This window comes from Chenopodium album, chromosome 7 (genome assembly GCF_948465745.1).
Source record: "Chenopodium album chromosome 7, dcCheAlbu1.1, whole genome shotgun sequence".
NCBI lineage: Eukaryota > Viridiplantae > Streptophyta > Magnoliopsida > Caryophyllales > Amaranthaceae > Chenopodium > Chenopodium album.
The window spans coordinates 58,172,644-58,244,732 of NC_137840.1; the positions used below are offsets into that span (position 1 = coordinate 58,172,644).

The 72,089-nt window shown below is 35.8% G+C and overlaps 1 protein-coding gene and 1 long non-coding RNA gene across 4 annotated transcripts; one reads left to right on the forward strand and one right to left on the reverse strand.

Annotated features, from left to right (window-relative positions):
* Positions 1 to 9,143: 9,143 nt before the first annotated feature.
* LOC145637978 (uncharacterized) lies at positions 9,144 to 25,640 on the reverse strand. Of its 2 annotated transcripts, XM_081688964.1 has the most exons (15): positions 25,491 to 25,640; positions 25,335 to 25,394; positions 25,087 to 25,192; positions 23,437 to 23,509; positions 23,249 to 23,294; positions 21,304 to 21,414; positions 19,412 to 19,487; positions 18,912 to 19,008; positions 16,437 to 16,497; positions 16,194 to 16,324; positions 15,135 to 15,252; positions 12,281 to 12,404; positions 10,414 to 10,527; positions 10,222 to 10,296; positions 9,146 to 9,877 (listed from the first exon to the last, which is right to left on the reverse strand). In XM_081688964.1, the coding sequence occupies exons 1-15, from the start codon at positions 25,554 to 25,556 to the stop codon at positions 9,840 to 9,842; spliced, it is 1,296 nt and encodes a 431-aa protein (XP_081545090.1). In that variant the 5' UTR covers positions 25,557 to 25,640; the 3' UTR covers positions 9,146 to 9,839. The 2 variants fall into 2 exon arrangements, with proteins under 2 accessions (XP_081545091.1, XP_081545090.1); XM_081688965.1 differs by lacking the exon at positions 10,414 to 10,527 and having other exon boundaries at positions 9,144 to 9,877.
* Positions 25,641 to 50,112: 24,472 nt separating this feature from the next.
* On the forward strand, positions 50,113 to 53,325 carry LOC145637979 (uncharacterized). Of its 2 annotated transcripts, XR_014114570.1 has the most exons (4): positions 50,113 to 50,349; positions 50,437 to 50,553; positions 52,226 to 52,366; positions 52,948 to 53,325. It is a non-coding gene; the product is annotated as an uncharacterized LOC145637979 (long non-coding RNA). The 2 variants fall into 2 exon arrangements; XR_014114569.1 differs by having other exon boundaries at positions 50,437 to 52,366.
* The last annotated feature ends 18,764 nt before the right edge of the window (positions 53,326 to 72,089 follow it).

The following is a 72,089-nucleotide window of genomic DNA, read 5'->3' on the forward strand; positions in this document are numbered from 1 at the left end:
GAAATGACATGGCATGCAAAAAATCCTCGAGTTCAAGGCACAATGGCACACCCTAGCGATAGTGAAGCGTGGAAACACCTAGATAGTTGCTTTCCTGAGTTTGCCTCTGAACCTCGTAATGTTCGACTTGGCCTATGTACGGATGGATTTTCTCCACATGGTCAGTTTGGGGGACAATATTCTTGTTGGCCTGTCATTTTGATCCCTTATAACTTGCCTCCGTCAATGTGTATGAAAAGATAGTTCATGTTTCTTTCGTTACTCGTTCCTGGTCCTAAAAACCCTAAGGGCAACTTGGTTGTTTACATGCAACCGCTCATACACGAGTTGAAACAGTTGTGGGAAGTTGGGGCAAATACTTACGATATTTCGAGAAAACAAAATTTCAATCTTCGAGCAGCCATCATATGGACCGTTAGTGACTTCCCGGCTTATGGTATGTTATCTGGTTGGACCACAGCCGGTAAGAAGGCTTGTCCATATTGCATGGAGAAAAGCAAAGCATTTTGGCTCGAAAATGGTGGTAAGGTTTCTTGGTTTGATTGCCATCGTCAATTCCTTCCGACAAATCATCCTTTTCGAAATAGTAAAAATGCATTTTGTAAAAAAAAGTCAAAAAAGGTTCACCACCTCACATCATGTCAGGAGAGGAACTTTGGGAATGTGTGAAAAACCTCCCGAAAGCAACAGATGGCCCCGAGGCACTGAAACGTCTCAAGAATGCAAAAAAAAGGGTGGTTCAAGCAAAGCACTCTATGGGACCTTCCATATTGGAAACATCTGCTTGTTCGTCACAACTTAGATGTCATGCACGTTGAAAAAAACTTTTTTGATCAGTTGATTCACACTATAATGGACGTGAAAAAGCTATCTTGTGACACGCCATCAGCTCGGAATGACGTTGCTAAATACTGTAAACGGCCCCAGCTACATCTTCAAGAGGATGATAGAGGAAAATAATTCATGCCAAAGGCTCCATTTGCTCTTGACAAGGCTCGGAGAAAGGTTTTGTGTGAGTGGGTCAAACAGCTGCGGTTTCCTGATGGTTACGCTTCCAATTTGAGCCGATGCGTTGATTCGCTATCAGGTAAGTTACATGGAATGAAAAGCCATGATTGTCACGTGTTCATGGAGAGGTTGTTGCCCACTGCTTTGAGAGAATTGTTCCCTACCCATATATGGAATGCAATTACAGAGATAAGCCAATTCTTTCGCGATTTATGTTGCTACACAATTACAGTTAGCGACATGGAGCGATTGGAAAAAAACATAGCTGAGATCCTGTGCAAGCTTGAGAAGGTTTTCCCCCCATCTTTCTTCAACTCCATGGAGCATTTACCAATTCATTTGCCATAAGAGGGCAAGTTATGTGGACCTTTTCAATATCGGTGGATGTATCCTTTCGAAAGGTAAATCAAAGGCCCTTTCTCAACTCTTACTTTCATCTCTTTCATTGCTTTTCGTTACTTATACTTCTACGGCTATATAAAAATAATTACAGGTTCCTCAATCACCTGAAACGAAAAATTGGTAATAAGGCTCGTGTTGAAGGTTCCATATACAACGCTTATCTCACTGAAGATATATCAAACTTCTGCTCCAATTACTTTCAGCCCTCAGTTGACACAAAAACACGAGATCTAGGTCGAAATGTGAATGCTGATGTGGAATCCCCGTCTGACAACGATGAAATCCCAGAGCTGTTCACGGTGGATAAGGGTCGTGTGTCAAATTTGGGTAAAACTCGATATTTAGATGACAAGGAACTCGAACGTGCTCATTTGTTCGTTTTAAGAAATACCGGCATTCTTGGTGAATACGAAAGGTATATATGTTTAGGATAAACTTTTGAAAATCCCTTAAATTTAATATAATTGCTGCAATGATTAACCATGTGTCATTAATCTATTAGGCAGTTTGAGGACTACATTCTTAGTACTCGAACTTATTTGCGTCGAGAAGATGTCATGGAGAAATGCGAAAGTGAATTCCCTGATTGGTTTCATCACAAGGTGATAATACTTTTCGAACATTGCATATCGATTAACTTGTGATAATACAATATATTTCATTTCAATTAGTGTGACATTTGTATTCGTAACGGTTATAGGTGAGAGAACAAAAACCAAGTTCCGATGTGTTGCGAGCATTGTCTATGAGGCCTTTCAAGCCTGTTCGAACTTGGAACCAGATATTTGTCGGTGGCTTTAATTTCCACACACAGTCCTATGGCAAACACAAATCTACGATGAATTATGGGGTGTGTGTCTCAAGTGAGGACGGTGGAGAGTACTTTGGCATTTTAAACGACATAATTGAACTTGTCTACACCGGTCCCGAAAAAGAGTACAAGACTATTTTGTTTAGTTGTAGTTGGATGGATTGTGGTAAAGGAATGAACATTCATGAACAATACAAGCTTGTCGAAGTAAATCATACTAAGAAGTATCCCAAGTATGATCCCTTTGTTTTATCTTACCAAGTGTCTCAAGTGTATTATGCATCTTACCCTAGCCTTAAACGTGATCGGGTTCAATGGTGGGCTGTATTTAGAACTCAAGCAAGGTCGGTGATTGATGCTCCGGTGGATTTAGAGTTTTTGCAGGGTCCTTCACCACAAGTACATGCAACGCTTTGTCCACCAACTGACATTCTAGACTATGAACTTGATAGTGATGATGATGATGACGATGGCTTTGTTATCTCAAGTGATGAAGAAGAAGAAGAAAGCATTGGCTCCAGTGATAGTGACGAAGAAGAGGACATCGATGTATTTTTAGATGACACTAGTGATAGTAATAATGATAGTGATAATGATAGTGGTAGTAGTGATAAGAGTAATGAAGAGGAGAATATGTAGTTACTCCTTTAACTATTGTCTTCGAATGTTTAGTTTTTAATGACTACTCGGACTTGTAATATTGCATTACATTTTTGGTCTCATTTTATTTTTTTTAATGTCTTATGGATCTAATTTATGAATTTACAATGTGCGATCATGGTACTAACAACTTTTTCAGGTGGTCATCATGGGAGGAGGAAATAAAGGAGAAACGTCCAAGAGGAGAAAGACTAAGGGGAAATCTCAGGTTGTACGTGTTGACGAGGATGAGTCAATGGAGGAAGAGGAGGCACATGATTTGGGGGCCTCTCAAGAAATCGTCAATCGGAGACAGATTCCTAGGCATGTACAAGGGCAACAGGAGCAACAAGAACAGGAGCTACAGGACCCGCAACCTAATGACTTGTTGGAGTTGGACCATTCCACACTTTGGTGCGTATGTATTTGTAATGAAATATCCTTAAATTCGTATTTACTTTGATAAAGTGAATTTGTATTACTTTTACCATGTTTTGTTCACTTTTTGTTGATTATCTACTTACATGAATGTCTATCCTTTATTATAGGTTTGATGATAGGCCGGTGAAGAATGTGCTCTCCGACTCGCTAACCGGCTACTATGTTGAGCCTTGAAGGAATTATGGAGAGGTTGATGAAGATTCGAGAGAGCACTTTTGGAACTTGTTCAGCGTATGATAACTTTAACCTAACATAATACATGTTTTATAAAGTATATTGATGGCGTTGAATTTTGTAATAAAGACATTTTCTTGATTTGCAGAAAAAATTCAAGTGGGCACCTGAGTTAAACAACCAAGTGAAGGACACTTTCGAAGAAAAGTTTGCAAATCGCCTACGTGACACGTTCTACAACATCACACACAGGCTGAATGGTGGCAGACCAAAATGGCTTAATAAGGATGTCCACGAACGCATGATGCGAATTGTTGCCACCGATCCAGATTATAAGAAGCGGTCGGAACAAAACAAGAAGAACCGAAGAGGCGGATCCATGGAAAATGTCGTTGAACCGACCCACTTTCAAGGTTCAATGTCAGCTGTACAACATGATAAAAAGATGTTAAGGTTCCTAAAATATGTCTAGTAACAATTAAGTCATTTATCTATTAATGAATTTTGGTGGGCTAACATGTTTTCATTGATTTTCTGCATGTATACATAAAGGTTGCACAAAACCAAGGCTAATTACCAAATGCCCATGATCTTTTCTTGAAGACACACTTCAAGGAAGTGCCTGGAAAAGGCCAAGTGGCTGCCAACACCAAAGAAAAAAGGATTGCGGTAAAAACTTATTATATGAGTTGATATATGGCAAATTAGCAAAGTAGAACTCATTATATGCTTATTTGGATGATTTTGGATGAGTTAGGGTCGAAAATTGAATTATGTGCTTATTTTTCTTGGAACCATATACTTAGAAACCTAAAAGTATGTGATATTGGAATGTTAGAAGAAAGAAACCTTCCATTTGATTGAAAACATAGAAAATAGGCATGGTTTTAGCCATATAGGCCAAATTTGGATGATTTTGAATGAGTTAGGGTCGATATTTGACATATCTGCTTATTTCTCTTAATTTCTATCCTTAGCCACCTAAAAGTATGTGATATTGGAATGTTAGAAGAAAGAACCTTCCATTCGATTGAAAACAAAGAAAATAGGCATGGTTTTAGCCATATAGCCAAATTTGGATGATTTTGGATGAGTTAAGGTCGAAAATTGACTTATGTGCTTATTTTTCTTTATTTCTATCCTTAGGCACCTACAAGTATGTGATATTGGAATGTTAGAAGAAAGAAATCTTCCATTTGATTGAAAACATAGAAAATAGGCATGGTTTTAGCCATATAGGCCAAATTGGAATGATTTTGGATGAGTTAGGGTCGAAAATTGACTTATGTGCTTATTTTTCTTTATTTATATCCTTAGGCACTTAAAAGAAATTGATATTGGAATGTTAGAAGAAAGAACGAGTCCATTTGCTTGAAAACATAGAAAATATGCATGGTTTTAGCCATATAGGCCAAATTTGGATGAGTTAGGGTCGATATTTGACATATGTGCTTATTTCTCTTAATTTCTATCCTTAGGCACTTAAAAGAAATTGATATTGGAATGTTAGATGAAAGAACGAGACCATTTGCTTGAAAACATAGAAAATTGGCATGGTTTTAGCCATATAGGCCAAATTTGGATGATTTTGGATGATTTTGGATGAGTTAGGGTCGAAAATTGACTTATGTGCTTATTTTTCTTTATTTCTATCCTTAGGAACTTAAAAGCAATTGATATTGGAATGTTAGAAGAAAGAACGAGTCCATTTGCTTGAAAACATAGAAAATAGGCATGGTTTTAGCCATATAGGCCAAATTGGATGATTTTGGATGAGTTAGGGTCAATATTTGACATATGTGCTTATTTCTCTTAATTTCTATCCTTAAGCACTTAAAAGCAATTGATATTGGAATGTTAGAAGAAAGAACGAGACCATTTGCTTGAAAACATAGAAAATAGGCATGGTTTTAGCCATATAGACCAAATTTGGATGATTTTGGATGAGTTAGGGTCGAAAATTGACATATGTGCTTATTTCTCTTAATTTCTATTCTTAGGCACTTAAAAGTATGTGATATTGGAATGTTAGAAGAAAGAACGAGTCCATTCGATTGAAAACATAGAAAATAGGCATGGTTTTAGCCATATAGGCCAAATTTGGATGATTTTGGTGAGTTAGGGTCGAAAATTGACATATGTGCTTATTTCTCTTAATTTTTATTCTTAGGCACTTAAAAGTATGTGATATTGGAATGTTAGAATAAAGAACGAGTCCATTCGATTGAAAACATAGAAAATAGGCATGGTTTTAGCCATATAGGTCAAATTTGGATGATTTTGGATGAGTTAGGGTCGATATTTGACATATGTGCTTATTTCTCTTAATTTATATCCTTAGGCACCTAAAAGTATGTGATATTGGAATGTTAGAAGAAAGAACGAGTCCATTTGCTTGAAAACATAGAAAATAGGCATGGTTTTAGCCATATAGGCCAAATTTGGATGATTTTGGATGAGTTAGGGTCGAAAATTGACTTATGTGCTTATTTCTCTTTATTTCTATCCTTAGGCACCTAAAAGTATGTGATATTGGAATGTTAGAAGAAAGAAACCTTACCTTATATTGTTGGTTGTTTTTTTAACAATATTTTTTATTATCTTCAATATTTTGTAGGAGACCTACCAGAAGAAGCTCGAAGAAACAAGGAGTCAGGGGATTCAGAAGAGTCCCAATGAGTTGTACTGGGAGACATTGGGTGGGCGCAATAAGAAGGGGCGTGTGAAGGGACTTGGCCAAAGTGCAGAGCTCTACTATGGCAAACAGATGGGTCGAGGTTCCCGTTCTTCACATCAATACACGCCGTCAGTCATTTCTCAAATGCAAGACCAGATGGAACACAGGGTGCAAGCTCTCCAAACTCAAATGGAAACCGAGATGGAAAGGCGAATTGACTCCCGAATGGCTGAAATGGAGAGGAGATACAAGGAGAGTATGGATGAGATGATGAGTCGTTTAACCAACAACGACTCATGTTCCACCATTCATCCTCAGCATCGAGACCCAAGGGACGACCCGGGTAGTGGTGGAGCAGGCCATGGTTTCCAGGCAATTGCGTAGCTTAGCTTTAGTCTAGCATAGAATCACTCTAACCTAGCTTTTGTTTGGTATAGATACCAAAATGTGGACTATCTTTTGTACTAGGACATAATAATTATATATATATGTAAATAAATATAATTTCGTAGGTCGGTAATTAATTTTTTTAAAACAACAATTTCAGGTTTTCAAATGCTTTTTTTTTATGTCGATTTATCATAAAAAAAAAATCAGGTTTGGAAATGCATATTTTTACAGGAATATCTTACTGGCTGGAACTAAAAATTACGACGGAAAAATGTGTCGCAAACAACAATTTGCGACGGAAAAAAGCGTCGCAAAGTAATAATCACGACGGAAAAAAGCGTCGCAAATAACTATTTACGACGGAATTTTCCGTCGCAAATTATATATTTACGACAGAAAATTCCGTCGTAAATAGTTATTTGCGACGCTTTTTTCCGTCGTAATTATTACTTTGCGACGCTTTTTTCCGTCGTAACTTTTAGTTTACGACGAAATTTTCCGTCGGAAATATATAATTTGCGACGGATCTTTTTCCGTCAGATACTTGCGACGGATCATCAATTAAGACCAAAGACAAGTCCGACGACATTATTTCCGTCGTAAATTCCGTCGGAAGAAAGGTTTACGACGGAAATTCCGTTGTAATATGGCCATTTTCCTACAAAGGGTTTTTCGACGACCCTTTACGACGGAATTCCGTCGGAACCCTTCTTTCCGACGGAAATGGCGTATGTTCCGACGAACTTTTTCCGTCGCAATTTTGGTGTTTTCTTGTAGTGATTACCCCCTTATTTATTCAAGGGGCTCCAGGCAAGGCCTAAGTGGAAACTCTTTATTTGGAAAATCATGCACAATGCTCTTCCCACAGCGGATGTTATGCACTTGAAAGGGATTCCGATAGATCCTACTTGTGGCTTCTGCCAACAATCTCAAGAGACAATGTCTCATTTATTCTATCAGTGTGCATTTATTCGGTCTGTTTGGCCTTTGTATCATCTGGAGGAGTTTCGATTTTTATCTTTGATTGAAAATTTTAGTGCTTGGTTGACTAATACTATTGGTCATTTTAGGGCTTCTAAAGATTGGAAACGTCTGGATGCACTAGTGGCATTCATGTGGGCTCTTCGGTTGGGATTTTGGTTGTGGTTGTGGCTTGGATTGACGGTAGCTCGAATGCCAGAGACCTCTCTTCTTTCTCTCAACCTGCTTGTCCTTCGGGTTTTGGTTTATCTTCATGTCTTCATATGCAGAACATATCGTCTGGTCTCTACGATATTTGTCTTGCGTTTGATAGGGCTTGGAATGCTACGGATCGCCGTGCAGGCATGGGTTGGTTTCTTTCTCTTGCCCTTTCTTCCCCTATAGTAGAAGGGGGGCCCAAGCGGGGTTTGCTTCTTCGGCTCTTCACTCTGAATTAATGGCTTGTTTACTGGGTTTGCGTCATGTGAAGGAAAGAGGCTATTCTAGTGTTCAGATTTATACTGATTGTTGTTCGGTCCAGTATTTGCTTAAAGGTCATCTTTCGGATGCAATTTCGGTTATTTGGATTCTGAAGGAGATTCGCCAGCTTGTCCTGACCTTTAGGAGGTTTGATATTCATAAAGTGCCTCGGCATGATATAGGATATGCTCATTTTATGGCGAGCTTAGCTCGTCATAGAATTTTGCTTATCGCTTTTAGTTTTGTTAGTTTTTTTGTCAAAAAAAAAAAAAAAAAAACAAAACAAAACAAAACCAAACAAACAAACAACAACAAAAAAAAAAAAAAAAAAAAAAAAAAAAAAAAAAAAACCTTCTCAATTCATAAGCATTACACCTCGCTACTAAGCATACCCATCTCTCTGCAAATGAAAATGACAGAGCATTGACCAATTTTCCTTTAAAATTGCAATGTTGCCAATGAAAGAGCACAAAAATGTTTTTAACACTTAACAAAAACTTTTATCTTAACACCATAGAAAGTTTAAAAAATAGATTTACCACTACTTAACAGATTCACTCTACTACTAAGAAGAGTAAGAACCCTTTATAGAGCCCACAATGTATCAATGTCCCATGTCGCCATATATTGGTCGCAAAAAAAAAAAAAAAAAAAAAAAAAAAAAAAATCAAAACCCCAAAACTAACCCAGCCTCTCCGTCCCTACCAGTCTACTACCATCACCCCACCATCCTAGCCCTGCCACTGGAACTCACCCCCCTCCCTTTCTCCTACCTTAAAACCAGTATTCACCCCTTTCCCCACCCGAAATGGCTGCCTGTTTTTCTTACTCCCCAAAAATGAAACGACCACTATCGGTTGAAATCGGTCCATTTAAGTAGATTTCGACCACTCATGCTCTAAACCAAGCAATTTCGGTTGCTAGTGGTCGTTTTCAATGGCCAATTTAAGAAGTTTGAAAAACTAGGGGCAATTTTGGATGGGGAAAAGGGTGGTTGTTGGTTTTTAGGTAGGTAATAGGTGGCTGTTGATTTTTGGGCAGGGGCCGAGAATAGTTGAAGGGTGAGTTCCGGTGAAATAGGCTGGTAAGGGGGTGTGTCGGAGGTGGGACAAGGGGCGGCAGCTACACAGGTGAGGTGGGGAAGGACCGATGGTGGGGGTAGGGTGGATGGGTATAATACCATCATTCACATTTTGCACTTACGTTTCCATACGTAGTATGCCATTAATCAAGCATATTTGGTGGAGATGATGAGGAACCACATTGCACTTTGAGATCACAAGTTCAACCCCCCACCATATGCTTCTAGATTATGTTGTTGGTCTTAAAAGCCTCATAATAATTGACAGATTAAATAAATAGAATTCGGGAAAAAAAAAAAAAAAAGTTCTTGTTAACTCCATACTTTCATTATTGAGGATTCGGGAAAAAAAAAAAAAAAAAAAAAAAAAAAAACAAAACAAAACAAAAAAAAAGTAATCCCTATTGAGGATTGAACCTTAACAGAGGTCTAGTGCTTGGCTAAGTGCTCCAAACTTCAACCACAATTAATTTTCTTTGAGGGGATCTTCCTGGGTGTATCTGTTGTGTAATCTATCATATTAATGGAAAAATAGAATGATGACCACAATTACATATTTCATAAAATAATATCACAAATCCTAAGCTCTAAACATGAAATTATACAAGCATTGTTAACCTACAAATAAGGATCATGGTTATAATTCCTCAAGTTAGGTCATAAACTCATAATACAAGATGAAAAAAAAAAAAAAAAAAAAAAAAAAATTCTGAGAAATATGTAGTGCTCATTTAGCAGCTTAAGCTCATCAATCCACAAAATTCTTCACTAAGGCCTCATGAGTTCAACTTGGCACGCCGTTCCTCGTACGAAGCTGAAACCAATAAATAGAAGCAGTAAAAACCAAAGTTGACTGAAAAATTAAGACGTAATAAACCAATAGGAAAATAAGCAGTAAATATGTTTAAAAGCTGTTTATTTTCGAAAATGTACAAGCAGAGTTAAATTGTTTAGAAGCTGTTTATTTTCGAAAATTTACAGCAGAGGGTCATTTTTGGAAATAAACAGCTTCCAAACAAATTCTAACGTCTTTGTAACTTTGCAAGTAAAAGAGATTGAAGATTATCTAGTTGGTAATTTCAGAAAATATCCCCCCACCACACACCCACACCTGCCCCCAAATGCTTTTCTAAATACGATTATTATCATCAGACTCACGCTCAGTTGGCCTTGTCATCAAGGGTATGTGCACGCATTTCTTCATCCCAGCGGCTTTTGTAAGGGAATGTCTTCCTGAAAAATAACACACATCAGGTATTCAGGTCCATGTCCAACTTTAACTTTCCTTCAGTCAGCCTCACTACTTTTCATGCTTTAAAAAACAATGGAGAACATAGAGTCATAGGCCACCTTCATCATCTTCTATGGACGAACAACTATCCAGAGCATTACTAAAAATAGCAAATTGCAGCATGAAATTTTGGCATTCATTTTCCAAGTGTGCGCATAATGCCTGTCTTGCATCTACACAAAACTTTTAAAGTCAAACAAGATAAAAAAGTAGCTTCTGTACCTAAAATGTTGCACAATAACTTAACCCTCATGAGAAAAGAGAGACCATGAAATTATGCACAATTATGACTTCTGAACACTTGTATTGTATCATGCATGCATCCATATTGTTAAATTTGTTTACGAGGAATTTGTAGTAGTAAATTGGCGTCTAGACCAAGGGGATGGTAGTTCTACTTAAGATAGGTTAGTTTGAGGCCTTGAGCAAATAGGGGAATCAGTCTATAAATAGAGGAGCTTAGGGAAAGAGAAGTATGATGAATATTTGTTGAGAAGTTATAATTTGGTAGCTTTGTCTTAGTGAGAGTGTCCAGCTACTTAAACTGGGATTACAAGCAATTATGCTCATTTTAAGGATTTAATCACATCAAGTACAATATACATATGCAAGGAGGTGGCAAGGCCCAATTGGTAACTTAGCCCAAGAGAGTGAGAATGCACATGAGAACATCAGCAACATCAACAAGCAGCTGGAACACAACAGGACGAATCACACTTGAAGACAAACAATCATCAGCAGCCACCAAATCAGTCTAGGGACTGGTATATATAAATGAAAGTGGGGAAAGGGTTTAGGCAGGCATTTTGTATGAGAGTTATCTCTAAGAGTTGTGGGCCAAATCCACTACTTGAGAGTTGTAGGCTAAACCTACTAATGTTGAGAGTTGTAGGTTAAACCTACTAGTTTGTGTTCTTTTCTTGCTGCCATTGTTAAATATAATCAAGCTTAAAGCTTCTTCCTTATTTGTTCTGTCTTTCTTTGTTTTGAGTTGCTGTAAATGGAGTAGTGGCCTGAGTCCATTACACTTTGATTCATCCTCGTTTCAATTATTTTCTGTTTTTGCAATCTATTACATGTTCCTTCTATCCATTCAGTCCTTTACACAGTTCATAGTTATTTCATACGTGTTTCTGATCTCCAGAACATTCAATACACAAAGAAACATGAAACTAGATAAAAATTGTGCTTCATTATTGACATTGTTCTGGAATGCAACTTCACATGCCAACAGTGACATACCTTCCTATCCTCCACAAAAATAGAAGATTTTCATTTCACCCTCCCCAAGAATACATGATTAACCAAATATCACGAATTAATTCGTGAATTGGGATTTGCAGAACAGAACTTGGAATATTATTCTTATTGTTATTTAATTAAAGGTTCCCCAAACTTTCAGCATGGATGACATATTGACATGTACTCTGCATTTTATAGCAGATTTACATTCTAGAGAAATTTTCTAAGCTATTTTACCCATTTTAAGGGCCGTATTGATGATAAAACTAATGAGCTCATCAGAGAGAACCCAGATATTCTTAGAAGAAAAGATCTGATATGCTTTCTTGAATGTTGATGGGCTTTCTCAATACTTGAGAGTTGAGAAATGGGAATTCAACTTATCATAACCACCAAGTCTAAGATAAAGGTAGAAAATGATAATTATATACAGTAAAAAAAAATAAATAAAAAAATAAATAAAAAAAAAAAAAAATAATAATAATAATAATAATAATAATAATAATAATAATAATAAAAAATAAAAAAATAAAAAATAAAATTATAGTTAAGGACTGGTGGCCATCATAAATAATTTTTTTAAAATTTTCAACTTGACAAAATCTCATACCAAATCAAGAATTTTACATGTCACATAGCCCACTTGAAAACAAAATCTAATAAATATATTCAAGACAAACTTACCTGCTGAAGTAAAGAACTGCGGACCTTCAAATTCACAAGAGCTTAGAACCAAAGGCAATTCTGAGGCCATAGTATACTGAGGCTTCTTAGGCGTTCTCTCAATATCAAGTAAAACATCTATAATCTGAATAAGAAACAAAATGAACTCAAGAAGCCGAAAAAACTAAGCAATGCATGTAAATGTTACAAATAAAAGGGAAGTAATACATGATTCAAGCTTAGAACTGTGATTCGTTGACTAATGATGTTGAGAAAATTGAAGTTGAGGACAATAATAATTGTCTTTGATGACACTTCTATAGTTCTATACTATTCTATTAAATTGGTGCTTTAAAATATATGTTTCTATATTTTAATAAGCATATTGTCATTATATATTGATCAATGGTCAATCAGACACAAGCTAACAAGATAGGGAAGCCTATGTACATCTAATTTCTTCTACCTCGCAATGTGCAAGAACCTCCTTAGAGGCATCGGGACAATGCTCATGTTAATAACATCAAGTAAGTTTTCATAGCTTCAAAAGTATACAGTAATTTGACTTTCTGAATTTCTTGAAACTTAAAAATAAGTAAGTATAAATGGTCAGTCTTTCAAACAGTGTTAATCAACCTGAAGGTCAGTTGTGTATTGGTACTTGAGATGCACTTCATTTAACAGACATTCCTAATTTCACCCAAGTATATGCATTCTTTTTCAAACTTAGTATTTGAAAAATTGAAAATTACAAACAACCGGCAACCATACATCTACAGAGATAGAGCATCAAATTGACTTATTTACCGAAATTTTGGTTTTAAGACTGCCCAAGTGAAGATCGGCACCTGAATGCTCAAGGAACATCTTTCAAAAGGGAAAGACACAGAGACAAAGACTTGCCATAACTTTGATTCAATCTTCAACTTTGAGGGGCTGGAAACGAAAATAACATAAAATTCTTCCATTACCTGTTTTTTAATCAAGGGGAGATTATGGGTACCTAATTCCTTTTAAGGTATTTTGAAGATCATCTTAATCAAGGCACCTTGGTCATCACCCTTTTTTGCAGCCCTAAACATTTCCTCTTCGATCACCAATTTTGTCTTTAAATTTACTTCAACCATGCACCCTCTCTTCTTTCACCCAGCCATGTCTTCATCTAAAAGGGCCTAAACCTCAACCTTTCCAATTCAAATTGGGCCATCAATAAACAATTCAAGTACTAGAGAGAATGATTGATTGAAAAAAAAAACCCAGTACATTGTAAATTATGATTCTAGCAGGTTTTTGAGATTCCAATCAGGAATAATACTATAGAATGCCACAAAGTATATCACATCCTTCGCAACCAAAGCAGTTGTAACTTGAAAGTATTACACCACTTCACAACCTCGTTTTCTAGCCACAAGTATACCCGACATAAACAAAAAAGGAAACATATTGAGAAGGTGAAAAAGACTAACAAGTAAAAATAATATCACTTCTTCACCCTCTTATCACCGAATTCATAGCTTCAAGCTTTAACCTCTCCTCTATGAAAATTTCTTCAATCTATATCCACACTAATTCTTCATTGAACAACCAATCTGCTACTCCAAAACCATCTGCTTTGAATTATGCTACAAAACCTACATATTTATATATGGAGAAGGGGCAAGGTCCTTCAAATATATGTGAGGACTCAAAAACAAAAAGAGAGCATCTGAAACTACCCATAGTTCCAACCATTTGTATGGAAATGATCTAACCAATCATCAGCACACACAATCTATCTAACCTTAGAGCCCCATAAGATCCACACAAGCATATAGAGAGTGGAACATCCACCGGCCCACAATCTCTAATGCATGCATTACCCTCATAATAAGAATAGTCCCACAACAACCGTTCCCACAATCGACACACAAAATTAGCTTTTACAAAAAAAAAAAAAAAAAAAAAAAAAAAATTTACAGCAACAACAACGAAAAACAATAACAAAGCCTTAGTCTCCAATAATTAAATAAATAAAAATATAAAATATGAGGATATTAAATTTTCCATGTCAGTCCGTTCCTCACCACCTCTTAAGCCTCGAATAAGAAAAAAGGGCAGAAAGAAAAGAAGAGAAGAGAGAGATAAATAGAAAGAAATCAAGGTGTTGAGACTAGTTTTCATGTCCATTTCTGATAATGAATTAACATAATCTGTTAGTCAGTTAGTAGAACATTTATTAGCTCATTTTCAGCTTCTCTCTTTTTTCAAGCAATTGACAAAAAGTGGATAACTCCCCCTGTCCCAATCCCTCAATCTGTTGTCACATCCCTAACTAATACGCGCAAGCATAGACCAACGAACAAATAAAAGAGTTCATATAATAAAACTTTATATTTAAATATCTATTCAACAACATATTTCGTGATAAAATTTGTTTTTAATACGTTACTAAAAATCCATGGTCAAAGTTAGTATATGAGTAGTTAATTTAAGTCCAACGTGTCAATTACTTAATCTGGGACAGAGATTCCAGAATAATTGACTCTTTGAACCTTTTGAACTATTCAATTGTTATACTATAGTATTAACTTTGACTATAATTTTTTTACTAATTTCGTAACAAATGTTGTCATGCAACTCTTTAAATAGGTAGTAATACATAGTACAAAGTTTCATAATGTTGACTTTTCAACAATTTTTACTAAGATTAAGTTATACATTAATGGTTAAAATAGTTTGTTGGGAAGTGTGTCAAGTTTGACTATGTCAATTATTCACTAATTCTGGAACTGGTGTAGTATTTCAAAGGAAAATAATAATAAATAAATAAATAAATCGCAGCCAAATATTCTAGCAACAACATCCAGATTTATTAAAAGAGATGCTTTATACTTACTTCTACTGATTCTAGGCCCCTTCCAATCATAAATAATACAGCAACCATGCATCGAACTTGGTGCCATAGGAATGCACTGCCTCTAATTATGATGGCCCATAATTCTTTGTCTTTAAACCTGAATCATAATATCCATGGCGCAATTTTAGTTATTAGTTACAATAAAAAAATAAAAATTAAAAGCCATATTATAGCCTTGAAACAAGGTAAAAGCAGTAAATATTTTTGTTCAAATTAGCAACAAAAACCTATAAAAATGTATCTTACTAGCAAAATAATTAGGTAGAGTATAGCTGATTGTAATGTTAATAATCCAACCAAAATAAGTTTTATAGTCCATGCCATTGCTAAGCAACGATGATGACAAATTATGTTCAAATAGGTCCAAGTCATTGTCTTCATCATGAAGCATTTTGTGAAAAGTTTTAAGTGAGAGAAATCAAACACCGATCTATGGTTGTTCAATATTATATCTTTCGATAGTTAACCGCACGATTATAAATTGAAGAGAATATAAAATGGATATGCCCTTGTATCTAAAATGTAAGACAAAAAAAAAATTACGACGAACAAATACAGATACTTGTTTGTTACTACCACCGCTCCTTGTTCTTTACATTGTCCCTGTAAGTCCATTCCTTTTTGTCCTTTCCACTTTTACCCAATCCCCACACAAAAAGACCTAGTTTTACCCATATGCTCTCTCTCTCTCTCTCTCTCTCTCTCTCTCTCTCTCTCTCTCTCTCTCTCTCTCTCTCTCTCTCTCTCTTTCTCTCTCTCTCTCTACACAAATTCCTATCATGGAGGATTATTCAACATTTTTGCAGCTAATAATTTAGACAGTCTACTATGTTTTACAAAATCCAAATTTTTAAACAAAAATTAAATCAATAAAAAATAGAAGTCTGAAAAGATTACTTTTCACTGCTTAAATTCCTATCATGGAGGATTATTCAACATTTTTGCAGCTAATAATTTAGACAGTCTACTATGTTTTACAAAATCCAAATTTTTAAACAAAAATTAAATCAATAAAAAATAGAAGTCTGAAAAGATTACTTTTCACTGCTTGGGGTGATATCAAATGACGTGATACATCGCTTATAGTTGTGCACATTAACCGCATCCATTTTACAGAAATTCCTGAAGTCGTGTTCACCCAGATACTTCTTAGCTGCTGTCTGCATTGCCTACAAAGCACATGAACAACACAAATATGTAATCATCCAGATTGGCATAAAGTAATGCTTGCATATCAATTTTAGCAACAGACTACAGCTAAAATTCTTTAAAATTTCTTACTGATATGTTAAGATTTTCACTCCAGAAAAAATATTTGTATTCCCTGCTCAAACACCCAAACCTGTAATCATTGATGCACAAGAAGAGAAGTTATCAAAACTCAGAGATTGAGGCCCGAAACAATGAATGCTTAACTAGTTATATACTTCAATCTGTACTCTTTAGCAAAGAATCTAAATAAGACAAATAAAGCTCTGCCTAATTCACAATTTCCATACTGCTTTAGTATTATATTTATTCCTACTTCGTATATTTTTTTTTTAAATAACAGTTTAGTGTCCACCAGCAACACAATATCTATAGAAATAAATAGTATCTGTCATCTTTCTTCCACTGCATTCTATCACGCTTAAATATTGGTGATCCAATTTAATGAATGGCAACTCTGTTAAACAGACTATCTGATTGAAGAAAAGTCTGTTTAACAGAGTTGCCATTCATTTTATTTTTTATTTTTTTTTCTATCTATCCTTGCACTGGAGTAAAGGTTCCAGGAAACCCCATCGTTGCAATTTGGAAAAAGGGTTGGTTGGGAGTATTGAACCAAATGTTTTTACAAGGCATTGATTTAAATGTACTACCAGCATCAGTTGGCAAAGAAAGTTAGAGATGCTTAAAATGATGGCATATCAGTACAAGGAATTTCAAAATGTGCATGTTAACAGCCCTTAATCTGCCTTTTTGGAAGTATAACTATTCCTATGATCAAACTCTTCCAATCTCTTTCCATCATATAAAAGCATAAACTGCTACCCCCTACATCCCATAATAGAAATACGAGGATAGAGTACATGAAATACATGAAAAAGGAATAAAAGTACAAGACATGTAAGTGGGGCAATAAAAGAAGTACCTAAAAAAGAGAAATGTACATAGTATAGAAGTAGGTGATGGCACAAATAATAAGAAGAATTGTGAAGCTATTTTGGGTAGTGCAATGAGTAAAGACATAAATAATAAGGGAATTGTAGATACTTCATAATGTCTTGGGACACCCAAAAAGGAAAACATGAACTATATTACGGGATGTGGGAGTAATACTGCCTCCACACCCAACCTTTCAACTCCATAGCTTAATACAAAGTCTTCCAATAAGCTTTGGTGTTCAAAATCCCAGGAACCAATTAGTTAGATGGTGATTATCTAATGTCGGATTGGTAAATAATCAAAAGAAAAAAAAAAATACTCATTGCTAAACATTTTAGAAGCAGCAATTTTCTCCCAGGAAGATCTTCATAACAATAATACCAATCAATACTACATTAGCTGAGCTATGGACGGGAAGGATTCATGAACCAGGATTCATCACAGACTAAGCATTGCCACCAGAAAAGTAGTTTCAAATAGAAAATTATGATTCCCTTATGAGGAACTAGCAAGCACACCCCAAATTACATTAAATAACACAGAACATAAGGCGTGCAAATTAGTTAGCTGGTTACTACTTGAACCTGGAACAGTTACCAAAAAAAAAAAAAAAAACAACTGGTTTCATACATTATCTTCAGCAATCTATACTTGGAATTTAAAAATGCAAACCTCATCAGCCACGTGTCCTCTTCTCTTTCTACCTTTTTTCATAAATCCTTTTCTTTTATTGGCCCTATTTTATGTTTTTATCAATCATTTTGTTTTTGTAGAACTTTTCTAGCTTCCCCCTCATATTTCAGTCTCTTCAATTTTTCACTTTAATTTAAAATACTGAATTCCCTTAATTTTCTCCTTTTCTCCCTCCATCATTCAATTTCAATATAACTGAATTCGTCATCTAATCAATGACCACCACTTATTTTCTTCCCCTAATCCCTTTTCTAACAGTATAAATTTATAATAAAGCTTATTTCAAATCGCCTAAATTCCCAGGGGAGGAAAAAAATAGACATACATATCGCTAAAAATGCTCTTGAAAAAAGAAGATGATGACTAAAAAGGAGAAAAATTGAGGAGGCAAAAAAGGGAGACATAAACAACAAGAAAAAGAAGAGTTTGGTGTAAGAATATTCTACAAATTATACATACATGGTATGGCATTGCCTGCATGACATAAGCCATTATTTTCAATATATCAAGTGTGCTCTACAAGAATTAGATTTGGTGAGGAGACATTTCATAATTTCAAAATTCATAAAATGCTCCAGATGTCAAAAGACTTTAATTTATTCAAGTTGTGATTTTTTAGCACAAATAATAACATATGCGCAACCCAAGCATAGAACGGGCCAAAAAGGTAGTTTTATAAAGATATTTCAAGGAATGGTGTTAATTTGTTTTAGAGGACTCATCTGCATGACTGCAAAAGCAAACACATCCTTTCACACATATAGTTTCTGAGCACCAAAATAGTTTCTTATCCATATCATAATTTCTATGCATCAACAGAGCCCTCAAGGTCTCTATTCCATGGAAATATAATCAAATTTATCTAATCACGAATTTATTTATACATAAACAAAAGCATTGGCTTGATTCTAGTACCTCGCATGAAAATCTACAGGAGCTGGAGACCAACCAGTAATCCGAATGTCTTTTGGAAGAACTTTATTCAGTATTCTCACGTAATCAATCTCACCTTCTGTATAAAAAAAAATATAACCATAAATAACCTTTTAACAAAATGAAGATCAGAGAAATTTATGAATAAGATTAATATGGTCATATAGATATAAGAAAGCTATGTAAAGTGAGAAAAATAATTCTATTGGTGTACTTGGATAATAATCACTTATATTTAGACATGTCTGTTTTTACCAAATAACGAGTTCTCTGTAGAAAATCAACACCATATTTCTGCAATTGAATGCATCTTTGACCAACAGAGATTAAAAGTAAATTGATAGTGCAAACAACCCCATTAATGATTTACTCCTCAGTCAATTATACAGTAATGTCACTACATACAAAATACAGTCAAGATAAAGGGTTTGGATAATAATGTTCAAAAGTCCCAGAATACTAAACAAGGAGACATTGCAGACCATATTGCCCTTCACAAACGACTCTGTCAGAACTTGTCTCAGCCTTAAGATTTGACCGTAGGTATAGAGCAATCACCTGCATAAAAAAGTTTTTCATTTTCCCACACAATCCAATTTTGAGAATGCAGACAAAATCGTCAAAAGGTTCCATTGTACACATATGACCTAATTGTAGAGTAGCAAAAAGGTATATTTCTTTCCACCATGGCTTTGGTAATGGAACATCAAAACGACAGCAAATAGATACTTTTCGTGCTTTTAGTAAAAGGCGTGAAGCTGTCACAGATATCACCTTCTACATAATGTATTTTTTTTTTTTAACCATAAATATTCCTTTTTCTTGAAATTTTTTTTAACATTGGGCCATTAATTAGATGTTAAAAGGTGACACATACAAGGAAATGAAAGGGATGTTCTTCTAGGATATCTCCCAAATCTAACCTCTGATCCTTGGCAAATCTTTCACTCAAAAGTTTGGAAAAGGAGATGAGACCTGGAAACAAAATTTTTGGAAAAGTCATTTGATCTTCCCTCGGTTTTTGAGGGGAACTTAATAATTGTGAGCCCATAACACAAGCAAGTATAATTTTATGATAGAAACACCTCTTCATACTCTCAAGGTAGTTCTTACAAACAGCATAGCAACTAGTGTGATTTTGTTAAGCCTACTAGTAGAGTTCTAAAGATCAGCTTTCTTTCTCGTGATAAACATTATTAATAAGTCATCCTAACATCTTCAGAACGTCCAAGAAACCCACTTTTGCTGAAGTTTCATCCATCAAGGATAAACTGTGAATAGTTCTATGTATTGATAAAGCACTTTCCACTCCATTGTATTTACATTAGCCATCTAACCCATAATTTGTTTCTCCTCTCCAGCTTCTACTCACAATCGCCACTCAATCGTTTAATTTGTGAGACTTTAGAGCATATTACTAAATTCCAACATTGTACACTAGAACAGTCTTTATTCCAAATACGAAGAAGTGAAAAGAAAGTAGCAATTTCTTTTACTTTTCGAGCTCACAATTCAGAAGAAAGCCAAATTACATAGCTTAATGTTATCATTTTTTATGTTCTGGTAGTGATGCTGGTATGAATTATTATTCCTTAAATGAAATTTTTCATATTTAATTAATTATTTTTAAAATTTGCAATAATTTATTAATAATTTATAAATTACTGGTAAATTATTTCTTTTAATCTTTGTCATCTCCTTGTCCTATCCAAATCTTGAATTTTAGAAATTTTGTGATTCAAACCTCCATTCAAACTCCCATCCTTGCCTCCACGCAATTTAGCACCCTACAACTGCAAGAACCTGAACTCTGAAGAATCAAAATTCAGGATCAGGTTCATATGATTTGTCTATCAGCAAGTACTGCAAGCTTGCCTAAACATAATAATACAATAAGTTTAGGTGCCCAGAAATTATGTAATTGCATATCCAAAGAACAGATTGAATAACCTTGCAATTAAGCTACAGCCAAATTTCAAATTAGTGGAAAAGTTCTTAAGATAACCGTAATGGCAGATAAGACACAATCATATGCAAATAAACATAAAGAGTGAAAAGAATATGTTATCAAAGTACTCTCTTCATACTTTCATAATTTTCCTATAAAACATTAGGCCACTATCTCTATTTGGTAAGTTATAGCATGAACTTACCCCTATATGATTCTTGATACAATTAATTATGACCTTTTAGCATTAACTTTTTCAGATATACTAGCTTATTTTATGATTGAAAAACATAATTTTGAATTGTTAATTCCTAATTATCTAGTTTGGCCAACTATTTTGGGATGGAGGGAATGACAATATTTTTCAAAGTGAGTACAAGCTTTAACAAAGGTAACAAATTACAGGTAGAATTTCATGATGCTTACTTGCCCAACAGCTGAGACTCCCTTATCTGTTCTGCCACATCTAGAATACTGTGAACCCTTTCTATCATCAATCAATAGCCTTGTCTTCTCAAAAGCTTTGAAAAGTTCAGACTGCAAAAAACGTCCAACAGAGACACAAAGCTAAAGAACTACCTTCAATGAAATATTCAAAAAATCTCATCAAATGCAAACTACATCACAGTCATTTCACATCCCATATTTCCATACTTTGATGCTGAGATTTAGGGGGTTTGGACTCTTATAATTAATGATGAAGCTGGTGTTTCTGTAAACAAATTGTTAGTTGCTTCTTACACTATCTCAATTAGTGATGTTACTAGTCCCTACTAGGCCTTTATAAGGTATAAAGAGCTTGAGACAAGGAGAGGCAGAGAGCTAACTCCATTTCTTATTTTCATGGATACCCACTGTTTGAATAGATGCTCTGACAGCTTAAAGTGGAATACTAGAACTTTCATCCTAAGTGAGGGCAAATGGGACTTTGAGAGTCGCCACATCTGTGCTTTGCTGATAAATTATTCTCAAGAGGTGATACAATAGTAATCTTTTCTTATTCTCAAGAGGTGAAACGACGTCTATTAAACTCCTGGAATCTGCTTAATATGTTATACATAATGCTTCTAGGGCATCTAAGCTGATAGTCAGCTTATAAGAAATTGTGTTGATTTGGAATTTTAGAAGTATTGTGGAGGCTGAATCAGTATATCTTGGAGCTTTTGGGGATAACACCAATTTAAGTAATCGGTGGATCCCCTTTCAGCCATAATAGAAGCTGTCTTGTTAGGACACTTCAACAGTTCAAGGAGTGAAAGATTGGACAAGGACTACTACAGTATAACATATACAATTGGTCCTAAATACAAACCAGCAAAAAAATTAATGTTTGTTGATTTTGATTTGGTTCAAATGTTCACTTATGGAAGCTAGAGCAGAGATAGTAAATTAAAAGCAGTTGAATCCTAGTAATAGTTCAGTTTGAATCAGAAGTATATATATATATATATATATATATATATTTTTTAAATGGCAGCTAAAACCTGAGCCTTAATATGGCAGCGCATAAACAAAACCTCTGGACCCTACTTGCTGAGGGTGTTTGGGTGAATGATGCTGCAACAGGAAAATCTGATAGAGCGTTGTGTTGATTCAAACTGTATATACAAAACAAGTCTATGCTGTGTGGAGGAAAAAAAATAAAAACATACAGCTTTACAGGGTAAAGGTTTTTCAGAGTATATCCTTGTTATAATAAATTTCCAGTATATATATTTTTTTTTTAAATGGCAGCTAAAAACTGAGCCTTAATATGGCAGCGCATAAACAAAACCTCTGGACCCTACTTGCTGAGGGTGTTTGGGTGAATGATGCTGCAACAGGAAAATCTGATAGAGCGTTGTGTTGATTCAAACTGTATATACAAAACAAGTCTATGCTGTGTGGAGGAAAAAACAAGTCTATGCTGTGTGGAGGAAAAAAAATAAAAACATACAGCTTTACAGGGTAAAGGTTTTTCAGAGTATATCCTTGTTATTATAAATTTCCAGTATACATGTAGGTTATGACTTTGATCTTTCTACCAAAAATCATTATTCAAAAGACTTCAGGAAGGAAAAATAATCATTTCTAAATAAAACAAATGGAGAAAAGAATGTTGATTAGTGCATATAGAAAGCATGTTAAAATAATTTGATCTAATTTGCAAATTAGCGCATACAAAAAGGCATGTTCTAACTTTTTACACAAAAAGGTAGAGTCATTTCATCAAAAAATTACGAAAAACCCACTCCATATGGTAAATTGAGGTAATTTGGTAATTGATATGCCCTCATAAAAGATTTAGCATATCAAAAGATCATGAAATTTACAGTTCTCTAAAGCTTCTCCAATTGAACAAGTAAATATATACAATGACACATAAACTCACCTCAACAGTAGGTTCCATTTGCGCCTCTGATGCAAAGCCATAAAACCTGTAACATAATATTCCAGTCAAGAACTTAGAGTAAACCCCTATAAAAAAAAAAATTAAAAATTAAAAAAAGGAAAACCATGCTAGACCAGTACAAGGTATTAAAGGAATACTATGTCTCAGCATATATGCTGAAGGCATACCGTTGACCAAAATAAAATACTTTGAGGGCGACATATCTCTTGGGATGATGATGCAAGATGCTCACATTGCTATCTATAACCAACAAGTGAATGAGGTCAAATGCATATTGCAAAATCTTCACCATGCAGAAATATAATAATACAAACATTACCACAAAATTACAAATACAATATTTGACCCAAAAATATTGTCCCTAAATAGAAGCCGTGTTTCTTTTAAGCAACCAAATCCCTCTATCTTATTTTTGCATTTCGTTTGTTTTCTTTTACTTGCAAAGTTGCAAGCACCACAATCTCTAAGGCACACATTTTTAAGAGATGATTAGAGATGGTAAACAAACGATGAATTGATAATGGTGTTGGACCTTACAGTCTAGGCTAGCTTAAATAATACTTTTATATAGCACATGATTTCTTAATTGATACTAAGCAATTAATAATTAGAATTCCATTCATTGTGTGCTAAACATACACTAGTTGACTCAACCTAATGCGCTCATCTCATGAATTTAGCTTATGATCCATACAATTCATTACCATACATGGCCTTGATATCATATTACATTGTTCTCAATTATTTTGGGAAGTTATAATGTAAGACAATAATGACCTGCTGGAATATATATATATATATATATATATATATATATATATATATATATTGTTTCTTTTTCTACATAATATTCCACATAATGCCGATCAAAGTCTTCGACTATCGACAAGTTCGGGTCTTCATATTAGTGAAATATAAACACTAGGAAAATATACAACACAATCAATATGAACTAGACCATTATAAGCTTAAAAATCATTAATTCAATCAGCAATAAAACTTAAAAACAAATATCTATACTTCTATACTTTATTAATATTTAAAAACACAAACCACACATTACTCATATGCCACATGTCACCACAAATCACTCATATGCCACATGCCACCTTTTTTATCAAAAAATAATGTTCAAGTCTTTATGCGTTCCGTAACTTGCAAATTTAGGTAAGGAAATTAAATGTTTCAACTACACCAAAATAAAGTTGTAGTCTTTTCATATCCTAACCTTAAAATAAAGTAATAGTAAAAAAAAAAAAAAAAAAAAAAAAAAAAAAAAATTGAGTTAATTAGTCCACATTATATAAACATATAAAGTACAATAAAACAATGCTGACTCATACAACACAAATAAGCAATACATTACAAGGAAAATATTGTAAGAGCAAGTTTAGCCCCAAGTCTTAAGATTTGGATGTGACATTATTTTTTGTGGTCCCCATTAAAAATGATGTCATCAAATTCTTGTTAAGACTCACTAAGACTTACACAAATTTATCACTTTAGCCCTAAGAGTTAAATATTTGACATATTATATTGTAGAAAAGTGTAAAAATAAAAAAATAAAAAAAAAAGGACAATAAAAATAAAAGTGAGGTGGGTGAAGTGGGTCCCAATCTCAAGTCTTAAGTTGAGTCTTGGAATTTCAAGACTCAACTTGAGACTTGCTTGAGATTTTTGAAAAAAATGGGAAAATTCTTAAGCATATGTCTTAAGATTTGAATTGATGATGTCACCCCACTTGGAGCTAAACTTGCTCTAAGTAATAACCCGTGCATGGTACGGATCAGAAGACTAGTTTTTAATAATTCACCAACCTTGAGACTTTGTTTTCCTGCTCTTGCCACTCTTTTGATGCAAATTTTGAGCAATTTCAACCGAAGCTAAATCATTACTCACACTAGAATCACTAGCATTCTCAACCTAAACAAAATCATAATTAAAAAAAAAAAAAAAAAAAAAAAATTCAAAATGGTAAATTAAAGTAGCGCAAAAATGTAAGAATTCAAAAAATTTCAAAGTGATTGATTATACTTGTAAAGCAGAACAAAAGAGATTAAATTACCTTAGAACAACGGCAATGCGAAAGTTTCGATGCCATTTCTGCATTCTCAACCTCTAAATTCTAAGTTTAATTTAAAAAAAAAAATAGAAAGTCGGAATTAAAAATTATGCATTTGTATAAATACGTAGGATCAAAGAAAGATGAGGAAGAAAGTACCTTGATGCGGCAATGGAGAGAATCAATTTGGGAGCGAAGAGAAGAAATTAGGCGATCGTTCTCCATTATTCTTCAGCAACAGGGTATGCTTGCTGTGGTAGAATTTGAATACACCGGGCACCGTACCCCCAAGGACCGAGGTAGGGGTGATTATTGGGCGGGCCGGGCTGAAGTTGAAACAATCCACCCATGTCTCATCCGGGCCGGTTTGGACTAAGTTTTGGGACGAAATTTTTATGACCTAACTAGCCAAAATAGTAAGGCCGTGTGGGCTTTTCAAGTCGGGCCAAAAAAAATTAACTAAAAATACATAAAAAGATATTTTCAAACCTGCCCAAAAAACTAAATTTTCAAGTCGGGTTAACTTTGATCACATCTACCTCGAGGTCATTTGCTCATTTAATCAACAGCAGATAATTAAGTTTACCATTATTGCAGATCGTTTGTTTACCATTATTGCTCATTTGTTGATTAAACGAGCAAATGACCCCGGGTGTATAGAACAGGCTCTCGCCCAGTGCTATTACCCCCGTTAAATGTTAACACTAGTAGACTAGTTAACTTTATAAAGAAAAATATAATAAATTTTATAGTATAACTTATTCAAACTTAACAAAAAAAAAAATGGGTTAATTAAGTTTAGTAGTATGAAAAATTATTAAAATAATATACTTATGAAATTTAAATTATAAGAGTGTGATATTGACGTGCATGATGCATCTATAGTAAAGATATTGTGATATTAAGATAATGTATGTGTCTCATCTAATAGTAATGAATAAGCTCTGAAATCAGTGTTCTTTTCGGTCCCTTTCCTAGACCAGGGTTGCCTGGCGCACGCGAGGTAGTGTGGTGTTGCTAACTAGCACGGCCGGAAGTGTGGTTTTTTAATGCTAATGTATAGACTTTTTTAGTGTAATTATGAATAAATGTAGATTTATGAGTGAATGTATATATTGATAAATAGAATTAAACCAAAATAAGTGATTGTACATGTTTTTACATTGAGTTAAATGTATAATATATGTATAAGAGTATTAACTAAGTCAGTTTACTTGAGTATTTATTGTGAACTACTTGTATATATATAGCTTTTCAAAAAGGATAATTAAGATCTTTTAAAAACTTATAGAATCTTCTAATTAATCCTAAATAGTTTAGGAATAGGATTAAACCTTTGGACCCTGCACATGATCATTGGGTCGTAGGTAAGATCCGGTTCGAGCCCAGTTTAGTATTTTGGCCATAACTTCCTCATTATTCATTGGAATTGGACTTATAATATATCGTTGGAAAGGTATTTTCAAGCCCCATTCAAATACACTATTAGTGGACCCATATCATGGACCAAAATAAACTGGAATGCACGTTTTTTAAAAATAGGGTAAGAAAAGAAATATTTTCAAAAACAGAAAGAAGAGGTATTTTAATAAAAACATCCTCATCACTAGACTTTTTACACTTTCACTATCATTCGATAATCAAATGACATGAAAGGTATTCATCACTGGGTTTGGTTTGGGGAGACACATTTGGGTGTCTACAGAAGCCCCCACTTTGACTGAGTTTGGAGAAACACAACTTTCTAAAACAAAAGTCAAAGTATCGATAGGGACGGAGAATGATTCAGAACGTTCTGCGATCCTAAATCACTCTTGTAACGCCGATACCTGCAAACTAGCGTTAGTTAAACAGATAAAAGAGTTAAGAAACGCGTATCTTGCACCGTCGAGCACACGTCTATGAGAGTAATCGGATTGTTGCATTTTGCTGTTGTGACAACCTTCCACAATCTATGGAACGCCATCTTGCTGTTTTGATGTTCACTCGTCTTTGAACAATGGAGCTTTTGAATGATATGCCCACGCGTCTCTGGAGCAAAAGATCTTGATAATAGGATGTTTGTTGCGATAATATTCCGAAGAAAACTTCCGAAGACCAACGCCTGTCGATCTTTAAAGCTCGCTTGAACTTTGCTTCCGTTATGCCAGTACGTCGGCGCTTTTGCTGCTTGTGAACCATTATGTCGGTGCCTCTGCTGTTTATGAACCAGTATGTCGGTGTCTTGCGATGAGCCAATGTTTAGGCGCTTTAAGCTAAGTGTGACTATCTTTCGTCAGGTCGATCACTTATTGCGATTGTAATCAAGCCGGCTACTTAATCATGTCAAATTGCTTATAGAGGCTAACTGGCGTACCAAGGAACCCGAAATTGCTGAAAGAGGTTGAAATAATTGCTCTGAGTGGTTGAGTGTTCTGTCGCCGCTGCAATGCCTCTAGTGCTACGATTTGGCTCTGTTGCCAGACGCTGGGATCTAGCACCAGGCGCTGAAATCTGTTGCCAGACGCTAGATGTTGTCGTCAGGCGCTGGAGTCGAGCCTTCCCTATTCTGCTCTTGCTGCCGCTGGGATGCACCTGTATTTATCTTTGACTATAGGACTTTGCTTATCTTTCTTCAGGGTTGACCTAAGACTTAGTGTTGCTTGACTCATTGACTTGACATGACTCAAGGTATAAACTTGACTCACTATGATTGACTAACTCGAGGTGAATTGACACGTGTGACTCATGACCCGTGTGTGCATAGTGTTGACTCAATGTGATAACACAACATGACTCAATGTGTACATAACTCGTGTGTGCATTGTAATGTGATCGTGCAACTCGAAAATGCAAAAAAGCAAAAATTTTCCGTCATTTTTGTGGAGGGTACCGACTTTTTCCCGAAAAAGAAAAACGCAAAAAAGAATCAAAGTTTTTGATGGTGCATGTTGAATGAGCTTAGTCATATGTTGTGCAAGGATTAATTAATCCTAGGCTATCTCAATTGTTTACTCCATGATGAAAGTATTTGGGTAACTTAAGCACGGAGGCTAAGTACTTCGTACTTTGTGATGCAATGATGAGTGATGAGTGATATGACAAGGCCTGCTTGATGAGAGTTGATGAGATTTGATAGTTGTTGATGATTGAAAAAGGGGAGATATGACCTCTATTTATAGATAACAAAGAGAGTCGAAGAATAAGAAAAGAATCCGAATTCGAATCGAAATAAAACTCGATGGACAGCAGTTTTTGCGGATTTTGTTTTTATCATATCATCTTTTGATTCAGAAGTCCAAATAAAGCATATAATATGTCGTTGGAAAGCTCTTGAAGTCTACTTTACAACCCAATAAGAATCAGATTAAAATATTATGTAGATAAAAAGATATGACCTAAATAGTGAAAGGGTGTCAGTTTTGGATAGAGTTTCATATCTCATTCATATCTTTTTCGTTATAACTCGGATTTAATATTATAATATATTATTGGAAAGATAATTTCAAGATCTATCCAACCATATAAAATTTGGATAAATATTATGAGGCAAAAAAATAATATATGACTGTCTTTGAACATCTTTAAATTTGAATAGAATTAGGATTTAAGAAAAAGGAAAGTTTTAAAAAAGGAAAGTTTTTATTTAACTCAAATTCTTTAATCTTATCTTTTCAAAAAAGATAATTAAGATCTTTTAAAAACTTATAGAAGCTTCTAATTAATCCTAAATAGTTTAGGAATAGGATTAAACCTTTGGACCCTCCACATGATCATTGGGTCGTAGGTAAGATCCGGTTCGAGCCCAGTTTAGTATTTTGGCCATAACTTCCTCATTATTCATCGGAATTGAGCTTATAATATATCGTTGGAAAGATATTTTCAAGCCCCATCCAAATACACTATTAGTGGACCCATATCATGGACCAAAATAAACTGGAATGCACGTTTTTCAAAAATAGGGTAAGAAAAAAAATATTTTCAAAAACAGAAAGAAGAGATATTTTAATAATAACATCCTCATCACTAGACTTTTCACACTTTCGCTATCATTCGATAATCAAATGACATGAAAGGTATTCATCACTGGGTTTGGTTTTGGGGAGACACATTTGGGTGTCTATAGGGATTAGTTTTTTATTATTTATTTTGACTCATCTATTCAACATGGGAATAGATTGGACCCCCGCCACTCAAATGACGGAAAACGACTCATGCATGGACCTAAGATATGGTCATGGTGTACATACATATTAGTGTGTGATTTATTTGTGAGTACAATTGACATGCTTTGACTCTTGTGTATGACCATGGGACTAAGTGTTTAGACTCAATTAAGGACCAAATAAGGCTATTGCCATTAACAAATTGGTCAAACTGATTAATAAATTGTTTAATTAGACTCGTCGTGGTGACTCAAGCAAAAAACTGAACTGTCACCAAAGCAACAAGACTGTCGCCGCACCCTGCAGTGCAGCGCCAGACGACAAAGTTGTCGCATGGAATTTCACAACAGCGTTTGGCGCTGCAGCCCAGATTTTTGCGCCATTACTGAAACATTAATCTGGGACTGCTTTCAGTATTTTTACTCTACAAGAACTAGCCTAAAGTCGTACTAAGTCAGTATTGATTAATTTATTAAACTTTAATTAGTTAAATTAATTAATTAGGCAAAGTCCTTTTAGTCATTAATCAGTTTATTTATACTTAATCACAAGTCAAACAAATGGTTAGGAAAAACACATAGAATATGCACAACAAATAATGCACAAATAGTCAAGTAGGCACAATATGATGCAATGAGTTTGCAGCCTAACCATGGCTCTAGTTCTCTAAAGTTCGGGATATGGGTTAGTCAAAGAGGGTCCATTGTTATGAGTCCGGATGCACCGTGCGGAAGCCTTACCTTTGGAAGGGTTGGCGCGTGTGGATGGGGCCCCGCGAGTTAAACTCGCTTCCATGGTTTGGTGAATTCAACATTCTTGGATGTACCCTTTGTTGCTCAGAGCGTTCAATCGGGTAGATGGAGAATGAATTCCCAGAGGGTTATGTCCATATGTAGAACACATATGGGTTTTAGAAAAGAGAGAAAAACTGAATCAGGAAGTAGAATCGAGCCAACAGTACTAGAACTAGTCGAAACAAGAAGGCAGATTTCTGGCTCGGTATTGGAAGAACACGGCGCCAGACAACAGAGTCCGTCTCCAGAAAATGGCTCTGTCGCCAGACAACAAAATTATTGCCAGGCGACAAGGCCATTTTTTAGGCAACAATCGTTGTTTTCTAAACGCTAGTTCCTACATGCCTCGACAGCTTTCTGTGTTCTTAGAATTTTCCAGTTTTCGCAGTATTATTTCGATTTTAGTTGTGAAAGATATTTATCAAATTTCCTATGTGTAAAAATCCTATTTTTTTTTACTCATTACGGATGGTCTTTCCAATGAGAACCTTTTTTATGCATATGACAATAATGTTAATCAAAATTACGCACATGAAATACTTAGAAATTTTCGAGTCTCATCCACTCATTCTAAATAATTGCCAAAATAAATTTTAGGAATTAAAATAGAAATCCTCCCCAGTGGAGTCGCCAAAAACTGTAGGGAATATTTCAAGCATTACCCCAAACTTGAACCCCACTGTGATCATACACTTAAGCATGGTGACGTCCAAAGGGAAGGAAGCTAGAGTAAAAGAGCCGCCAACAAGTTTTAGGAACTTGTAAACCGTTCACAGGGTGAAGGTTACACCCCTTAATGATCAAGAATATCATCAACTCCAATAGGTCTGGAATCAAGACTGGAAGTTCGGGGATGAAGGTACAAATCCAATCTAAAAGAGAAAGAATCTGCCTTAATAATAGGCCTATACTTTATTCTACTCGTATTCATGTGCGCTTTCTGACTAACATGCAATCAATAGGATTACCCTAAACCTGTTTAATCTATATTGGTTGAATACTAATGCACAAATAAATATATTATTGGCGATCGCTTGAATTATAATATAATTAACCCTAAACAAGATTATTAATTATAGTATTAAGCGTGATTACAAGTACAAATTCCCTTTAAACATGCATAAAAGGCGTGATCAAGCAATAACAATAATATATATCAAGCAACATAATAATCATCAATCATATATGCATAATCATAAGCATAAGCATAATAATCATGAAAATCATAACTAAAATAATCATGTTAAAAATAAAGCATAATAATAGCAAGATCCTAGGCATGATACTAATAACATTAATAACAAACCCTAGAATGTCACTAAACAGTAAAGATCAAAACTTTAAACCTAACATGATACTAACATGATATTAAGAAATAAAATAGGAAGCATCATAGAAATCATAGTTGATATAAGAAACTTATTCATTACCCTAAAACATGATACTAGGAAAAGCATCCTAACATGATACTAGGAATCAAAATAATAACCTAAACATGATTTCTATATCAAAAGATCAATTAAACAATTAAAGTACTTACTTGGATGCCTCGTATTTCTTTCTAATAACAAAATACACATGTTAGTAACTTCAAGGAAAATATAAAATCAAAACAATTAAATTAAATAATTGAAATAGGGATTTGGGACCAAACCCTCAGAAATATCAAACCATTCACGTCTAGGGCGAAGGCAACTTTGAACTTGGCTAGGTGTGTCTAGTGCTAATGTATGAGGAATTGTGTTTGTAAAAGGCTAGGCTAGAAAGAGAGAGAGAGAGAGAATAAGCTTTAGCTTAGAGAGAGAAAAGAATTAGAGAATTATGGTTGAGAATTGGTGATTTTTGTTATTGAAAAACGGAGGTCCAGGGACCCTATTTATAAGAAAATATTCTAAAATCGATCGAAACGAATCAGAGTTCGAAAAGGAATAAAACACGCCTCTGTCGCCAATGACAGAGCTTGTCGCCAGGTGACAAACCTCTCGTTTGGCGATGCAGAAGGCTTTCCACGTGTTTTCGACGCGGAATAAAATCAAGTCGTAAAATCTGTACGAAGGGTAAAATTGTAATTTCATTCAAAACACTTCTTTTATTCCAAATAAAACTCATAAAACATAATTATCAACCCTAATCCCATTAGGATTCAAAAGAACCTTCTAGAAGATTCTAGAAGACTATAATCAATCTTATTTGCATTAGGAATGATAATTCATAATAGGCCCTCCTCTAGATCATTGGGCCGCATATAAGAACCAAACTGGGCTCAGTTTAGTGTTTTGACCATAACTTCCTCATTATTCATTGGAATTGGGCTTATAATATATCGTCGGAAAGCTCTTTTCGTGCCCAATCCAACTACACTATTATTGGACTCTTGTTATGGACCAAACTAAACTGGATTGACTATTTTCATAAAATAGAGCAGATTTTCGAAAACAGAAAGAAAGATTTTAAAACTAACCACATGATTAGATTTTCCACACTTTCACTTCATTCGATTATGATTCGACGCAAAAGTTATTCATCACCAGGTTTGGTTTTGGGGAGACACAAATGAGTGTCTACACTATGTCATGTTTTATTTACGCATTAGTAAATTATGCATATTAGATATTATTGATTTTTGTGATGATGCGCTAGAGTTCACTAAATAATCACAACATATTAAATCTAGGTCCCGATAATATTGAGGTTGCTTTTCCAATTAAAAACCCAATAAACCTTCTATATTTATGATAGGTCATGCCAAAGCTGGGTGTCATTTTATATCTTGGGAGAGTTAGGGTAAATCAAGTTTTATAATTTTAATTGGCTACACTCAACACGTTTACCTAAAGAGTTTAGAACCTTGAAGCAAAAGGTAATAATTAAACATGTGATGATTAATTATTCAACCAAGAGTTACAAGAGTTGTAATCAGTAAAGAGTTTACTCACCTTGAAAATGTAATGGTTGATGATGTTAGGGCCAAAATTCGGTCAATTATTGCACAAATAAAGGGTCTTGGAATAATTTAATTCAATTAGGATCAATTAATATTGAATAAAATGTTTTAAAGTTGCCTATATTAATACGCTAAAGTTGCTTCAAATTTTATTAATCATAATATTTGAACTTTGCCTCGTTTTGATTTTGTAGATGAATAGCTTTAACGACAACACTAATTTGCCAACCAAACTGAAAACAAGGCTTGATCTCAAAAACTTCAGGGATTAGGAAAAAGAGCTAAAAAATGTTCTTAGGAGCCACAGACTTGAGGCTCGACTCTATTTTCCCATTGAGAGCAGATTTACAGTCGGTTTCACTCCTGATAGGCATTCAAAAGATGTTTCGGATGCAGAGAAAATCAAGGAACTCATATTGGCATCTATTCCAACTTGTTGGGAAAGAAGGTTCAAGGACTATGAGTTGACCAATCTGCACAATTGTCTTCGTGCCATCTATCCAGGTGGCATTAGGGCATTAAGAAGTGGAGGCATCAATGATGAGAATGTTAGAGAGATCGTTAACTCGATCCCTCCAATGTACTACTCCTGGACTACAGTGTAAGGTATGAGACTTACAATATTCATTGTAAGATAATGGATAAGAAACTCATTCCTGGTTAGTTAGTTAGAGACCATGTAAAGGAACTGATTGATTCATTCACCAATTGATGAATATCTTAGGGAGACCATTTGATGATGACTTTGCTCATTAAACTATTCTGTTCTCACTCCATGATGGATTTGATCTCGTCAAGCTTATTCATGATGATGAAGGATCGACAGTGAGACTAGTCAACCTTTTAATCAACTATATAGAGGAGTACTTGAAGAAGGAGGGAAGCCAATGCTTTTATTGCGGTAGGTGGTCTTGCCACGCACTAGGGTGTCCCCATTACACACCAGTGAAAACTGAAGGTAAGGAGTTACCTAATGTTTTTGTTGTTGAAATCAATCTTACCTCTTCTAAAATCGGTTATTCAATACCGGTTGTGGTGCTCACATTGTTAATAGCATGTAGGGCTTGACAGAGTGTGGAAGTTAGGTAAAAGGGGAAGTCACACTTTGAGTAGGAAATGGAGCAAAAGTTGCTGCACTTGCTATTAGAAAGTATCATTTGAGACTTCCGTCTAGTCTTATTTTGGTGCTTAATAACTGTTATTATGTCCCTAATATTACCAAGAACATTATTTCAGTTCCTATTTTAGATACTTGTAGACACCCATTTGTGTCTCCCCAAAACCAAACCCAGTGATGAGTACCTTTCACGTCGAATCATAATCGAATGAAACGAAAGTGTGGAAAGGTCTAGTGTTGCGGAAAGTTTTATTTTCTTTTCTCTTCTCTCTGTTTTTAAAAACTTATTTTAAGAAAACAGCCAATCCAGTTTGGTTGGTCTATGATATGGGTCCAATAGTAGTGTAGTTGGATGGGGCTTGCAAAGACCTTTCCAACGATATATTATAAGCCCAATTCCGATGAATATTGAGGAAGTTATGGCCAATTTACTAAACTGGGCTCGGTTTGAGCTTTATGTACGGCCCAATGATCTAGGGGAGGGCCTAATATGATTTATCATTCCTAATGCAATTAGGAATGGTTTTAGTCTTCTAGATTCTTCTAGAAGGTTCTTTTCATTCCTAATTCAATTAGCATTGATAAATTGACTTTTGTTGACTTTTCAGAGTTTTAATCAAAATCAAATAGCATTTTCGGGGAAATTATATTATTTTATCCTCCAGTACGGTAAACTTATCGGATTTTTGAAAACGCGTTGGAATCAGGCTTGGCGCCTAACCCCAGGCCTTGGCGCCTGGAACCAGGCCTGGCGCCTGGCGCTAGTGCTGGTGCCTGGCGCCAGCTAGCCAGGGTTGGCGCCAGCCCTGTTTTCTGAGCGTCAGACTCTGTTTTGTTAATTCATCTTTTTTGGCTGATTTTCTCTATAAATATCGTATTTAAAACTCCGTTTTCATTCACGAATTGATTTGATTCATTCACCAATTGATTTCAATCATTCACCAATTCTCACCAATTCTCCTCATTCGCAAGTTTTCATCAACAATCATTAATTCTTTAGCATTCTCTAAATCATTCATCTCTCTTCAACATTCTTTCTTCTTACTTTGCTTTTACATACAAAATTCCGCATTCACAAGATCTAGAAACACCTAGCCATATTCGAAGTTGCCTTCGCCCTAGACGTGAAAGGTTTTAATTTCTGAGGGTTTGGTCCCAAATCTCTATTTCAATTATTTAATTTAATTGTTTGTTTTATTATTTTCCTTGAAGTTACTAACGTGTGTATTTTGTTATTAGAAAGAGGTACGAAGCATCAAAGTAAGTGCTTTAATTGATTTATTGATATTATGATGTAGAAATCATGTTTAGATTGTTATTACGATATTCCTAGTATCATGTCTAGGGTATTTTTTAATATTAAATATGATTGTTGCGATGCTTCCTATGCTCTTCCTAACATTTATGGTTGTTAGTATCATGTTAGGGCTAAAGACTTGATTTTTATTGCTTAGTGACATGCTAGGGTTTGTTATTAATCTTGTTAGTATCATGCCTAGGATCTTGCTATTATTATTATGCTTTAATGTTAACATGAACATGATTATGATTATAATTGTTATAATGATTATGAATATTATTATTATTATTTTGATGATGATTTTATTTATGATGATTATTATTATGATTATTATTTTTATGATTATTATTATCTTGATGATGATTATAATTTTATTATTGTGATGTTGATTATTATTATGTTGCTTGATTATATTTATTTTTGTTGCTTGATCACGCCTTTATTGCATGTTTAAAGGGAATTTGTACTTGTAATCACGCTTAATATGATACTTAATAATCTTGTTAGGGTTAATTCGATTATAATTCAAGTGATCGCCAATAATAGTTTATTTGTGCATTAATATTCAACCAACATAAATTAAACAGGTTTAGGGTTAATCCTATTGATTGCATGTTAATTAGAAAGCGCACATGAATACGATCAGAATAAAGTAGAGGCCTATTATTAGGGCAGGTTCAATCTCTTTTAGGTTGGATTTGTACCTTCATCCCCGAACCCTTATTTGGTTCATGACCTTATGGAGTTGACGATCTCTTGGATCGTTAAGGGGTGTAACCTTCACCTCGTGATGAACGGTTTACAAGTTCCTTAAAAACTTGTTGGCGACTCTTTTGCTCTATCTTCTTCCCTTTTGGACGCCACCGTACTTTAGTGTATGATCACAGTGGGGTTTAAGCTAGTGGGATTTAAAGGCTTGAAATTATTCCCTACAATACTGAAGGTTTTTCTTTTGAAATAAGATATAAGAGCTGTTTTATTTCCAAAGAAAATATGTTATATGCTAACGTAAAATTGATTAATGGTTTGTTTGTCTTAGATTATACAACTCATGTTTACAACATAGATAAAAAAAAGCGCAAAACAGATGAATCAAACCAAACCTATTTATGGCACTGTAGGTTAGGTCATATAAACCAATCGCGCATCTAGAAATTACAAAAGGATGGACTCCTAAAATCATTTGATTATGAATCATTTGAGAACCGTGAGTCATACTTGTTAGGTAAAATGACTAGGTTACCTTTTATTGGAAAGGGTGAAAGAGCTAGTGACCTTTTGGGCCTCATACATACTGATATGTCTATTTTATATACTACCTCCATTTCATAAAATCTGCAATAATTACCTAAAACGGAAGCTACACATTATGTGCAACAAAAAAAAACTTTCCTAACATAGTATTTTTTGTGTAAATTTACAGTTATACCCTTACTAAATTTTACTTAACTTCAATAAACATCATATTAACTTTATAACCCAAATCAATTTATCCATAATTAAACCTCTACCCACATTCTCTCTCCTCCTCACAACCACATCCACCACCAACATCACCAATTTTTTTCTCTCTCCTCCCTCTCAATCAACCACGACCACCACCACCCCCATCACCACCAGCCCTATTCTTCCCTTACTCACAACCATTGCACTACCACCACCACTCAGATCAAGTCACCGATCATTTCCCCTCTTAAGTTTGCCGCCACCGCCCATCTCTTCCCCTTTTCAAAGTCGTCGCCGGCTTCTTTTTCGCTTTTCAAAGTTTACTCCTTTTCAAATCCGAAATTGAATGGTGGTAAGTTGTGGTTTTAGATCTAAGTAGTGGTTTGTTGGGGTTTTAGATCTACATTATTGGTGGTTTTTTGGGGTTTCGGTTTGTTGGAGGTGGTAAGGTGGTCGACTAATCGGGTTGATTGGGTGGGTTTGTTGGTGGTCGACTAATCGGGTTGATTGGGTGGGTTTGTTGGGTGGTGGTGCGAGTTGATTAGGTGGATTCGTTGGGTGGTCGCTGTTCGGGTTGGATGGTTTGGTGGGTTCGTTGTCGACTGGTCAGGTGGGTTCGTTGGGTGGTGGTGCGAGTTGATAATTAGTGGCTGGTCAAGTTGGCTGGTGGTGCGAGTTGGTTGGGTGGGTTTTGGGTGGTGGTGGGAGCTGATTGGTGGTGGTGTGAGTTGGTTAGGTGGGTTTGGGTGGTGGTGGTGAGGTTTCAAATCTTAGTGGTGGTGAGAAGGTGGGTTACAAGGCGGGTGTTGGTGGTGATTAATTTCTCTCTCATCCAATTAATCACATGCCCTTTTTTTTACTAATCTTTGCTTAAGAAATTTTTCCTTGGTAAATGTGCAACCAAGTTTGTTGCAGATTTTATGAAACAGAGGTAGTCGTATTTTACCCCCGTCCTTTGGTCATAATTGGTAGTGTTTTTGGCTCTTTAGAGCCACTTTTATTACTAATTTGTGTTTTCTAGTGTTTTCGTAGTTTGGTTGAGTTTTGTAGGGAATTGCACTTTTGGAGCATTTTCCTGGGATTTTATGGAACGACTACGAGCATTGGAGGAGCACGCCCACTTTTCATAACCCAAGGCTTGTTAGAGTCATCGAGCCGATGATTAAGGGCTCGACATGTGAAATATCGAGCATTGGACACCTAGTAATCAAGCCCCAAAGTGAGAATTCGGAATGGGCTAAGAAGTGAAATCCAATCCAAGTCCAAGCATAGCCGGGCCCAATTGGGCAATCTTTGGCTCGATTGGGCGGCTGCCCAGAACAAGGAGACGAAGAAAAAGGCGGGCCCGATCAGGCGGCCCTTCGCCCGATTGGGCGCGTGTTTCTGATGGGATGATTTCGGCGATTTACTTAGTTTTAATTAGGATTGGTTAGGAGTTTGATATAAGTACACTTTGGTGTTATTAGTATTACTTACTTCTTCTCTTAGACTTTCTCTCTCTACTTAGCTTTATTTTCTCTCTCTACAACTCTATACTTTGTTCTTGATTCAACTCATTGTTTCCATTAACTTTGGTAATGATTTCTTCTCTATTAATTTCAGTAATTTTATTTCTTTATTTCATCATGACTTATTTAATTGATTTGATTAGTTTAGATTTAATTATGTGTGAGTAGTTTCCTTTCTAGGGTTTGTGGGGATCCATAAATAATATGAAGGGGTAAATTATTAATGTTAATTGTCAATGCTTGATTAATTTCCTATTGATTGATTTAATGCTATGCGATTAGATTAGGCCCGGTTTAATTGTATGAGTTATGCAATATTGATTCGATATTCGAGAGATGAGAATTGATGTTTAGGCTTAGTTTCAATAGGCAGACTAATTTTTAAATGGTTAAGTCGAGATTCGAGAGATGAGATTTAATACAATTAACTCTGTGATTGTAATACGTAGCGAAAGCCCTTTATGATCTGATTAACTGATGCATTGATGATTGATTGTTATGTTTTACCCCGAAATATTATTTATTAGTGAACCTATGCCCTAGGTCTTTTATTCATTGAATTTCCTCCTACTTTTATTTCTCCCTACCTTTATTCCTAATAGTTTATTTCTCTTTTATAACAACAAATTGGTTACATGATAATTTAGATTACTCTTTATTAATTAGAAATAAAATGACTTGTTTCCCTTTGGTTCGACCCTTCTTCCCTATATGCATAGTTAGTGGACTTAGGAATTATTTTTTATTAGGTGATTAGGACTTTAGCCTGTCAAAATTTGGCGCTGTTGTCGGGGAAACAATTTTATTTTTATTTCTGATTGTTTTTTGTAGTCTAAATTATTCCCTCTTGTCTCAGAGAACGTTAGTTCTTTGAGGCAATTCTCATATTTGTCTTTTAGTTCTTTGTTTATGCCCAGGTGTTCCAGATCAGATTACATTCCATTCGATCCTGAGATCGAGCGCTCTTTCCATAGACAAAAGAATCTTTACAAATAAATCTTGTTAGGGGTTGGGGATAACGATAATCACATAGACCCTCCAACTGATTCTAGTGATTCAGAAGTTCCTTCAGATTTAGAATCAGAGATGACAACACCTAAGAAGCTCATCAATTATTCGCAGCCATCCCTGACAGATTTTCCACACCTTACTCCTACTCCGTCCCTTGATGGAGTGCAATTTGAAATCAAACCCCAATTTATCACGATGATAGAGAGGAAGCAATTCAGTGGAGCTAAGGGTGAAGATCCTAATCTTCACATTGCAGATTTCTGCCAATATTGCAACACCATTAGACAAGCTGGGGTCACGCAAGACCAAATCAGGGAGATTCTTTTTCCCTTTTCTTTATGCCAATCAGGTCAGGTTATCGAAGACATGGCAATTCAAAATTCCCAATATGGGAATCCGAGAGGGTTTGTTAACAAAGGAAAACATAATGTCGACTCTGTATCCTTTTTGCAAGCTCAGTTAACATCTATTTGTCAGAAACTAGATAATCTTACTGTTGTTCCTAACTATGTAGCTAATGGTTTTGCTGTTGCTAACAATAGAGCATTTTGTGAAAATTGTGGAATTGTAGGACATTGGGAGCAAGATTGTAAGAGTTTCATAGAGCAAATTAATTCCTTCCAATCCTATAGGCAAAATAACCCATACTCCAACTCTTATAATCCTGGCCTCCGGAACCACCCATATCTTTCCTACCGAAGTACCAATATACAAAACCCTCCACCTCCACAACAAACACAACAACAACCACCACCACAGCAAAAATATTATCATCCTAATTCTGGCCAGAAAAACCAGTCACAATCCTCCTCATCTTCTAACCCTGCTATTGTAGGAGTTTATAGGTACGAATGCGGAAAACATGAATCATATTCATATAGCACCTAATTCCAAGATCATGCATAACACATAAAGAATTAAAATTAATACCTTTGAAGTGTGATTCCACGTGTGATCGAACAAGAACAAGGGAGACAAAGAACCTCAAACGTGATTCCTCTACTTGGTCCATAGGCACGGATTAAGACCTCCACTAATGCTAGTTAGTTGCAATTGAACCCTTCAATTGGCCTTCTAAGGAGAAGAACGAGCAATGAACCAATCACGAACCACCACACGTACCACTAGGGGTGGTCGAACATGAGTCCAAGGGGGGAGGAGAGAGACCCGTGGGGTAGAGAGATAGTGTGAGGGTTTTGGGATTTCTGGTTGCTTGATGCACAATTAACTGTTAATTGTGTTGTATCATACAACCCTAGGCATGGACTTTATTTATAGATCTCATCTCTAAATAAGAGTCCATTACAAAGCCCAAAACCTAACTCTAATCTAACTATGCTAGCCCTGCCCAATTCATGATTAGTTACTTGTTCATAAGGCCCATAAATGGGCCTCTAACTTGCTTAACCTAATACCTTTGTGCGTGACCTCATAGGATCCATTCTAGTGGGCTTTAGACTATTTAACTAGACCAAAGATCAGTGATCATAGTCTAGTAACAAATAATGATGACCCAAAATAACAAACTTATTATCTCCATAATAGTGATCCTTGATATATCTAGTAATTGCACTTATCGAAGACAGAACTCCTTCAATCTCCTACTTGTCTGAGATAAGTGCACACTATTCAAATTCATTAAGTCAATGTGTGTCGATTTGATAATATGATCGCATCTCATGTTATGATCATATTAATCTACAAATATTTTCTTAAGAAACTGAGTTAGAATTACAAAACAAATGATTACTATGTAATCCATTTGAGCACGGCTATGCATTTTCTGAATTCTCCCTCCTCAAGGGGCCAAGACACATTCCTAATTAAATAGGTAGACTCAATCCAATCTTGTGTCAACCAAAGCTCCCACTCAAATCATGAGGTAACCAGGAAACACCCTTTATAATCTCAAGTTACGGGAAGACGTTTGAATGTACACAGTTACATCAATCATTGAATGGAATTAGTGTTGCACTCATGTCAAAGGAATCCACTAATATATCCGAAAACTCTATAATTGAGCTTCAAAGTAGGTCTATAGTTCGATCATGCATCATTCATGCATATCCATGTGATTGACCGAGCTTCACTACGCTCCTATACCCTATGAAACAACGCTATACAATCAATCTTACATGCTAGTCCATTTAAAGAGATCATTTATGTCCACTTTAATGACTCCGGACTAGGAACTGGAATAATATGTGAATTTTGTTCACCTTTGGGGTTTCATTCATCAGGTCATCAACTTGATGAGCCCATCAATCCATAATTATTTTGGATATTTTATTTAATATCATAAAACCACAATTAAATAAGAGAAATGATGAATTTCTAATTAAACATAATTCTGCCAATGAATGTATTACATATATATGTAATAAGTTTTTCTCCAAAAACAAATACAACTTAAATTACATCATTAGCCTCAATCCAGTTGCACTAGCATGTTTCTCATGCTTAGGCAATGGAAGGGGTTTAGTAAGTGGTTCAGCGAGATTCTCATCCGTATGAACTTTGCACATCTTGACATCTCCCGTGCCAACGATTTCTCGAATGAGATGATACTTTCTCTCAACATGTTTGGATTTGAAGTGTGACCTCTGCTCCTTTGACAGAGCAATGGTGCCATTGTTGTCACAATACAACTAAATTCCCTTTTAAGCACTTGGTACAATGTCCATCTTAATAAGGAATTTCTTAATCCAAACAGCCTCCTTTGCTGCTTCAACAGCAGCTAAATACTCTGATTTTATAGTAGAGTCTGCGGCTGTGCTTTGCTTCGAACTCTTCCATCTCACTTCTCCTCCATTCAGACAGAAGATGTATCTAAACTGGGATTTAAAATCATATCTGTCTGTTTGGAAACTCGCATCCGTATAACCTTTGAGAACCAACTCATCTTCTCCACCATATACTAGAAACATTACTTTAGTCCTTCTCAAGTACTTAAGGATGTTCTTGGCAGCTGTCAAGTGTGCTTCTCCTTAATTTGCCTGAAATCTGCTACACATGCTTAGAGAATATGAAACATTCGGCCTGTACAAATCATGGCATACATTATCGACCCTACTGCCGAAGCATAAGGTATAATCGATATACGTCTCATCTCGTCTGGCATGACCGGACATTGAGATTTACTGAGCGTAATGCCATGAGACATGGGGAGAAATCCTCTCTTGGATTTTTCCATCTCGAACCTATCAAGAATCTTATAAATATAAGTCTCTTGACTCAATCCAATCATCCTTCGAGACTTGTCTCAATGGATCTTGATTCCCAAAATGTGCTCAGCGTCACCCAAGTCTTTCATAGAGAAACAACTCTTCAACCACTTCTTGACTGACTCCAGCATTGGTATGTCGTTCCCCATGAGAAGTATGTCATCTACATAAAAGACTAAGAAAACTATGCTGCTCCCACTAGACTTCTTGTATACACAAGGTTCCTTTTCGCTTTTGAGGAAACCAAACTGTTTGATTGCTTCATCAAAACGAAGGTTCCAACTCCTCAATGCTGGCTTCAATCCGTAAATGGATTTCTGAAACTTTCATACCTTTCCAGGATTTTCTAGATCTTCAAAACCCTCAATTTGTGTCATGTATACTTCCTCCATCAAGAACCCATTCAAGAAGGCGATTTTGACATCCATCTACCAAATTTCGTAATAAAAAATGCAACAATCGCTAGAAGAATCCAAATGGACTTAAGCATTGCTACTGGAGAAAAGGTTTCATCATAGTCAATACCATGAATATGTCTGTATCCTTTTGCAGCCAGTCTTCCTTTATAGATGTAGGCATTTCCATCCTTGTCTGTTTTAATCTTGTAAACCCACTTACAACCAATAGGTTTTACCCCAATAGGCAAGTCCACCAGGGTCCACACAGCATTTTCAGACATTGATTCCATTTCGGATTTTATGGCCTCAAGCCATTCATTTGAGTTGGGGCTCGCCAAAGCTTTCTTGTAGGTAGTGGGTTCCTCATTCTCCAATAAGAAGATTTCAGAATCCTTAGTTAACATAACTTCACAAACTGCTTGTTTCTGATTTTGGCAGACCTACGTGGGGGTAGGAGCATCAATAGAAATGTTCTCTTCAACTCTTTGAAGATTTTCTCAAGAATTAGATTCAAGTGGGACGATAGGAGTCTCGCTAGTTGAATTAGCTTGCTCCAACGCATGATTATGCGCCCTCGCCTCTGATGTGGTGTTATCCACATTCATTTGTTGCTCGTCTTGAATTTCTTCGAGAACTACTTTACTCCCACTTGGCTTTCTGGAGAGGAATTCCTTTTCTAGAAAGACACCATCGCGAGCAACAAACACTTTGTTATCTTCGCAATTGTAGAAGTAATACCCTCTTGTTTCTTTGGGGTAACCCACAAAGAAACACTTGTCTAATTTAGGGTGTAGTTTTTCGCCTTGTAAATGTTTTACATAGGCTTCATATCCCCAAATCTTGAGAAAAGACAAATTTGGAACTCTTCCATTCCATATATCATATGGTGTCTTTTCAACTGCTTTGGACGGGCTTCTGTTCAGTACTGTGGTAGCTGCTTCTAGTGCATATCCCCAGAATGATATGTGAAAATCAGTAAAGCTCATCATGGACCGAACCATATCCAGTAAGGTTCTATTCCTCCTTTCTGATACACCATTTAATTGTGGTGTCCCTGGAGGAGTTAACTGTGAAAGTATTCCACAATTTATCAGATGTTCATCAAATTCTTGGGTCAAATATTCACCACCACGATCAGATCGTAATGCTTTAATTGTTCTCCCAAGTTGGTTTTGTACTTCATTATGGAATTCTTTGAACTTTTCAAAGGCTTCCGACTTCTGCTTCATTAAGAAAATGTAAACAACTCTACTTAAATCATTAGTAAAAGTAATGAAGTAACTAAATCCACCCCTAGCCTTTGAACTCATTGGTCCACACACATTCATATGTATGAGTCCCAGAAGGTCACTTGCTCTTTCACCTATACCCGTAAAGGGTGACTTAGTCATTTTACCAAGCAAGCATGACTCACAATTTTCAAATGATTCATAATCAAATGTTGAAAGGAGTCCATCCTTAGGTAATTTTTAGATGCGCTTTTGATTAATATGTCCAAGCCTACAACGTCATAGGTAAGTTGGGTTTGATCCATCTGTTCTTTGCTTTTTATGATCTATGTTGTAGATATGAGTTGTATAATCTAAGACATACAAGACATTAAATAACTTTGGTTTAGCATATAACATATTTTCTTTGGAAATTAAACAACACTTGTCTTTTATTTCAAAAGAAAAACCTTCAGTATCTAAAATTAGAACTGAAATAATGTTCTTGGTAATTGTTGGAACATAATAACATTTATTAAGAACCAAAACTAAACTAGACAGAAGTCTTAAATGATAATCTCCAATAGCAAGTATAGCAAATGTTGCTCCATTTCCTACTAGGAGTGTGACATCCCCTTTTGCTAATGCTCTACTCCCTTCTAGGCCCTGCATGTTATTAACAATGTGAGCACCACAACCGGTATCGAATACCCAAGTTGAAGAAGAAGTAAGATTAATTTCTATAACAAAAACATTAGGTAATTCTTTACCTTAAGTTTTCACTGGTGTGTAATGGGGACACCCAAGTACGTGACAAGACTACCTACCGCAATAAAAGCACTGGCTTCCCTCCTTTTTCAGGTACTCCTCTGAATGGTTGATCAAAAGGTTGACTAATGTCACTCTCGAGCCCTCATCATCATGAATAAGCTTGACTAGATCAAATCCATCATGGAGTGAGAACAAGATAGTATCATGTGCAGATTCATCATCAAACGACCTCTCTAGGATATCCATCTGATTGAGTAATCCAATCAGTTCATTGACATGGTTCCTAACTAACTGACTAGGCTTGAGTTTCTTAGCCATTATCTTACAGTGTATATTGTAAGTCTCAAACCTTACACTATCAGTCCAGGAGTAGTAAATCTGAGGGATCGAATTAACGACCTCTCTTACATTGTGGTCGTTGATGTTTCCACATCCACTTCCTAATGCCCCAATGCCACCTCGACAGATGGTACGAAGACATTCATGCAGATTGGTCAACTCATAGTGCCTGAACCTTCTTTTCCAACAAGTTGGAATAGATTCTAAAATGAGATTCCTGATTTTCTCTGCATCCGAAACATCTTTCGCATGCCTTTCAGGAGTGAAACCAATAGTGTATCTGCTCTCAATGGGTATGTATAAACGAGCCTCTACCCTTTGACTTCTGAGAACATTTCTCACCTCGTTTTCCTATTCCCTGAAGTTTTTGAGATTTAGCCTTAATTTCAATTTGTTAGGAAAAATGGTGTTGTTGTAAAGGTTATTCATCTACAAACAAAAATAAAACAAGGCAAAGTTCATTAATTAAGTTTAATAATTTAAGTACCATAAATGATTTAAATTGGTAACTTTAAAGCATTTATTCAATATTAAATTGATCACTATTGAATTAAATGATTCCAAGACCCTTTATTTGTTTCATAGTTGACCGGACTGAGGCCCTACCATCAAACATTACATTTTCAAGGTGAGTAAACTCTTTACTGATTACAACTCTTTGTAATTCTTGGTTGAATAATCAATCATCACATGTTTAATTATTACACTTAGCTTCAAGGTTCTAAACGCTTTAGGCAACCTTGTTGAGTACAATCAATTAAATGTGTAGAACGTGATCTACCCCAAATTACCTACGATAACAAGTGACACTCTGCTGAGGCCGACCCATCACTGATGATCTAAGGATTGTTGGGTATTCAATTGGAAAAGCAATCTCAATATTACTGGGACCTAGATTCAATTATGTTGTGATTATTTAGTGAACTCTAACGCATCATCAATCAACATAAAATAAATCTAACATGCATAATCTACTAATGCATAAATAAAACATGACATAGTATGCCCGACCCCTTAATCCTAAGAAAACTAATAAAGCAGAAAAAGCTCCCACTTGAATCTTCATGGATCTCATCCATCTTATTCCTTTGGGCCTCCACTCCATTGGATTCTTGGATCAACTACAACATGTAATATTATTCTATTCTATCTACTACTTAAATAAAATAAAATAAAATAAAATAAATTACTACTTAAATAAAATAAAATAAATTACAAAAATACTTAACGGTAAGCAGACTGTATTTAGATTACAAAAATACGAAACGATGCGCAGATCGTATTTAGAATCTATGGGCTATACTAGTCTATATATAGCAATAATTAATATCATATATTATAAAGTGCCACATAATAAATCACTCGTCATGCTTTCCTATACTACAACATCAAATGTTCACAATTAAGGAAACATGGCTCCAAAATATCTCATATTTTAATTAATTACTGCAATTAGATATATCATATATTATTTCTAACCAACCATAAAATATCATATATTTTATTTTAGGTAAGAGATAGAATCAAATCAAATTTTAATTATGGAAGATAAATCATATTTATTTCCATGATTATCCTAACTAATATAGGAGATTCTATCCTAATTGCCTAGCCAATCACATAATTTTAAATCAATTATTGTCAAAAATAATTATAGGATAATCTCATTAAATCAATTATTATTCAAATAAAATCTTTTGCTCCATAATTATCCAATCTTAACAAAATTAACAACTTTAACTTTGTTAATTATCTTTTCAAAATCAAAACTTACCTCTTTAATTTTAATTTTGAATCTAATTTTTTATTAAAATTTTTTTTTTTGAAATCCGTGCACCAGCCACCATGGTGTGGCCATCTGAAGCCGGCCACGGTGGCCATACACCATGAGGTGTACGCTGCTCAGCAGCAGTGCACATCAGCAGCAACAGTGCACATCAGCAGCAACAGTGCTGCGCAACTCTTGCACGGTGCTGCTGTTGCTGCACCTCCCTGACCCGAATGCTGCCCCACCCCGACCTCCCTCCGGACCACCTACAGCGGCAGCCGCCGTGGCTGCACCACCCGAGCGCGGTTGCCGCTGCTTAAAACCCTTTTTTTATTTTTAATTTAAATAAAAACAAAACATATTTCGTTAAAATTAAATTAATCTTAATGTGGTCCAATTAATTTAAAAATTAAATTATATTCAATCTTGAAATTAGGGTTCTTCATGAAATTAATCCTCAATTTAATTTAACTCTTAAATTAAATAATTTGATCATGAAAAATTCATAATTTAACATGAAATCAAATAGATTAAATTCTTTAAACACATAACTATCGAATTAAATCAAAACCAAAACACAAATTTCACAAATTAGGGTTTAGGGTTTCAAAATTTTCGAAAATTATGGTGGGGGTTTCGAATTTTTTGAGTGATTAGGGGCAAAAATCGGCTCTCTTTATGGCTAATTTGGAGCAAATTAAACAACTTTTAATGATTCTATATTATTAAATCACATTTAAAATAATAATTGACCCATAATTAAATTATTCTCCCTCCTAATTGAATTAAAATTGTGGACTATCAAAGAATTAATATTCAATATATGTACATGCATAGGCTAACTGATACCACTATAGGATTTTATAGGTACGAATGCGGAAAACATGAATCATATTCATATAGCACCTAATCCCAAGATCATGCATAACACATAAAGAATTAGAATTAATACCTTTAAAACGTGATTCCACGTGTGATCGAACAAGAACAAGGGAGACAAAGAACCTCACACGTGATTCCTCTACTTGGTCCATAGGCACGGATTAAGACCTCCACTAATGCTAGTTAGTTGCAATTGAACCCTTCAATTTACCTTTTAAGGAAAAGAACGAGCTACGAACCAATCACGAACCACCACACGCGTCATTAAGGGTGGCCGACCGTGAGTCCAAGGGGGGGGGGGGGGGGGGAGGAAAGCGACATGTGGATTAGAGAGAGAGTGTGAGGGTTTTGGGATTTCTGGTTGCTTGATGCATAATTAACTGTTAATTGTGTTGTATTATACAACCCTAGGCATGGTATTTATTTATAGATATCATCTCTAAATAAGAGTCCATGACAAAGCCCAAAACCTAACTATAATCTAACTATGCTAGCCCAATCCAATTCATGATTAGTTACTTGTTCATAAGGCCCATAAATAGGTCTCTAACTTGCTTAACCCAATACCTTTGTGTGTGACCTCATAGGATCCATTCTAGTGGGCTTTGGACTATTTAACTAGCCTAAAGAACATTGATCATAGTCTGGCAACAGATAATGACGACCTAAAAGAACAAACTTATTATCTCCATAATAGTGATCCTTGATATATCTAGTAATTGCACTTATCGAAGACAGAACTATTTCAGCTATGTCAGAAATTACAGCAATGCTTTCAAGCATGCAAAAGCACATGGAGAGTAGGGATGCACAAATTGATTTGATTATAGCTCATAATAAAATCATGGATAATCAAATTGCGCAGATTTCATCTACCCTACAAACCTGTCAGTAGGGAGCTCTACCATCGTAACCAATCTATCCTACAGATCATGCCAATGTAATCCCTCTAAGGAGTGGTTCACATTATGATGGGACTCCTATGCCCAAGGATGATGGACCTGTTGCTAATCCTGATTCCCTTGTACCAAATGCTAATCTTACTAACCCTTCAGGGCTACAAAAAGAAACTAACCCTTCTAATGTTTCTTTGCAGGGTTAATCTCAAGACAAGGGTGGAGATTTGCAGAGCCCAGTTATCAAACTACCATTTCCAAATAGACATTTGAAGAGTAATTTTGATAAGCAATTCGGTAAGTTTTTGGAAGTTGTGAAAAAGTTGCAGGTAACAGTTCCTTTCACTGATTTAATCACTCAGTATCCTACATATGCTAAATTTATAAAATATATTTTGACTAGGAAAAGGGCCTTTGATGATGTAGAAACTGTAGCTTTTACAGAGGAATGTAGTGCTTTATTGCAAAATAAATCCCCTCCTAAATTAAAGGATCCGGGTAGTTTTTATATCCCTTGTCATATTGGTAATGTCTTCATCGATAAAGCATTATGTGATTTGGGTGCTAGTGTCAGTGTTCACTAGTGGAAAAATGCTATTAGCAGCACCCTATTAGCAACAGGCGCTAATCACGCCAGCTACTAAAACACTAATTGCAACTGGCTTAGAAAAGGCCAGTTACAAATACTATGTCATTAGTAACTAGCGTTGTTATCAGTGTTGCTAATAATTGGCGTGTAAAAGTTAAAATTAATATTAGCAAGTGGCCTATTCAATGCCAGTTGCAAATATTACGACATTCGCAGCTGGCATAAAAATGCACGTTGCTACTAATATTTTAACTTATAATTAAAATTTCTATTTGCAGCCCTCCTAATTTACGCCCGTTACAAATACTTAGTCAAACTATCAAGTTATATTGACCAAAATAATTACAAATGGCATGATAAGGGCCGCTACTACAGGGGTGAGGGGTCTACAGCTTAAAAAGTACTCGTATAATTATTTGTCTTTTTTTTTTCTGCAACTTCTCTCTCCTCTTTGTTCTTCTTCATCTTCTCTTTGGGTCTGACAAGTCTGATTTTATGGCCTTGAATCCCATCAATTTTTCAATCTCTTTCTCTATTTATGCTGCTCTCGATTCTATATTCGTTCTAGACATGCTAATTTGTTGCTTTTTTTGGCAAACTGATTTTTTTCGTTGAGTTGCGTGGAACTAAATTGATGCAACATTCAGAATTGATTCAGATTTAGGGGTTTTAATTCTTGTTAGTCAATCGTTGATTTTTTGTGTTGATATTTAAAATTACGATGATATTTTTGGCTCATTATTATTGTTGTTGTTCTTCGTCTAGGGTTTGGCGATTTCATCGTTCGGCGGCTACTTTGCTGCTCAGCATGTCCCTTGCTCAGATCTTGATATTTGGTGGGTTCTTAACGCTTTTTTGAACAATTCTTGTAAGCGGTATCAGGTAATTGATTTGTGAGACTGATATATGATTTGTTTTGTATGTGAATTGGTAAATTGTTAGGGTTCTTCATTTTTTTGTGGGTTTATTTTTTAATATTTTGCAATTTGGTGTGTTTTAATTTTAATAATTTATTTCCGTGATTATGCTTCATTGAGTGTTGGCAGATCCAGTGCCTTTAGTTTCCTAATAGGCTCCTACCATGTGCTTGACGAAGAGCTTTCATCTTTCTCTCCCATAAATTATACTTGCCTATTTTTAGTGATTTCTGTTAGTATCTCACCATAAAGATGAATGTTCGAGGGTCATTTGTTGGTAAATTAGCGAGATTTCGGCCTAAGTCAGGGTGGTTGTGTACAATGCGTCGCTGATCTAAGAACTAACCAAAAATATCAACCCTATGTTAGTATTGATGAATCTAAGTGTTGACACTAAGGTTATTAAATTAAATGAGATTAATTCATAAAAAAGAGTCTTGATGTTAAGTTTTAAAGAGGAAATATCTCAGTTTCTTACTCATTCTATTTATGCTCACAAGCTATTGAAGGTCTTGATATAAATACACACTTTATATATTAATGATTAATGAAGCTACTTAATATTGGCCCTTGGTATACAAATTTAAGTGATTCTTTTACGAGTTTTGACACGAACTTACGAAGAGGAGCCACAGTCAATTTCTGTTTATCGACATAAGCTAATGAAAGTTCTAAAATAGTAGATAACTAGATACATGTATATAAGGAGACTACATTATGATGACTAACCCCTCTAAAAATCTGACGTTGATTTACAAATTGGATGGCTTGCTTGTTTACAAAACAAATGGACTTTAGAATTCAATCTTTTGTTCAGGCCTTATCTTATGGCTACTAGAGTGCCAGACACTAGCAGCTTGTGTTAATAATTGCAGCAGCCTCAGCCTTCATTGCTGTGAGCTTGTTAAGCTCTCTCAGATCAACTTCTTCAATACTTGTCTAGTGTTCCCTGTTGTTAGAGCTTCAATATTTCTAGTCTAGTGTAGGATCTATGGAAAAGGTTGGAGTCAAAGTTAGAGCTTATTTTCTATCCACCCCCCATTTTTGTTTCATGTACTCGTTTAATCTGCATTATGTATATTTTTGGTTTGTCCTTGGGTGATGCATTATGTGGACTTCAAAATCCCACAGGGTTAAATGGATATTTTATAGTATATTGAATTTCTGAATGGAGTCATTAGATAAGGTGAACATATATAAGAAGCAGCAACTAGCATAGTGATAAGTATGGTTTTAAATGCTATGATGTTGAACAGGATAATGGATGGAAGATTGATACAAAAAAATTGGTATCATTTAAAAAATTACTAGATTTTTTATTAGTATATGTTCATTATTAATTTTTGACATTCTTATTCTCAAACTAGCAGCCAAGTGGCCTTTAATTTCATCTAAGAGTTGGGGCTAGTTGGCTGCGTGGCTTATGTAAATCTTGTGGGCCAATCCATTTAATATCATCTTTTAATCTTGTGATTATCATATTGCTTTGTATTTCATTATTGGTGATTGTCAAACTACCTTATCTCACTACTTGATCTCATTTTAGTCTAATGTTCTAAGAACATAATTCAACTATTCATGCCCTTACCTGTCTGATAGTGTTCAGTGTGTTTCATGTGTTATCATGCTTGCGCTAGAAGGAACAAATAGGAGCATATGTGGTACTCGTGAAGTTGTAGAATGTGTTCATAAATTTGTTCAATCTGATGAATGTCTCCTACAAAGAAGGCTGGCTACATTAGCCTAAAGAGAATAAATTGATCAGCAACCCAAACAAAGTAAGAAAGTTATTTTAGTAACTTTTGTTTGTCAAGCTTATGGGTGATGACGTGATGTGCTTTGGATTTTTTCTTTACCATATACGGATTTGATATTATTCATATTATTTATTCTATTCAGAAACTTAATACTCTTACTAAAACTGATCAAATTTTGTGAGCATGATCTTAAATATCATATTTGTAATTTGATCTGCATTGACTGAAACTCCAATGGGTTACTGATTGATTTTCCGTTACTTGCTATTTTCTTTGCACTTTACGGGTACATTCTCTAATACGGCCTATTCTTTTTTCCTTTTAAAGTTATCTGCACAATTGAAATGATACGTGATTTTAATATGGGGACTTGATTCAAATTCTCTGATTGCATTTTTTTTTTTAATTATTTTCACTTGTTGAGGGTGTGTGAATAGATTTTTTTTTTTATTATTGGACCGCATAATAAATATTAGTTGTGTATTTTTCTTGTTAACAACCTAAACTTTGAACATCCAAGCTCCTTATATTTTATTGATTTTAGTTATGTTTCGATGAATTTCTAATCAATTGTTGTTTATTGTTGCTTTTATAATTAATAGGAAATTCCTTCTTGTTGCTGTTGTACAATACTGCTACACACTTTGCTGTTGTGTTTCTTTAGTTGCATAAGCTGCTAGCCTAGTCCGTCTATTGCATACCATTTAGCACGTAGCAAGAAGATTCAACAGTAGGAGCTTGCAAAACCCAATTGCCAGAAAATTCAAGGGGTTATATTGTGAGTGATTAAAATTTACTTGGATGTCTAGACAACATTTAGTTTTGTAAGAAGATGAACATTTAAGTATTTAACGATTTTGTTTTTGTGTTTTTTTAGAAGCCTTGTATTATAATTTTTTTTTTTGAGGGAATTATATTTTTTAGTTTGTAATTAATGTATACTTCATAAATAACATAAATTTTGTTAAAATAGTATATAATATAGTTTGTGTATCAATTTGGAAAAAATTTCAATTTTTTTTTAAAAATGACTATTTGTAACTGGCGTAGTCATTAGCCAGTTGTGAATAGTTTTTTTTAATTTAATAATAAGAGTATTAGTAGCTGGCCTAGTACTATGCCAGCTGCGAATAAACACTATTAGCAGCTGGCCTTATATTATGCCAGTTGCGAATAAATACTATTAGCAGTTGGTCTTATATTATGCCAGTTACCAATAAATAGTATTAGCAACTGGCTTATTACTACGCCAGTTGCAAATAAACGGTATTAGCAGCGAACACATGCCAGTTGCAAATAATATTCTCATTTGTAGCCCCCGCAATAGCAGCCCCACGTGCCAGTTGCTAAAAGCCACTTTTCGTTAGTTGCTAATAGCGTTTTTTCTAGCAGTGGTTATGCCATCGTCTGTGTGAGCTAAGCTTAATATGGGTAATTTGAAAGTTAATAACATTACTTTATAGATGGCAGACCGTTCTGTTAAATAACCATTAGGTGTTTTAGAGGATGTTCCTGTCAGAGTTGGTAAATTTTTTTATCCTTGTTGATTTTGTTGTGTTAAACATGACTGAGGATACATAAATTCCCATTATATTAGGTAGGCCTTTTCTCCATACGGCAGGAGCCATTATTGATGTAAAAAAATGGAAAACTAACCCTTTTTGTAGGAGATGATAATATCACTTTAATTTAGGGAAGGTTTTAAAAGGACCTATGCTAGAAGAAAACTGTTGCTTAATTGATGTCATTGATATGATGTATGATATTTGTGAAGAAAGCTTACCACAGGTTCTTGCATGGGATCCCTTGGAGGAAGTTCTTTGTGGAGATTTATCTGCAGGTGATGCAAGTATTTGGAGCACTGAGGTAGATGCTATTAAGAAAGCTCTTTCAGTAGAAGAGCTTGATATAAAAGAGAATAGAGGATAGATTTCTAAAGAGAGAAAGAGTGCGTGGGTCCCTCTCGAGCGTCAGCTTGAGCCTCCATGGCAGTGGGCACCAGAGCTCAATCTTCTTCGGAAATTGTGCAAAATCAACAGAAAAACACACAGAAAAGTAGGAAAACAAAGAACTCAAAGGTAAAATCGAAGGAATTATCGGAATCAATGGAATTGAGTTTTAACCCAGAAATTGAGGCTTTTATGGAAGAACAAATTCTTTCTCCAAAGGCATCAATGGCGGACCTGCAACAGCAATCGGAGCTCCGATAAACATTTTCGGGCTGGATTGGTGCTATTAAAAATAGTTCTTAAAAGCAAAGACAACACTCAGGTATTGATGTTAAAACCCATGATCTCAATACCCTTGTTTGCATGCTAATATTGCCAAGAATCTGCAATCTGATCTTCCGAATGCGAACAATGTGGAACTAAATACTGAATTAAATGCTGATGTTGAATTGAATGTTGACTTGAAAAATAATCTTGATTCGATGCTTGCTAGTGATAATTATTGTGTTAGGATTGAACTTGAGGATATTCAGGATGAAATTGAATACTGGAATTCTGCCATAGTGTGTTATGTGTGTGGAGAAAACCCCCCTTTGACTGTAATTGAGGGTTTTTTTCGACGCATTTGGAACTCAATGGGGGTTGATAAGGTTTCAATGCTTGAAAAGGGGATTTTCTTGGTCCGGTTTCATAATATGGAGAACAGGGATAAGGTCATTAATGGGGGTAGGATTTTCTTTGACAAGAAACCTGTGTTTGTTAAGGCATGGGAACAAGATATGGAAATTTCAAGGGAGGATTTTAAATTCTTACCTATTTGGGTCCAAATCTGGAACTTAGACTTCAAATATTGGGGAGAAAAATCCATGAGCAAGATTTTGAGTAAGCTTGGTAATTTCATTAGAGTGGATCAGGCAACTGGTAATCGTGAGAAACTTCAGTTTGCCAGAGCTCTAGTTGAGGTGGGAGTTTCTCAAGATTTCCCTAAAATGATTGAATTTGTTATTAAGAAGGGTTACAGGGTGGAAATTAAACTAAAGTATGACTGGAATCTTATAATTTGTAATACTTTCAATCTCTTGGAGCACTCTCAGGAGAAATGCAGGAAGAAGAGTAGGAAGCCTAAGAAACAATGGGTTCAGAAAGGGGATCAGAGGGCTCAGGTAGTTCAACCGACAGTTAAGCCTACTATTGAACCTCCTAAAGTATGCTATTGAACATGTTAGCATAGGAAGTCCTAATTGGAGTGTAAGGCTTATTACTCCTCTTGGGTGTATCAATTACTTGGAGAGAAAATGCCTTCTTCTCCATGGGTGGAACTTTGACATGTTTTCTTTGGACCACCTTTTCTTGTTTCTTTGCGAATTCAATAGCTTCACGCAACAAGTATATTCCCTCCCACATTGATCGTATGAGAATCCATACTTCTTCCCTAGTTGCAGGTTCTTGTTCGGGAGCGAAATAATTCATGGCATCGAAAAAGGTTTCCTCTTCTTCTTCAATAGCATGAACTTCTTCAACTGGTTTGATGAGGGATGAGGGATCAACATGGTATTCCTCATCAGAGATAGCCAAAGAATCAGACAGTGGTGCATTGTTGATGCTTGGCTTCTTGCTTGCAGGGGGCAATGGGAGTTTATTGTTGTCAATCAAATCTTGGATAGCTTCCTTAAGCTTCCAACAATTTTCAGTGAGATGGCCCCTACCTTGGTGATACTTGCAATGTGCGTTGGAATTCCAGTTAGCTGTCCTCTTTTTGACAGGTGGGTCCCCAAATGGTCCAATGGGAGTTATAAGACCTTTTGAATGTAATCGATCGAACGCGGTGCCATAACTCATACCAATAGGAGTAAAGTTCCTCCTAAATGGTTTCTTTTGTCCTTGGTTGTTCATGGCATGGACTTCACTCAAGTTAAAGGTGCTAAAATTATTTGAGTGGGTGGTTTTGGAAGAAGAAGGATTGTCGTTCTTCTTACCTTTCCAGCCACTGTTGGAATTATTATTAGCAGCTTTTTGCTTAGCAAGGTCGTCTTCAATGTTAATTCCAATATCATAGACGACCTTAAAGGAATGCAAATTGTTTTGATACTTAAGATATTTGGAGTAATTTTCTTGGAGGTTCTTAATGAACATCCTCACATATTCCTTTTCACTTGGTACTTTAATCATCCTAGCGGAAGTTTCTCTCCATTTATTGAAGAAAGAAATGAAACCTTCATTCTCTTTTTGCTCAAGTATTTCAAGTTCTCTATGATCAGTTTCAACTTGGATGTTACATTTATACCTATCAATGAAAGAGTTTACAATAGATTCCCAAGTAGAGGTTTTCTCTTTGTCAAGGGAAAAGAACCATTGTTGACAAACGGTTTCAAGAGATAAAGAAAATAAAGAATGAAAGACCTTCCTATCAATCTTTTTAATATTCATCACAGTCTTAAAGGCTCTTAAATGGAAATAAGGGTTGTCTGTAGCCTTAAACTTTGGGATGTCGTTGGCATTGAACTTCTTGCGGAAGAAGCTCCTTGTCCACCAAGACCCCTTGTGAGCTAATGCCCTGGAATCTGTAGTCATTGGAGATTTTTCTCAAGCTTTCTTGCATGAGCTCCATTTGTTGTTGCTTCATAGGGTCATTGATTTGGATGGTTAAAGTCCTCAACACCTCAGTAACGCTAGCCATTTTCTTCTTAAGCTCTTTGACTTCTTCTTGACTCGCCATTATCTTCTTAGCTTTTCTTTTCTAACTGACTAGTTTATCAAAGAGTTGTACTTGAACAAAAAGGTTGTCTTTGATTAAACGCCTTCCTTTCTTGACCACGCACTGTAAATTAAACCATTAATTTGTTTTAATGACTTGACTCAAATTGACTTTGACTTTACTGGTTTATAAAGAAAAAAGCAAAAATAGGGTGCATATTTTTGGGAATCAAGTATATGGGTTCAATTAAGTGGTTTAATTGGAGGATTAATATCCGACTTACCACCCTAAAAAAATGACGAAAAACACACGCATACAAGACTCTCTAGACATGGTCAAAGTGTACATTCATATTAGTGTGTGCTTTATTTGTGAGTGCAAGTGACTTGCTTTGACCTTTGTATATGACCATGGGACTAAGTGATTAGACTCAATTAAGGACTAAATATGGTTACTACCATTAACAAACTGATCAAATTGATTAATAAATTGTTTAATTAGACTCGTCGTGATGACTCGAGCAAAATACTGAACTGTCGCCAAAGCAACAGGACTGTCGCCGCACACTGCAGTGCAGCACCAGATGACAGAGTTGTCGCACGGCGTTGCACAGCAGCATTTGGCGCTGCAGCCCAGGTTTTTGCACCATTACTGGAACATTAAACTCGGACTGCTTTCAGTATTTTTACTCTACGGGAATAGGCCTAAAGTCGTACTAAGTCAGTTTTGGTTAATTTATTAAACTTTAATTAGTTAAATTAATTAATTATTAATTTATTAGGCAAAGTCATTTTAGTCATTAATCATTTTATTTATACTTAATCACAAGTCAAACAAATGGTTAGGAAAAACACATAGAATATGCACAACAAATAATGCACAAATAGTCAAGTAGGCACAATATGATGCAATGAGTTTGTAACCTAACCATGGTTCTAGTTCTCTAAAGTTCGGGATATGGGTTAGTCAAAGAGGGTCCGTGGTTATGAGTTCAGATGCACCGCGCGGAAGACTTACCCTATGAAGGGTTGGTGCGTGCATGTGGATGGGATCCCGCGAGTTAAACTCGCTTCCATGGTTTGGTGAATTCAACATTCTCGGATGTACCCTTTGTTGCTTAGAGCGTTCAATCAGGTAGATGGAGCATGGATTCCCAGAGGGTTATGTCCATATGTAGAACACATATGGGTTTCAGAAAAAAGAGAAAACTCAATCAGGAAGTAGAATCGAGACAACAGTGCTAGAACTAGTCGAAATAAGAAGGTAGATTTCTGGCTCGGTATTACGGTGCTAGAAAACGGAGTCTGTCGCCAGAGAAATAGCTCTGTCGCCTGACAACAGAATTATCGCCAGGCGACACAACTATTTTTCAGGCGACGCATGGCGTTGTCTAGATGCTAGTTCCTACATGCCACAACAGCTTTTTGGGTTCTTAAAATTTTCCAGTTTTCACAGTATTATTTCGATTCTAGTTGTGAAAGATATTTCTAAAATTTCCTACGTGTAAAAATCATATGTTTTTTACTCATCACGGATGGTCTTTCCAATGAGAACCTTTTTTATGCATATTGTAGACATCTACTTTTGGCCTCCTGTCCCGACAGGAAGTGCAATGACGATAAATAAAACCATCTTTGTGTTGGATTAAAGTGAAGAATACTTATGGAGAACTGGTTAAGCCACAAAACACAAAAGACTAGCCCGAATTAAAGATAAAATCCAAAACAAAGGTCCAATTAACTAAACCCGATCATAATTAGGCTTAAGCATGTGCTTACCCAATAATTCCGAATTTAGGAGCGCCTAGGTTAAATTTTAATGTTGCCGCAAAAAAAGCCACGCGCATCTCAAACAGTCGCGCTGGGCTGCCGCGCGCGCGCAAAACCCAGCGCAACCTCCAGAGTTGCGCTGCAGAAGATTCAGAAGTATACGAAAAATATAAAATCGAATCTTACCATAAAGCCGCGCGCATGATAATTAGGTACGCTTCACTTGCGCTGGGATGTCGCGCGCAACTCATCCTGTTGCGCGCGACAACTGCTGCGGAAGAATGCTCGTAACCCTATACCTAATCATTCCCTATAAATAAGAGATTAAACCGAGGCTTAAACACACAGAAAAATAACCTAAAACTCTGGCAAAATACGTGTGAACTTGCAACCTAGCCCTCTTGTCCTAAAAACTCACCCCTTTTGATATTTTGTTACTACGGTGGAGGTTCCCCAACAAGAAGGAGTCCATAAGTATTCTAAACGGAGATCTAGCATAGAGAAGTGATAAATTCCCGAGCACTTAGTTAAATCATATTTATTTTCTTGTTTAAAAGAACCCTAATTAATTAATTAGTGTTGTTTGATCTCCTTTAAAATAATTAATTAATCAATTCCACATATTATCTTGCTTTAAATAAAGATTAGAATTGAATTAAATAATTGTTGATTGATCACTTAAGCCAAGGCGAATATTGTTTATTTTCTTGTCCTTTTCACGAATTTGATTAAATAAAGAATAACGACATTATGATGTAATTCCTACGTGAATCAGTATGTGTAAATATAATCAACTAACATAGTTTTAGGTAACGCGTTGCATATATTGTTTGGTGATGAAATTGTAAAAAAAGGAAGAGCTAGTAGAAGCCGCACTAGGGCTAGGATAACGATTCCCCTCTAAAGGGAACTTTATTTTAGTACCCTCGCTCCCGAACTCATTTCTTGTTTATAGACCAATTTGGGCATGGATAAACTTATGATTTGTGCCAATTATTCCATGAACTCCACATGGAAGAAAGGCATGAACGAGGTTTATTGGTTTTCCTAAAACTCATTGGCGACTCCTTACTTGTTTCTTACAAAAAAGCGTAATGATAGAATCAATTCTAATTCAAGGTCCCCCAAACAGTCAGGAATTCAAATCCTATTACACCCTAACAAGTGTAAAGTCCTAGGCTTTTAAAGGGCCATGGGAATTTAAGAAGAGGACCCCTTACGACGGGAACCCTCTCCTTACACATATGACAATAATGTTAATCAAAATTACGCACATGAAATACTTAGAACTTTTCGAGTCTCATCCACTCATTCTAAATCATTGCCAAAATTTATTTTAGGAATTAAAATAGAAATCCTCCCCAGTGGATTGCCAAAAACTGTAGGGAATATTTCAATCATTACCCCAAACTTGAACCTCATTGTGATTATACACTTAAGCATGGTGGCGTCCAAAGGGAAGGAAGCTAGAGCAAAAAAAGTCGCCAACAAGTTTTAGGAACTTGTAAACCGTTCACAAGGTGAAGGTTACACCCCTTAATGATCCAGGAGATCGTTAACTCCAATAGGTCTGGAACCAAGACTGGAAGTTCGGGGATGAAGGTACAAATCCAATCTAAAAGAAAGAACCTGACCTAATAATAGGCCTCTACTTTATTCTTCTCGTATTCATGTGCACTTTCTGACTAACATACAATCAATAGGTTTACCCTAAACCTGTTTATTCTATGTTGGTTGAATATTAATGCTCAAATAAAACTATTATTGGCGATCACTTAAATTATAATCATATTAACCCTAACAAGATTATTTATTATCTTATTAAGTGTGATTACAAGTACCAATTCCCTTTAAACATGCATAAAAGGCGTGATCAAGCAATAACAATAAATATAATCAAGCAACATAATAATCATAATAACATCAACAATAATTATAACCATCGTAAAAAATTATAAAAATAATCATGGTAAAGCATAATAATAGCAAGATCCTAGGCATAACACTAACAAGATTAATAACAAACCCTAACGTGTCACTAAGCAATAAAAATCAAAGCTTTAGCCCTAACGTGATACTAACATGATATTGAAAGAAAATAGGAAGCATCATAGAAATCATAATTGATATTATTAAGAAACTTATTCTTTACCATAAACATCATACTAAGAAAAGCATCCCATCATGATATTAGGAAAAACATCCTAACATGATACTAACAACCTAAACATGAATTCTATATCATAATATCAATTAAACAATTAAAGCACTTACTTGGATGCCTCGTATCTCTTTCTAATAACAAAATAAACGCGTTAGTAACTTCAAGGAAAATATAAAATTTAAGAATTAAATTAAATAATTGAAATAGAGATTTGGGACCAAACCCTCAAAAATATCAAACCTTTCACGTTTAGGGCGAAGGTAACTTCGAACTTGACTAGATGTGTCTAGATCTTGTGAATGCGGACTTTTGTTTTCAAAAGGGTAGTTTAGAGAGAGAGAATCTAGAAATTCTTGATGAGAGTTGATGAGAATTGATGATTTAAAACGGAGGTTTAAGGACGCTATTTATAATGAAAATAGTCCGGAATTGATAAAAAGAATCAGAGTTCAAAAAGGAATAAAACACGCCTCTGTCGCCAGGCAACAACCTGACGTTGGCGTTGCAAAAGATTTTCCACACGTTTTCTATTTTTTGATAAAATCAAGTCGTAAAAGTCCGTACGAAGGGTAAAATCGTAATTTCACATAAAACACTTCTTTTATTTCAAATAAAACTCATAAAACATAATTATTAATCCTAATCATATAGGAATGATGATTCACAATAGGCCCTCCTCTAGATCATTGGGCCGCATAGATCAAACCGGGCCCAGTTTAGTAATTTGGCCATAACTTCCTCATTATTCATCGGAATTGGGCTTATAATATGTCGTTGGAAAGCTCTTTTCGAGCCCAATCCAACTACACCATTATTGGACCCTTATTATGGACCAAACTAAACTGGATTGGATATTTTCATAAATAGAGTAGGTTTTCGAAAACAGAAAGAGAGATTTTTAATAAAAACTAAACGCAATATTAGACTTTCCACACCTTCACTTCATTCGATTATGATTTGATGCGAAAGGTATTCATCACCAGGTTTGGCTTTGGGGAGACACAAATGGGTGTCTACAGAATCGTTATATACTTATCGCCGTTGACTATGTATCTGAGTGGGTTGAGGCCATTTCCACTCCTGCCAATAAAGCCAAGGTGGTCCATAGACATTTCAAGAAGACCATATTTCCATGATTTAGAGTACCTAGAGCTATAATCAGTGATGGAGGATCTCACTTTCATGGGCGAAAGTTAGACACCCTTCTCCAGAAGTATGGTGTATACCATAGGACATGTCTAGCCTATCATCCCCAAACTAGTAGCCAAGTTGAAGTTTCTAACCGTGAGATCAAGGCCATTCTAGATAAGGTGGTAGCAAAATCAAGGAAATGGAGTGATAAGTTGGATGACACCCTTTGGGCATACATAATTGCATTAAAGACCCCAATAGGTACTCTTCCTTATAGACTTGTGTATGGTAAAGCATGTCACCTCACGGTGGAATTAGAGTACAAAGCATATTGGGCTATTAAGGAACTCAATTTGGATGCTAAGCTAGCGGGAGAAACGAGGCTACTTCAACTTAACCAACTTGATGAGTTTAGGTTAACGGCCTATGATAGTGCACGTGTCTATAAGCAGAAGACTAAGAGATGGCACAACAAGATGATCCTTCCGAGAGAGTTCAAAGAGGGTGACAAGGTTTTGTTATTCAACTCTAGACTTAAACTTTTCCCAGGAAAGTTAAAGTTAAGTAGGTCAGGTCCTTTTACTGTAAAAAGGGCTAATAAATTTGGCTTTGTGGAATTAATCGATGAGCATGGTAATGAGTTCAAGGTAAATGGTCAAAGACTTAAGTTGTACCATGAAGGGGCTACTATTGGTGCGGTTGAATTACTTCACCTAATCAATTCCGGTTTATTTTGAGTGGCATTGTGGTAAGAGGGTCGTGCGGGACCTAGATAAACCAGCGCTTTGCGCGAGGCAACCCGTATTTCTTGCTTTCTAGACTAGTTTTTCCTTCTTTTTATTTTTTATTTTTTTAGAAAGGTGAGAGGAGAGTATAATTTTACCTTTTCAAAGTGTTTTTGTACAGGTTTCGAATCAACAAGTAAGGATATTTTAAGAGAAAAGGATAATTATTCTGAGGTGGGCAGGGTCCTGATCGGGCGGACCTATCCCGATCGGGCGCGAGAGTGAAGTTCAAATTGGGCGTTAAATCAGCCGATCTGGCAACCACGCTCGATCGGGCGCGAGAGTCAGCCAATTTTCGAGTACGAAATTCGCCCAATCGAGCGAAGCTTGCCCGATTGGGCGCGAAAGTGAAAGAAGAATCCAAAGGAAATTCGCCTAATCAGGCGGATGTGCCCGATCGGGCACAAAAGCGGAGAAATCAAGTCACACGAAGAAATCCCGGGCAAAGCTCGCCTGATCGGGCGAAGGAATTGAGTGAAAATAAAGATCCCCTTGCGCCCGATCGGGCGTGCAACTATCAATCTAAAAATCTGGATCTTCGCCCAATCAGGCGGACCTGTGCCCAATTGGGCATGCCTATTTTATGTCGGGATTCATATTTCCTTTCTCCTCTTTTCTTTTCACTTTCCTCCTTACTTCATCTCTTTCATTCACTCTTTCTCTCTCTAAACTCCATTAACGTACCTTCAACCTTACTTTTCCAATCAAGATCTTCTCAAATTCTTCCATCAAAACTAAATTTGTTTTACATATTCTTCATCATCTCACTTTCCTCTACATTCTCCATCTAATTTTCACTAGTTTTTCTCAAATTTTTAAGAAAACCTAAGAGAGAGAAATCTTCAATTTGTCAAGAAATCAACTCGAATGGCATTCAAGAGATCAAGGACTCAAAGGGGTGAGAAATCAAAGCAACAACCAACACCCACGGTTGACCCGGAGCTCTAAATTTCGGGATGGAGTGAGGTTGTGGTAACAAGCATCGAGCAAAAGACTAGGATGCTCAACCTCATCGAGAGGCAGGTAATTTCTACTCGTTTTGTTCATCACCCTACCTTGTCTAGATTAGGAATTGACAATGAAAAATTGTTTACAGGAATTGGAATGAGTGGTTTATTCAACTTGCATTACGATACTTATGATTACTTGACTGTGGAATTTATTTCTACCTTTAATTTGATTAACTCTAGTGTATCTATTTATCATGTTCAATTCCGATTGCTTAATAATGATGTGAGATTTTCTTTGAAAGATTTTGGTAAACTATTTGAGCTAAAATCCGATAGGTCTACGGAACCACCTAGGGATTATTGTGCCGAAGTCTACTTAGCTTTGACAGGGAATGTTAGAGAATCTCCAACATGCCAAGGGAACTTGGATTCAATATCCCGTGCTAAAATTTTGACAACGGTTTGTTAGCCTCACCATCTTTGGGAGGCATGAACCGGCAAACGTGAGGAGGGATGAGTTAGAGTTGTTAGCTACCTACAAGATCCCTAGGAGTGAAAAGTTAAACATCCCACTTAGGATGGCTCAACACTTCCAAAGAAGTGCTAAGGCGGTCGAGGCAGGTAGAGCTAGGACCCCTATTTACTTTGGTGAGTTACTCACCCACATTGCGGTAAAATAGTCAGGTTTTACACCCAATGGCCATAAAAAAGTAAATGACCCTACCATCATGGACCTAGCATACCTAGGAAACCTCAACTGGATCTAACCTACCTCTAGTGAGATATGGTGAATAATTCATAGAAAGTCGGGTAGGAGGGATCAAGCCTTCACATTGCCTAACCTTAACTTGTCCAAGTTCGAAAAGGGTAAGTCCACTTACACTTTTAATCTAGGTAACCAAGGAAAGGCTCGAGAGGCTCACCACTCACCACCTCAACCACAACCCCAATTCCAACCTCCTCCACAACCCCAACCCTACATGTATGATATCCCTACTTCTTCCGTTGACTACAACATCGATCCCAATGCACCATATGACTTCTTGGATTTTAGGAGCCAACTTGATAGGATTGAGAGGGGGCAAGGAAGGATGGAGGGTTTAGTTCAAAGCCTTAACTCTAGAGTAGGTTCTCTTGATAGACGGGTTGGGCACGTGGAGAGAAATCTAGGGAGGGGTTTATACCCCATGTATGATGATTATGCTCGCCGAGGGGCTATTCCCCTAAAGGCTCTTGTTCCCGATTGGTTTCAATATCCTCAAGGAGGGTAATTGACCCCCAGTGCTTTTGGTAGTTATGTAGACTATTATTCGTTCCATGGTTATGGGGCCGATGTCCCTTTTGGTGGGATTGGGGGGGAATGTGGATCCTAACTATTTTGTAGGTGGTTTGGGTCATGGAGGTATTGGTTTGAGCTATGGAGGTGTTGGCTCTACCCATGGTGGTGGCTATTCTAGCCTTCTAGGATGGGGGAGGATGAGGACGATGATGAGGAGTAGCTAGTCCTAGCTGCACTCCTAAGTCAATGAGGACATTGCTTGATTTGGCTTGGGGGAGAGATGATCTTGTATATATGGTATTACTCTCTCTCTTTTTTTCTTGTTATTGATTTTTAGTATAGATTTTGCTTTTTAGAGTAGTTTGCTTTTAAAAAAACAAAAATACAAAAAAATTATTGAACTAAAAATACGTTTTAATGAAGAAAATAAATCATGCTTCCCTGTGCCCCTTGAAAAAAAAAATTTGTTTTGACTCTTGGTTGTTGATAACAAATATTGCAGATTATTTGTTCATGATTTGATGTTTGATTGCCTTAAAACCTTAACATGCGTCAATTTTGTCCAACTACTTGTGAATATAATGCTTGACTAGTTGATTGGGTGAGGAATGTGTGTTAGTTCCTGGTATATCAATGAATTTGAGTATTGATTTCTGACTATGAGTAATGTTTACATGATTCACTATTATGCACAATGTGGAGGACGAAGACATTCATTCTTTTAGGTAGCCTTCAGACGATTTAGATACATTTGTTCCCTTCTTGCTACCCATGTTGTTGCTTGTGCCCTTTCATTGTTTATTTAGCCACATTACAAGCCTAATTAAGCCTCATTGGTTACTAGTCCCAAGCTTGGCTTGGGGGAGCTATTAGTTAGTGAGGTGAGGGAGTTGTGATGTGCACATAATTTGCATAATGTGAAAAAAAAGAAGAGTGATTGTTCTTTTGATATTGTGATTGGAAAAAATGTTGATAATTTATGTTTCAAAGTTGAAAAATTCCAATGTGAGATATAAAAGAAAAAAAAGAGCAAAAGGAAAATAATTATTTCAATGTTCAAATGTTCTATGTGAAGGTTGCTCAAAAGAAAAAGAAAAATAAATTCAAATAAAAAAAAATTTCAAGTTTGAAAGAAAGAAAAAAAAAGGAATGAGTTCAAAGTTTGTTTATTCACTCTAATTCTTTAATATCATATTTTTATGAGTGAATTTGTAAGTGATGGTGGTTATGTGAGATATCAATTTGGTTGTTTGGTGAACTTTTGTGAAGTTAAGTTGTGATTGGAGATGATTTGGTCATTACTTGTTTTTGACCTTGGGTTTTATTAGGATATGGCTCTCTTAAGCATGGCTTTACTCCCACATTTTCCCAAATATTTTCTACCTTTTACCCTAGCCTTGCATTACAAGCTTTAAAGAACTTCCGACCTTTTTGCATAGAATTGTGTAGATGTGAAAGTAGTTGTTTATCAATGCAAAGGATGACTTGATATATTCCAAGTCGACAATTTAGGTTGAGTGATTATCTCTTTAAACACACGAGTGTTGTGAGTTTGGGAGGGCATTGTTCACAATAAAGGGGTGGTTGGAGAGCGATCGAGTACATTCTTTACTCGTCACATAAATGAGAGTTGAGTGTGTGAGCACTAGTCTTGAATTCTATATGCTCTTGTGGTTTGCCCTACTTGACAATTGTTAGGGAAGAAAGGAAGTCAAATGGATTTGAGTGATTGATTTTGATGCATGTTTTTTGGATTGGCCTTGAGTTATATTGTGGATCTTTGATTTGATGTGGGGTGAAGTCATGGTTTGTTTTGATTTATTACCTTGCTTAGGGACAAGCAAGGGTTTGGCTTGGGGGAGTTTGATATGTCTATTTTATCTAGTATTTTACCCCCGTCCCTTGGTCATAATTGGTAGTGTTTTTGGCTCTTTAGAGCCACTTTTAATACTAATGGGTGTTTTCTAGTGTTTTCGTAGTTTTTGTTGAGTTTTGTAGGGAATTGCACTTTTGGAGCATTTTCCCGCGATTTTATGGAGCGACTACGAGCATTGGAGGAGCATGACCACTTTTCGTAGCCCAGGGCCAATTAGAGTCATTGAGCCGGTGATTAAGGGCTCGACATGTGAAATACCGAGCATTGGACACCGAGTAATAAAGCCCCAAAGTGGAAATTCGGAATTGGCTAAGAAGTGAAGCCCAATCCAAGTCCAAGCATATCCGGGCCCGTTCGGGCAATCTTTGGTTCAATTGGGCAGCTGCCCAGAACAAGGAGACGAAGAAAAAGGCGGGCCCGATCGGGCGGCTCTTCGCCTGATCGGGCGCATGTTTCTGATGGGATGATTTCACGATTTACTTAGTTTTAATTAGGATTGGTTAGGAGTTTGATATAAGTACGATTTGGTGTTATTAGTATTACTTACTTCTTCTCTTAGACTTTCTCTCTCTACTTATCTTTATTTTCTCTCTGCAAACTCTATACTTTGTTCTTGATTCAACTCATTGTTTCCGTTAACTTTGGTAACGATTTCATCTCTATTAATTTCAGTAATTTTATTTCTTTATTTCATCATGACTTATTTAATTTCTTTGATTTAATTATGTGTGAGTAGTTTCCAATCCAAAGTTTGTGGGGATCCATAAATAATATGAAGAGGTAAATTATTAATGTTAATTGTCAATGCTTGATTAATTTCCTATTGATTGATTTAATGCTATGCAATTAGATTAGGCTTGGTTTAATTGTTTGAGTTATGCAATATTGATTCGAGATTCGAGAGATGAGAATTGATGTTTAGGCTTAGTTTCAATAGGAAGACTAATTTATAAATGGTTAAGTCGAGATTCGAGAGATGAGATTTAATACCGGTAAATTAACAATGTGATTGTAATACGTAACGAAAGCCCTTTATAATCTAATTAATTGATGCATTGTTGATTGATTATTATGTTTTACCTTGAAATATTATTTATTGGTGAACCTATGCCCTAGGTCTTTTATTCATTGATTTTCCTCCTACTTTTATTTCTCCCTACCTTTATTCCTAGTAGTTTATTTCTCTTTTATAACAACAAATTGGTTAGTTGATAATTTAGATTACTCTTGATTAATTAGAAATAAATTGACTTGTTTCCCTGTGGTTCGACCCTTCTTCCCTATCTGCATAGTTAGTGGACTTAGGAATTATTTTTGATTAGGTGATTACGACTTTAGCCTGTCACATACGGATGTATGTGGACCAATTAGTTCAAAAGCTAGAGGTGGTTTTAACTACTTCAATACTTTTACTGATGATTTAAGTAGGTATGGATCTATCTATTTAATGAAGCATTAGTTGGAATCCTTTGAAAAGCTCAAGGAATTCCAGAATGAGGTACAAAACCAACTTGGAAAAACAATTAAAGCATTGCAACCTGATCGTGGTGTTGAATATTTGACCCGAGAATTTGATGAACATTTGATTAATTGTGGAATAATTTCACAATTAACTCCTCCACGAACGCCACAGTTGAATGGTATTTCAGAGAGAAAAAATCGAACTTTACTTGATATGGTTCGATCCAAGATGAACTTTACTAATTTACACATATCGTTCTGGGGATATACAATAGAAACAGATGCGAACAAACTGAATAGAAGCCCGTCCAAAGCAGTTGAGAAGACTCCATATGAGTTATGGACTGGAAAAGTTCCAAAGTTGTCTTATCTTAAGATTTAGGGATGTGAAGCTGTAGACATCCATTTGTGTCTCCCCAAAACCAAACCCAGTGATGAGTACCTTTCACGTCAAATCATAATTGAATGAAGTGAAAGTGTGGAAAGTCTAGTGTTGCGGTTAGTTTTTATTTCTTTTCTTTCTCTCTGTTTTTGAAAACCTATATTAAGAAAACAGCCAATCAAGTTTGGTTTGGTCTATGGCAAGGGTCCAATAATGGTGTAGTTGGGTCGGGTTCAAAAAGAGCTTTCCAACGATATATTATAAGCCCAATTCTGATGAATAATGAGAAAGTTATGGCTAAATTACTAAACTGGGCCCGGTTTGATATTTATGTGCGACCCAATGATCTAGAGGAGGGCCTAATATTGATTTATCATTCCTAATGCAATTAGAATTAATTATAGTCTTCTAGATTCTTCTAGAAGGTTCTTTTCATTCCTAATTTAATTATCATTGGTAAATTGACTTTAGTTGAGTTTTTGGAGTTTTAATCAGAATAAAAGAAGTGTTTTTAAGGAAAATACAAATTTTCCCTCCTGTACGGCAAAATTTTATCAAATTAAGAAAACGCGTGGAAACTGTTCTCCAGCGCCTAACGACAGGATCAGTGCCTGGCGCCAAGCTTGGCATCTGGCGCTAGACTGGCGTCTGGCGCCAAGTTGTTTTATTCTTTTCGAAACTTTGATTCGTTTTTTATCCATCCGGCTGATTTTCTCGATAAATAGCCTCCTAAAACCCCCGTTTTGAATTATCAAATCTCATCAAAAATCACCAACTCTCATCAAGAATCTGTTGATTACTCTCTCTCTCTCTTTTCTAAACTACCCTTTTGCATACAAAATTCCGCATTCACAAGATCTAGAAACACCTAGCCAAGTTCGAAGTTGCCTTCGCCCTAGACGTGAAAGGTTTTAAATTCTTAAGGTTTGGTCCCAAATCTCTATTTAAATTATTTAATTTAATTGTTTTTTTTATATTTTCCTTGAAGTTACTAACGTGTGTATTTTGTTATTAGAAAGAGGTATGAGGCATCCAAGTAAGTTCTTTAATTGTTTAATTGATATTTTGATATAGAAATCATGTTTAGGTTATTATTTTGATTCCTAGTATCATGTTTAGGGTAATTTCTAATATCAAGTATGATTAAAAGAATGCTTCCTAGTATCATGTCTAGGGTAAAGAATAAGTTTCTTAAATCAATTAGGATTCATGTGATGCTTCTTATTTTCTTTCCTAAAATCATGTTAGTATCACGTTAGGGCTAAAACTTTGATTTTTATTGTTTAGTGACATGCTAGGGTTTGTTATTAATCTTTTTATTATCATGCCTAGGATCTTGCTATTATTATGCTTTAGCGTTGATATGATTATTATAATTATTATGATTATTATTATGATTGTTATTTTCATGATGATTAATATTATGTTGCTTGATGATTTATTGTTATTGCTTGATCACGCCTTTTATGCATGTTTAAAGGGAATTGGTACTTGTAATCACACTTAATAAGATAATTAATAATCTTGTTTAGGGTTAATTTGATTATAATTCAAGTGATTGCCAATAATAGTTTTATTTGTGCATTAATATTCAACCAACATAGATTAAACAGGTTTATGGTTAACCTAATGATTGCATGTTAGTCAGAAAGCGCACATGAATACGATCAGAATAAAGTAGAGGCCTATTATTAGGGCAGGTTTAATCTCTTTTAGGTTGGATTTGTACCTTTATCCCCGAACTTTCAGTCATGGTTCCAGACCTATTGGAGTTGACGATCTCCTGGATCGTCAAGGGGTGTAACCTTCACCCTATGAACGGTTTACAAGTTCCTAAAACTTGTTGGCTACTCTTTTGCTCTAGCTTCCTTCCCTTTGGATACCACCATGCTTTAGTGTATGATCACAGTGGGGTTCAAGTTTGGGGTAATGTTTCAAATATTCCCTACAGTTTTTGGCGAATCCACTGGGGAGGATTTCTATTTTAATTCCTAAAATTTATTTTGGCAATGATTTAGAATGAGTGGATGAGACTCGAAAAGTTCAAAGTATTTCATGTGCGTAATTTTGATTAACATTATTGTCATATGCATAAAAAAGATCTCATTGGAAAGACCATCCGTAATGAGTTAAAAACATAGGATTTTTACACGTAGGAAATTTGAGGAATATCTTTCGCAAATAGGATCGAAATAATGCTGCGCGAAACTGGAAGATTTTATCGAGCACCGAAAGCTGCTGAGGCATGTAGGAATTAGCGTCAGAAAACAGAGTCTGTCGCCAAAGATTTGACTCTGGCGCCAGGCGACACTCCTGTAACTAGGCGCCAGAGCAAAATCGCGGTGCCAGCCTCTGTTCGCTGGCACCAAGCGTTCTTCCGTTACCGAGCCAGAAATATGCGTTCTAATTTTGACCAGTTTTTAGCGCTGTTTGCTCGATCCGACTTCCTGATTGAGGTTTTCTCACTGTTCTGAAACCCATATGCATTCTACATATGGTTATAACCCTTTGGGAATTCATGCTCCATCTACCTGATTGAACGCTATGTGCAACAAAGGGTACATCCGAGAATGTTGAATTCACCAAACCATGGAAGCGAGTTTTTTTAACTCGCGGTGTCCCATCCACTCGCGCCAACCCTTCAAAAGGTAAGGATTCCGCGCGGTGCATCTAGACAATTAACCATGGACCCTCTTTGACTAACCCATATCCCAAACTTTAGAGAACTAGAGCCATGGTTAGGTTGCAAACTCATTGCATCATGTTGTGACTACTTGACTACTTGTGCATCTCTTACTTGTGCATACTTATTATGTGACTAAACTAACTGTTTTGTTTGACTTGTGTTTGTAAATAATTCTAATAAACTAATTAATGACTAAAGGACTTTTCTTAATTAATTTATTAATTAATTAATTAGAGCTAATAAATATACCTTAAAATCGAGTCATAGTTCCTTTAAGTCAACCCGGATTTTTATTCCCGTATACTGCACAAGCGGGAACTTGTTTTGATCATAGCCGGAGTTCTAGGAAGAATTACGTGTCGTGCAGCCTATGAATCTGTAGCCCCGAGTTTTATCTTTAATTTGGTGTTAGTTTCATCCAAATCAGAGTCACAGATCAAAAGTTATGACTAAAATACCACAGCCTGTCCATTTTAATGCATATACGTGAGGTCTTAACTTAGTCTTTGTTCGAGTCTAGTCACATAGTCTAGCCACCTGGTCATGACACGAGTCTTAACATGTCACTTGCACTCACAATAAAGCACCCACTAATATGTATATACACCATGACCATG

What these genes read in the sequence shown, in the direction of transcription:
- LOC145637978 (XM_081688964.1), bottom strand. Translation starts at nt 25,556, where the DNA reads ATGGAGAACGATCGCCTAATTTCTTCTCTTCGCTCCCAAATTGATTCT. An exon ending in CAGGAAAACAAAGTCTCAAG is followed by an intron (nt 23,510 to 25,086) that starts GTTGGTGAATTA and finishes TGTTGGTTATAG; the next exon opens with ATAGCAATGTGAGCATCTTG. An exon ending in GTCCATAGAAGATGATGAAG is followed by an intron (nt 10,297 to 10,413) that starts GTGGCCTATGAC and finishes GTTATTTTTCAG; the next exon opens with GAAGACATTCCCTTACAAAA.